This window comes from Triticum aestivum, chromosome 7A (genome assembly GCF_018294505.1).
Source record: "Triticum aestivum cultivar Chinese Spring chromosome 7A, IWGSC CS RefSeq v2.1, whole genome shotgun sequence".
Taxonomy (NCBI): Eukaryota; Viridiplantae; Streptophyta; class Magnoliopsida; order Poales; family Poaceae; genus Triticum; species Triticum aestivum.
This window is the reverse complement of record NC_057812.1, coordinates 593108788-593180876: the sequence shown is the minus strand read 5'-3', so window position 1 is coordinate 593180876 and position 72089 is coordinate 593108788. Positions and strand designations below refer to the sequence as shown.

Sequence of the window (72089 nt, the reverse complement as noted above, 5' to 3'; positions counted from 1 at the left end):
TCAACGCTGGCACCAAATAACAATTATTTAGGTCTAATACTAATCCCGAAGGTAGATGTAGAGGTAGCGTGCCGACCGCGATCACATCGACTTTGGAACCATTTCCCATGCGCATCGTCACCTCGTCCTTGGCCAATCTTCGCTTAATCCGTAGTCCCTGTTTCGAGTTGCAAATGGTAGCAACAGAACCAGTATCAAATACCCAGGTGCTACTGCGAGCATTAGTAAGGTACACATCAATAACATGTATTTCACATATACCTTTGTTCACCTTGCCATCCTTCTTATCCGCCAAATACTTGGGGCAGTTCCGCTTCTAGTGACCAGTCTGCTTGCAGTAGAAGCACTCAGTTTCAGGCTTAGGTACAGGTTTGGGTTTCTTCTCTTGAGTAGCAACTTGTTTGCTGTTCTTTTTGAAGTTCCCCTTCTTCTTTCCTTTGCCCTTTTTCTTGAAACTAGTGGTCTTGTTGACCATCAACACTTGATGCTCCTTCTTGATTTCTACCTCCGCAGCTTTCAGCATTGCGAAGAGCTCGGGAATAGTCTTATTCATCCCTTGCATATTATAGTTCATCACGAAGCTCTTGTAGCTTGGTGGCAGTGATTGGAGAATTCTGTCAATGACACAATCATCTGGAAGATTAACTCCTAGTTGAATCAAGTGATTATTATACCCAGACATTTTGAGTATATGCTCACTGACAGAACTGTTCTTCTCTATCTTGCAGCTATAGAACTTATTGGAGACTTCATATCTCTCAATTCGGGCATTTGCTCAAAATATTAACTTCAACTCGTAGAACATCTCATATGCTCCATGACGTTCAAAACGTCGTTGAAGTCCCGATTCTAAGACGTAAAGCATGGCACACTGAACTATCAAGTAGTCATCAGCTTTGCTCTGCCAGACGTTCATAACATCTGGTGTTGCTCCAGCAGCAGGCCTGGCACCCAGCGGTGCTTCCAGGACGTAATTCTTCTGTGCAGCAATGAGGATAATCCTCAAGTTACGGACCCAATCCGTGTAATTGCTACCATCATCTTTCAACTTTGCTTTCTCGAGGAACGCATTAAAATTCAACGAAACAACAGCACGGGCCATCTATCTACAATCAAACATAAACAAGCAAGATACTATCAGGTACTAAGTTCATGATAAATCTAGGTTCAATTAATCATATTACTAAAGAACTCCCACTTAGATAGACATCCCTCTAATCCTCTAAGTGATTACGTGATCCAAATCAGCTAAACCATGTCCGATCATCACGTGAGATGGAGTAGTTTCATTGGTGAACATCACTATGTTGATCATATCTACTATATGATTCACGCTCGACCTTTCGGTCTCCGTGTTCCGAGGCCATATATGTATATGCTTGGCTCGTCAAGTATAACCTGAGTATTCCGCGTGTGCAACTGTTTTGCACCCGTTGTATTTGAACATAGAGTCTATCACACCCGATCATCATGTGGTGTCTCAGCACGAAGAACTTTCGCAATGGCGCATACTCAGGGAGAACACTTCTTGATAATTAGTGAGAGATCATCTTAAAATGCTACCGTCAATCAAAGAAAGATAAGATGTATAAAAGATAAACATCACATGCAATCAATATAAGTGATATGATATGGCCATCATCATCTTGTGCTTGTGATCTCCATCTTCGAAGCACCGTCGTGATCACCATCGTCACCGGCCCGACACCTTGATCACCATCGTAGCATCGTTGTTGTCTCGCCAATCTTATGCTTCCACGACTATCGCTACCGCTTAGTGATAAAGTAAAGCATTACAGCGCAATTGCATTGCATACAATAAAGCGACAACCATATGGCTCCTACCAGTTGCCGATAACTTGGTTACAAAACATGATCATCTCATACAATAAAATTTAGCATCATGTCTTGACCATATCACATCACAACATGCCCTACAAAAACAAGTTAGACGTCCTCTACTTTGTTGTTGCAAGTTTTACGTGGCTGCTATGGGCTTAAGCAAGAACCAATCTTACCTACGCATCAAAACCACAATGATAGTTTGTCAAGTTGGTGATGTTTTAACCTTTGCAAGGACCAGGCGTAGCCACACTCGGTTGAACTAAAGTTGGAGAAACTGACACCCGCTAGCCACCTTTGTGCAAAGCACGTCGGGAGAACCGGTCTCGCGTAAGCGTACGCGTAATGTCGGTCTGGGCCGCTTCTTTCAACAATACCGCCGAACCAAAGTATGACATGCTGGTAAGCAATATGACTTATATCGCCCACAACTCACTTGTGTTCTACTCGTGCATATAACATCAACACATAAAACCTAGGCTCGGATGCCACTGTTGGGGAACGTAGTAATTTCAAAAAAAAATCCTACGCACACGCAAGATCATGGTGATGCATAGCAATGAGAAGGGAGAGTGTGATCTACGTACCCTTGTAGACCGACAGCGGAAGCGTTAGCACAACGCAGTTGATGTAGTCGTACATCTTCACGGCCCGACCGATCAAGCACCGAAACTACGGCACCTTCGAGTTTTAGCACACGTTCAGCTCGATGACGATGCCCGGACTCCAATCCAGCAAAGTGTCGGGGAAGAGTTCCGTCAGCACAACGGCGTGGTGACGATCTTGATGTTCTACCATCGCAGGGCTTCGCCTAAGCACCGCTACAATATTATCGAGGATTATGGTGGAAGGGGGCACCACACACGGCTAAGAAAACGATCACGTGGATCAACTTGTGTGTCTAGGGGTGCCCCTACCATCGTATATAAAGGAGCAAGGGGAGGAGGCCGGCCGGACCTATAGGCGCGCCAAGGAGGAGTCCTCCTCCTAGTAGGAGTAGGGCTCCTACTAGGAGGGGGAAGGAAGTGGGGAGGGAGAAGGAAAGGGGGGCCCCACCCCCCCTCTCCTAGTCCAATTCGGACCAGGGGGAGGAGGCGCGCGGCCCACCCTAGCTGCCCTTGTCTCTCTCCACTAAGGCCCATAAGGCCCATTACTTCTCCCGGGGGGGGGGGTTCCGTAACCCTCTGGTACTCCGGTTTTCTCCGAAATCACCCGGAACACTTCCGGTGTCCGAATATAGCCGTCCAATATATCAATCTTTATGTCTCAACCATTTCGAGACTCCTCGTTATGTCCGTGATCACATTCGGGACTCCGAACTAACTTCGGTACATCAAAACTCATAAACTCATAATATAAATGTCATCGAAACCTTAAGCGTGCGGACCCTACGGGTTCGAGAACAATGTAGACATGACCGAGACATGTCTCCGGTCAATAACCAATAGCGGAACCTGGATGCTCATATTGGTTCCCACATATTCTACGAAGATCTTTATCGGTCAGACCGCATAACAACATACGTTGTTCCCTTTGTCATCGGTATGTTACTTGCCCGAGATTCGATCGTCGGTATCTCAATACCTAGTTCAATCTCGTTACCGGCAAGTCTCTTTACTCGTTTTGTAATACATCATCTCGCAACTAACTCATTAGTTGCAATGCTTGCAAGGCTTATGTGATGTGCATTACCGAGAGGGCCCAGAGATACCTCTCCGACAATCGGAGTGACAAATCCTAATCTCGAAATACGCCAACCCAATATTTACCTTTGGAGACACCTGTAGAGCTCCTTTATAATCACCCAGTTACGTTGTGACGTTTGGTAGCACACAAAGTGTTCCTCCGGCAAACGGGAGTTGCATAATCTCATAGTCATAGGAACATGTATAAGTCATGAAGAAAGCAATACCAACATACTAAACGATCGGGTGCTAAGCTAATGGAATGGGTCATGTCAATCACATCATTCTCCTAATAATGTGATCCCGTTAATCAAATGACAACACATGTCTATGGTTAGGAAACATAACCATCTTTGATTAAGGAGCTAGTCAAGTAGAGGCATACTAGTGACGTTTAGTTTGTCTATGTATTCACACAAGTATTATGTTTTCGGATAATACAATTCTAGCATGAATAATAAACATTTATCATGATATAAGGAAATAATATAATAACATTATTATTGCCTCTAGGGCATATTTCCTTCAGCCAGGAGCAGGAACCAGTAACCCGGCAGGGGTAAACCGGGTCGAAGCACCTGGGACGGGTACGCCGGTTCAACCGCGCGTGATGGACCCACCTCGTCAGAACAATAACCCGCCACAGCACATGCCGATGCCACCGGGTCATTACTCCAACCCTTTGGATAACATGATCGCTGCGGCATCTCGATTGGCAGCCATCCCAGTTGAAGGTGAATCGCCAGCGGCGGTCGAGATGCAAAGGGCTAGAGATCTTCTTCAGACAGCACTGGTTCAACAGCAGGCTTATTCTTACAGCCGCGATCGAGTTCATTCTACCCCTCGTCCGAGCCGGAGTTACAGCAGGCATCTCGATGAGCCGGCTGTATCAAGTTGTGGGCGAAACTGTAACCCGCCCCGTGGGCATGACCCGACGGGTGGTGGTGCAAACGCTCAGGACGTGGTGGATCAAGGTAGAGCTCATCGAGAGGCTGAGCTGGCGGCTCAGTATGCGGCTTGTCAACCAACTCTGGTTCGTCCGACCACCTCTGTGGAGCCAGGTGTAACCTTTAGAAACTTGTGCATACCATTCTTGGTGCCGGATCTACATAATGAGCGTCTTCCCAAAGATTTCAAAGGTCCTTGCAAGGTGCCAATCTATAAAGCTGATTTAAGTCCCGAGGCATGGATTGAGAGTTATGAGATGGCCATGGAGTTGCTGGACGTCAGCGAGGCTGCGTGTGCTAAGTATTTTCCCCTGATGCTAGAAGGAACGGCCTGCACCTGGTTGGGCTCCTTGCCAATTCCATCGGGTCATGAGCCGAGTTAAAAGCCCGGTTTATGCAGAACTTCAAAGATACGTGTAAACAACCCATGTCAATTGTGGATCAGGCTGCCTGTGTTCAAGAAGAAGCTGAATCAACAACCCATTGGGTGCGCCGGGTCTCAACAATCTTGCACTCCTCGGACCGCATCAATGCTGACTCAGTTGTGTTAATGTTAGAGAACAATTGGCACTTCACACCCTTGAAGCGGAAACTAGGGCGGCTTAAACGCCACTGCAATGACATGGGGATGCTCATGACGGCTCTGGTTAAATATGCTAACTCTGATAGTACCAAAGACCCCGAGTCTGATAATGATAAGACGGGGAAGGGAAAGATGAGCAGCAACGCTAAGGGGCAGCAGTATAACCTGGGAGGCAACAGTAAGCGCAAACATGATAATAGTTTTGACTTTGTTGCTAACACCAATGCATAGAATAATGGTCAGCATCGTAAGGGTAAACCGCCCCCACAAGCCGGCGGATCCGGCATCAATCTTGAGCGTATGTTGAATCAGCCCTGCCCACGACATGGTACAAAAGAAAGACCATCCGGGCATCTATGGAAGGATTGTCACATCATGAAGGAGTACAAAAATTCAAATCTTTTCCATGACAGCCATGGGCCAGGTGGCGGTTCCGGGCCCGGCTCTCGCGGTCCGGGTTATGGCGGTGGCGGTTCTAACTCTGGTTTCCAAGGAAATCAAGGTAATCACAACAACCAGGGAGGTTACAACCAGCAAAGTAATCAAGGGGGTAAGCAACAGCAACAGTCTAGTTACCAGACCAAATTGAAGCAATTGAATAGTGGGCAATATCATGTGTTTACCACTAGCTTGTGTAAGCGTGACCAGAAGCTTTATAAGAGATTAGTCAATGTTGTTGAGCTGGCAGTTCCTCGCTATCTACGTTGGTCTGAGCAGCCCATCGTGTGGAGTCGGGAAGATCATCCATCCCGGGTTGATAATCAGGGTCATTTGACTTTGGTGGTTGCGCCACAGGTCAGAGGGTATAAGTTTACCAAAGTACTCATGGACGGAGGGAGCAGCATCAATATCCTTTATTATGAAACTTTCCGTCGCATGGGGTTGACTGATAAAAATATTAAGCCGTCAAACATTGTTTTCCATGGCGTGGTGCCTGGTAATTCCGCATATCCAGTCGGTAAGATAGCTCTCGAAGTTGTTTTTGGAGATGATCATGACTCTAGGTCAGAAACATTGACCTTTAAAGTGGTCAAGATCCACAGCCCATATCACGCTCTGTTTGGACGGCCGGCTTATGCCAAGTTCATGGCGCGATCGTATTACGTGTATCTGCCGCTCAAGATGTCGGGTTGCAAAGGAACCATTACAGTGCATGGGAGCCGTAAGATAGCTCTGGAGTGTGAAGAGGGGGTGCGGCTTATGCTGAGTCAGTTTGTGCAACGGAGGAGTTGAAATTTTACAAGGATAATGTTGAGCTGGCAGATATGACATCTTTGAAAAAGCCAACCATAGAGCATGATCCGGTGTTAAAAGTTTAAGTCGACAGATGATACCAAGATGGTTGATTTTGTTCCTGGCGACTCATACAAGCAGTTCAGCATCAGTGCTAATCTGGATCTAAAATAGGAAAGCGCACTCATCGAGTTCATCCGTGAGAACCGGGACATCTTTGCATGAAAGCCTTCAGACATGCAGGGTGTACCGAGACAACTCGCTGATCACACTCTTAATATTGATCCAAAGTTTAAGCCGGCCAAATAGTTTCTTCGCCATTTTAATGAGGAGAGACGGAAGGTCATTAGAGAGGAAGTGGCCCGGCTCTTGGCAGCTGGATTTATCATTGAAGTTTTCCATTCCGAGTGGTTGGCTAACCCGGTGCTGGTACTTAATAAAAAGGCACTTGGCGTATGTGTGTGGACTACACGGATTTAAACAAGGCTTGTCCGGCTGATCCTTTTGCTCTCCCTCGTATTGATCAGATTATTGATGCTACGACGGGTTGTGAGCATTTGAGTTTTTTGGATGCTTATTCTGGTTATCATCAGATCAAGATGGCAGTTAAGGACCAGGAGAAGACGGCTTTCCTAACTCCCTTTGGTGCCTTCTGCTATGTGTCTATGCCTTTTGGGCTCAAGAGTGCCCAGGCGAATTATCAGAGGTGTGTGCAAAATTTCCTTCATAACCAAATTAGGCGTAATGTTCATGCCTATGTGGATGATATTATGGTGAAATCCAGAGAGAAAGAGTCATTGATAGATGACTTGAAGAAAACATTTGATAATCTCCGAGTTTACAAGATGATGCTTAACCCGGCCAAGTGTGTTTTTGGTGTGCCGGCAGGCAAGCTTCTGGGTTTTTTGGTGTCTAACAGAGGAATTGAAGCTAATCCGGAGAAGATCAAAGCTATCACCTCTCTGGCTAAGCCGGCGTGTATCAATGATGTGCAGCGTCTGGTAGGTCGTATTGCAGTGTTAAGCCGGTTCATAAGCCGGTTGGGGGAGAAGGCTATCCCTCTGTATCAGATGATGAAAAAGACAGATAACTTTGTCTGGAGTGATGTTGCTGATGCAGCATTTGAGGATTGGAAGAAACAGCTGGTTGAGCCACCAGTACTCGCAGCTCCTATTGATAAGGAACCTTTTGTTGTTATATGTGGCTGCTAATGGTCAGGCCGTCAGTGTTGCTATTGTGGTAGAAAGAAAGGAGGCAAGAAAGGAGTATCCGGTTCAAAGGCCGGTTTACTATATCAGTGAAGTGCTTATTGAGTCCAAGCAGAGGTATCCACACTGGCAAAAGCTTGTATATGGGGTGTTCTTGGCCAGCCGGAAGCTTAAACATTATTTTCTGGGCCATTCCATCACCATGGTCAGCTCTGCTCCCTTGGGAGATATCATCCAAAACAGAGAAGCAACTTGCCGGGTCGCTAAGTGGGCCATTGAGCTTGGGCCTCACGGGGTAAAATATGTGCCTCGCACGGCCATCAAGTCTCAAGCGCTGGTGGACTTCATCAACGATTGGACAGAGCTGCAGATGCCTGAGGAAAAGCCGGATAACACATATTGGACTATTTACTTTGATGGGTCCAGGCAATTGGAGGGCTCGGGGCTGGAGTTATTCTTGCTTCCCCTCGAGGTGATAAATTTTGCTATGTTCTTCGTTTGATGTTTCCTTGTACTAACAATGCAGCCAGGTATGAGGCCTTACACCACGGTCTTCGGATGGCTAAGGAAATGAACTTAACTCGGGTTAGATGCTTCATCGACTCAGATTTGGTGGATCAACAAGTCTCTGGTACTTGGGATTCTAAGGATCCACTCATGGTGGCTTATTGGCGAGAGGTGGACATTATTGCTGGTCACTTCAAAGGTTATCAAGTTGAGCACGTTGATCGGAGGAAAAACAAAGCGGCAGACGCTTTAAGCCGGTTGGGCTCTCAACGTAAGCTGGTGCCGCCTAATGTCTTTCTTGACGTTTTGCATAACCCGCTGGTTAAGATTCCTACAGAGGAGGATTTGTCTATTCCTGAAAGTTGGTGGCGGCTCTTCATGTAATCCCAGATTGGACAGACCCTTACTTGGCCTATATGACCCGGGGCGAGTTACCTGAGGATGAAACCTTAGCCAGGCAGATAACCCGGCGGTCTAAGTCAATGACGATTGTCAATGGAGAGTTACATCATCGCAGTGTCACAGGGGACTTTCAGCGTTGTGTTTCTCCATAAGAGGGCTGTGAGATCTTACAAGAAATTCATGAAGGAGATTTTGGTCATCATGCCGGTTCAAAGTCCCTTGTGGCTAAAGCTTTCCGTCATGGGTTTTATTGGCTAACAGCTCATGCTGATGTAGAGGACCTTGTCAGCAGGTGTGATGGATGTCAGAAATTTGCACGTCGAGCCCATGTGTCGGCTCAAGAATTGAGGATGATTCCAATTACTTGGCCATTCGCAGTTTAGGGGCTCGATGTGGTTGGGCCTTTCATAAGATGCAAGGATAAGAAGACCCACCTTTTGGTGGCGGTTGCTAAGTCCACTAAGTGGGTAGAGGCAGAGCCGGTCAGTAAGTGTGATGCAGCAACGGCGGTTCAATTCATGAAGAAGGTGATCTTCCGTTTTGGCTTTCCACATAGCATTATAACAGATGATGGCACTAATCTCTCTAAGGGTGCTATGGAAGAATTTTGTCAACGTGAGCATATCCGGCTTGATGTATCATCAGTAGCTCACCTCAATCCAACGGTCAAGCTGAGAGAGCAAACCAAGAGATCTTGAAAGGCATCAAACCCCGGCTTATGGTTCCCTTGCAGAGGACGATGGGTTGTTGGGTGGAGGAGTTACCTTCCATATTATGGAGCATCAATACCACCCCAAACAGATCTACGGGATACTCACCTTTCTTCATGGTTTATGGAGCAAAGGCAGTTCTCCCTAGTGACATCCATCATGACTCGCCTCGTGTGGCGCCTTATGTTGAAGCTGACAATGAAAGAGCACGACAAGAAGCACTTGATCTGTTGGATGAGGAGCGTGACATAGTAGCAGCTCGTTCAGTGATTTACCAGCAAGATCTGCGCCGTTATCATAGCCGCTGGTTAAAACCAGAACTTTTCAAGAAGGCGACTTGGTGCTCCGGCTTATCCAAGATCAGACTGATATGCACAAGTTATCCCCACCTTGGGAAGGACCCTTTGTGGTCAGCAAGAATCTAAACAATGGGTCATATTACCTTATCGATGTTCGAGACCACAAGGACTCACGCACGTCGGAGGAGGAGACCCGCCGGCCCTAGAATATTGCTCAGCTTAGGCCATACTACACCTGAGCCACCGGCTCATCCAATGTACATATTTTGACAATGTATATATTACGATCAAAAATAATAAAGCCGACATCCCTGCTAAAGCAGGGCCTCTGTCGTTTTTTCCTCTCTCAATTAATGAGTCTTCGGTTACATGGGGGCTTCTGCTTTATACATCGAAGTTATAATTACCCTTTGATCCGGCCTATAGGTCACATAAAAACTTGGGACCAAAGAGAGTCTGTTGCAAAAGCACGACTCAAACATGGGTACCTCTTGAGCACAGCTCAAAATATCACTTGGGGGCTCTTTTGTTCTAAAGAACAAAGAGTTCATAACCTTGTGATAGGCTATAAAAGCCAGGCTTGGAAGCCAGCTGTATTCACCTAAAACCCCGGGTTATCTTGCCTGTATGCCAGATGCTTCTCCATCAGGTAATCCTGATTGACCCACCGAACTCTTAACAGTCAATCTTTTAAACAAGACCCTGAACTCGTTAAGGTTAAAACGTGGTTTGTCATGAGAGGGCACGGTTTTATGGATAGCAAGGAGAAGCTCAGGCAGAAAAGCCGCCTTCCTTGAAACTTGGATAAATCGGCCTGTGATGCACGATGCTGCTCTAACCCCGCGTACTCCTGATAAGTCTATCTTTAAATTAGAACTGAACTTATCCGGTTTAAAATGTCAATTGGGTCAATGAGGGCCGGCTCACGGAAAGCGCGTACCTTCCAGTGCCTAATGCTAGTTTCATTGAAGAAGATATTTTGGCTTGGCGGCCTATGAAAGCCTCGGATTTTTTCTGTTGTTTTGATTTGAATGTATTTTTGAGATTTTTTTCTTTTGTGACATAGTAATACATTGTTGGAAAACAGTAAGGCTTATAATGCCTTCTGAGTCATATATGACATTAACCGGAGTTTATTAACCCGGCCTGGTCTTCGACTATAAGTCGCTAGTATAAATAAAGGTAAATATAGGGTGTTTATTAACCCGGTCCGGTTTTGTTCATAAGCCGGCAATCTCTGATAACTGCCAGCATCCAAAGTCTTGGGCTATCACCCTTACTACACTGGCTTGGTAAAATCAACAAGTGTGATCAAATGTCACAGGTATGATATTTTTTCATATATGATTAGAACTTCTTGCTATACATTATTTCTATTATGTTATCACTAACTCGTTGCAGGCATGATGAGAAGTTTCTAAGGTAAATGAAGAGAATATGCTAATTCTCGAGAAAGATGCAAACCTTGACGTCGGTTATTTGCTCAACTTAGGGGCAATACTTCTACTACACCTTGCACATCAAGCAAATCATGCACAAGGAGATGTCATCATCAATAGAGCAACATCTCCACATCCCTTCGAGGCACATCCACCTACATGAACATGATCTTCTCCAACTAGAGCCAAAAGTGGGATCCTGACTGTCGGTGTCAAAACCGGCGAATCTCGGGTAGGGGGTCCTGAACAATGCGTCTAAGGCGGATGGTAACAGGAGGCAGGGGACACGATGTTTACCCAGGTTCGGGCCCTCTTGATGGAGGCAATACCCTACGTCCTTCTTGATTAATCTTGATGATATGAGTATTACAAGAGTTGATCTACCACGAGATCGTAGAGGCTAAACCCTAGAAGCTAGCCTATGGTATGATTGTTGTTGTCCTACGAACTAAACCCTCCGGTTTATATAGACACCGGAGGGGGCTAGGGTTACACAGAGTCGGTTACAAGGGAGGAGATCTACATATCCGTATTGCCAAGCTTGCCTTCCACGCCAAGGAGAATCCCATCTGGACACGGGACGAAGTCTTCAATCTTGTATCTTCATAGTCCAACAGTACAGCCAAAGGATATAGCCCGGCTGTCCGGAGACCCCCTAATCCAGGACTCCCTCAGTAGCCCCTGAACCAGGCTTCAATGACGATGAGTTCGGCGCGCAGATTTGTCTTCGGCATTGCAAGGCAGGTTCCTCCTCTGAATATTCCATAGAAGATTGAACACAAGGATAGTGTCCGGCTCTGCAAAACAAGTTCCACATACCACCTATAGAGAATAATATTTCCACAAATCTAATCTGCTGTCACGTTCGACAACGTGACATCATACCACGGCCCGATCATTATTCGCACCGTTTTTCTCAACCAGCTACTGCACATATCACGAGGTGGTTTCCTTGGCATGTCTTGTTGAAGCAGAGATCGTGTCCCCTTATCACGGGATTCTCATCAATACGGATGTGGGTAACCCAACCGCGCCATCAATTACGGTGCTTGGGGAATAAGAGGATTTACCAGGTGAGTGGGGAGGCGCATCGCCTGTTCTGCCCTTATAAAGGGACAAGGATTCACTCTTTTCACCCACGCCTTCTTCCCAATTCATTCCCTTCTGCTCAGGCTCCAGCGCCTAAGCGTTCACCTTCTCTGCCCACAAAAGGTCTTCCAAAGATGTCCGGATCCGGAGCAGGAGGCAAATGGATGGCCTCTACCGTCCGAGAGAAGGATATCAAAAAGCTTCGCGAGGCCGGGTATCTGGCCAAGAAAATCTGCCACCGTCTCCCGACGGCGGGACAGATCGTCCCCACTCCAGAACACCATGAGAGGGTTGTATTCCTCCCTTACTTTGTCCGCGGGCTAGGGTTTCCCCTCCACCTGTTCGTTCGTGGCATTATGTATCATAATGGGATCGATCTTCATGATATGTCCCCTAATTCCTTCCTCAATATCTTGACATTCATTGTTGTGTGCGAGGCTTTTCTCCGCATTTCGCTGCACTTCGGATTATGGCTGAAGGTTTTCAATGTGAAGCTCAAGGTGGTGGGCAGCGAGCACGCCGAGTGCGGGGGCTCTATGGTGAGCAAGATGCCCAACGTCATATGGCCAACGGGAACCTTTAATGATTCTGTCAAGGAGTTGCAACAACAGTGGTTTTACATCACTGAGTCGTGCGGCAAGGAATGGGCCGCCTCTCCCGAGTTTTGATCCGGCGCCCCTTTGCGGCTTACATCCTGGGTTAAGAAAGGCCTGGACCGGTCCTCGTCTGACGAACTGTCGGTGCTCCAAACGCGCGTTAAAGATATGGGACATAAGAACATTGAACTTGTCAACGTAGTCCAGGTGATGTTGGTCCGTCGGATATTGCCCTGTCAACACCGGACTTGCGATCTATGGGAATTCGATCCGGCCAGGCACCAAACCTTGCGAGGGTTCTTTGGATCCTCGCACAAGGACATTTGGAAGGTGCTTTTCAAGTCCAGAATAATCATGGCCGGACTCCGCCGAGGACCGCGGGTACCAACTGTCCCGCCCTGCAAGTTCGGTGAGTTTATCAAACTTTTCTATCCGCGTGACCCAAAGGAAACGCTTAACGCGTGTTTATTCAACTCTCCCAGGACTGGACGAAGAAGGCGGAGCGGATCCATTGTCCGACCCCGCTGCCCGAAGACCCGGCCATCCCACTTCTGACGAAGATGCTGGTCCCGGCTGTGACGCCCCCGATTTGATCGTACACTAATCATACACGCAAATGTGTATGATCAAGATCAGGGACTCACTAGAAGATATCACAACACAACTCTACAAATAAAATAAGTCATACAAGCATCATATTACAAGCCAGGGGCCTCGAGGGCTCGAATACAAGAGCTCGATCATAGACGAGTCAGCGGAAGCAACAATATCTGAGTACAGACATAAGTTAAACAAGTTTGCCTTATGAAGGCTAGCACAAACTGGGATACAGATCGAAAGAGGAGCAGGCATCCTGCCTGGGATCCCCCTAAACTACTCCTGGTCGTCGTCAGCGGGCTGCACGTAGTAGTAGGCACCTCTAGTGTAGTAGGAGTCGTCGTCGACAGTGGCGTCTGGCTCCTGGGCTCCAGCGTCTGGTCGCAGCAATAGGGTATAGGAAAGGGGAAAAGGGGGAGAAAAAGCAACCGTGAGTATTCATCCAAAGTACTCGCAAGCAAGGAGCTACACTACATATGTATGCATTGGTATCAAATGAAAAAGGGGTATCATATGTGGACTGAACTGCAGAATGCTGAAATAAGAGGGGGATAGCTAGTCCTTTCGAAGATACGCTTCTGGTAACCTCCATCTTGCAGCAGGAGAAGAGAGTAGATTGTAAGTTCACCAAGTAGCATCGCATAGCATAATCCTAACCGATGATCCTCCCCTCGTCGCCCTGTGAGAGAGCGATCACCGGTTGTATCTGGCACTTGGAAGGGTGTGTTTTATTAAGTATCTAGTTCTAGTTGTCATAAGGTCAAGGTACAACTCCGGGTCGTCCTTTTACCAAGGGACACGACTATTCGAATAGATCAACTTCCCTGCAGGGGTGCACCACATTTCCCAACACGCTCGATCCCCTTTGTCAGGACACACTTTTCTGGGTCATGCCCGGCCTCAGAAGATCAACATGTCGTAGCCCTACCTAGGCACAACAGAGAGGTCAGCACGCCGGTCTAAATCCTATGGCGCAGGGGTCTGGGCCCATCGCCCATTGCACACCTGCATGTTGCGTACGCGGCTAGTGAGTAGACCTAGCAACCTCCATTACAAAGGAAGTTGCGTTACGCGGTCCAACTCGGCGCGCGCCACTCAGTCGCTGACGTCACGAAGGCTTCGGCTGATACCACGACGTCGAGTGCCCATAACTGTCCCCGCGTAGATGGTTAGTGCGTATAGGCCAGTAGCCAGACTCAGATCAAATACCAAGATCTCGTTAAGCGTGTTATCTTGAAGTAACCGCGAACGCCGACCAGGGCCAGGCCCACCTCTCTCCTAGGTGGTCTCAACCTGCCCTGTCGCTCCGCCACAAAGTAACCATCGGGGGCCTTTGGGAACTCAGGCCCACCTCTACCGGGATGGAGTCACCTGCCCCTTCAGCCCCCAACATCGGAATCACTCGCGGGTACTCCTACGAGCCGACCCGACTTTAATCACCACAAGAATCATATATTATGTATAAGTATATACCCGTGACCACCTCCCAAGTGATCACAGCCCGATAGTATAGCATGGCAGACAGACAAGAATGTAGGGCCACTGATGGTAAACTAGCATCCTATACTAAGCATTTAGGATTGCAAATAAGGTATCAACAGCTGGAGCAACAATGACGGGCTATGCAACAGAATAGGATTAATGGAAAGCAGTAACATGCTACACTACTCTAATGCAAGCAGTAGAGAGAAGAGTAGGCGATATCTGGTGATCAAAGGGGGGGCTTGCCTGGTTGCTCTGGCAAGAGAGAGGGGTCGTCAACACCGTAGTCGTACTGGGTAGCAGCGGCGTCGGTCTCGGTGTCTAGCGAGAGAAGAGGGGGAAGAAACAATAAATATAATGCAAACAAATGCATGACGATGCATGACATGACAAAGCGTGAAGTCAGGTGTGCCCTAACGCGGTACGAGGTGGTACCGGTGTAGGGGGCAAACATCCGGAAAAGTATTCCCGGTGTTTTGCGTTTTTGGACAGATGAATCGAAGGAGGAAAGTTGTGTGTTCGCTATGCTAGGGATGTGTGACGGACGAATGGGGTGTGTATTCAGATTCGTTGGCTGGTCAACTGACCAGGAGGACCCACCTGTCATTGACTCCACTATTAGCAGTGTCTTTAAATTTTTTTGATAACTTAGTTAGCACGTGGGGCCCATCCGTAAGTGTCACCTTTTAGTAAGACTAACCTAACCTTTTAATTAGTGATGGGGGACCATTTGTTAGTGGGGGGGTTAGCGCCTAATAAAAAGGCCACGGGCCTGGTAGCCATCGACACCGAGGCCGGATGGATGCTCTGTGCGCGCCGGCGACCAGAGGCACAGCGAGGCCGGCCGGCTGGCGCAGCCGCGAGCGGGGGCAGGCGTAGCCGGCGAGGAGGGGTGGTTGGGGCGCGACTGCCGGCGCTAGCGACGTGCGGAGGCAGCGGCGGCGGTCCGGCAGGGGCGGGTGCGAGCGGGGAGTTAGGCGAGCGCACGCGCGGGGGGGGGGGGGGGGGGGGGGGGGGGGGGGGGGCGTCAGGCGGCCGCGGCCATGGGCACAGGGACGAGCGCGGGGGAGGAGCCGCGCGGGCACGGGCGGCCGCCGGTGGGCGTGGCGCGCTTGCGAACGGCGGCGGGTCCATTGAAGCGTGTCATGAGCGCGAGAGGGGCAGCACGGGACGCAGGGAGCAGCAAGCACGAGCAGAGCAGCACAAAGAACCGTGGCAGCAGATGGCGACGTGCGTAGGGCAGGCGCAGGTAGGCGATGCGGGGCGCGCGACAGGAGCCGCTAGGGTGTGGCCCAGCCGTAGTCAGGGGGCGAGCGGGAGTGTGAGCGCCGGTGGCTTCGGGCGCAGGGGCCGCGGCCACGGCAAGCTCAGGGACAGCTAACGGCAACCGAATCAAAGTGGGGGAAGGGGGATCTGGGGGAGAAGCTCACTGCGAGTCCATTGATGTGCTCGGGGAAGATCGAGGTGGACCGGAACGGTGGTAATCGACGATGGACGACGACAACGTACGCGACGAAGACTAGCTCGATGGCGAGCGCACAGGCCACCTCGGCTTCGTTCGGTGCTCGGGACGGATGAAGAAGTCCGTGGCGGGCCTCCTAGACGTCCTCCCACGCGTCGGCGACGACGGTGGCCGCGGTAATGACGATGACCAGCGCGGTCACCGTGCGAGTATCCAAGCTCGATTCTAAGCAGAAGAAGAAGGGGGCGATGGGGAAAAGAGGGGGGAATGGATGAGGGCGATATAGGGTCCGCGTTGGCACAGTTATAAACGGAGGGGATCGACGTGGCGGCCATCTACGGCCACGGCGGTCATGGATGTGCGACACGCACATCTCCTGCCTCCTCCTCTGTACAGGAAGGAGAAGGCTGTTCGTGGACTGGGCCTCGCACTGTACCTATGGGCTATAGGTGAAACAGTGTTGTCTCTAGCCTTTTCATTTCTTTTCCTGCTTGCACTTCTTTTTTTTGTATTAACCCATTTTGCAAAATGTGTGGCTGATCTCAAAATTTAGCATGCAATATACCTTACTGTCACTAAAGTTTGGCACTTAAATGAAAAAGATTGGAAGTTTTCTTTTTTATATATAATTTAAAAGGCAACTAAAATAATGTTTGGGCCCATGTTTTAATTGTTTTAGGGTATTTAAATAATTTTTAAAATGTTGTTTGCTGATTGTTAAATAGTTAGTGAATATCTTCAACATTTTGAACATTTTTAAATCACTGTTTTAAGAAACTACAATTTGACTTGTCATTTTGAATTTGTATTTGACTCTGATTTTTCATCAAGTGATAATCAGCACAGTAAGCATGGTGACCTGGCATCATTAGGGTGAGGTTATCGTAGTATGACGCTGGGGGTGTTACAAATCTCCTCCACTACAAGAAATCTCGTCCCGAGATTTAAGAGGTGGAGAAGTGGAAAGTTCTGGTTACGAAATTCTAACGAATTTTCTCGGTCTTGGTTGCTCTTCTCGAAGAGGTCGATCCATGACGTTGATGTCTTCATTTCTCTGCTTTGATTCATGATGATGAAGTCGGCATCCTTTCTTCGGGAACTCCATCGTACTTATGAAAGAATAAGGGGGGTATTCCTGGAGAACGGACCTCGACAAGGTTAACTATCTGGTCAATAACATCGGGAAAGGTGGTGGAAAGTAACTCTCGAATTTGAAACTTAAGAAAATATTGAGAGCAAAGTAAGAAGGTATCATGAGAAATTTTGAGCGGGCAGGCAATCGTTCGATGCCTGAAACAGGGCGTGAAAGGGGTTCAAAGCAACGGGAATAAGTATTGTGTCTGATTCCAGAATAGATCACTAGGAAGGTGACCCATGAATTACATATGAAGTCAGGCGCAAGAGATAACTTGGACAACAGGGTGTACAGGAGAGTCAGGTTTCGATCCTGTGGAACTGTGGGTTATGGGCCCACCATGTGAGTTAACGGTAGGAAGGGCGGTGACGTCTTGTATGACCATGTAAACATGGCACGTCAGAGGATAGTCTGTCAGTTATGTCGGCAACAACATCGGTACCAAGGGCGAGGGATGAAGAGAACCATTTTCCTGCTCGTTGAACGAGGCGGACCAATAGGCAAAGTTCTCCTCCATTGGCGGTTACCGGAATGTCATCAACAATAGTAACAGGGACTTACTGATAGAGTGGTACATCGAGGTGTTTACATAAGCAGGAGAGTATTACTGCTTAGATCATATAGATCACAAGAAACGTTAAACCAACCAATGGAAGGGAAAAAATGATTATCAGATTAAACAGAACAATGGAAAGGAAAATGTGTTTAAACACATACTTCAAGGGTATATCCTTCCCAAGGACAAGCAGATCATGATATCCATGACATGATATAATGTAGAAAACTCTTTAGGTACGGGAGAGAATTTTCATGATATTATCCATACAGCGGTGTTTGGATAATTGAGCAGGAAACATTTAACATTGGGCTTCAATTGTTCCTGTTCAAAATCGGAGTACCATGGACATGCTTCGAGATAGCATTGACATGGTCATTCGGTGAAGATCAGACTTTGGAAACAAAAAGGATCCATCAGGAACAACTTATAGAATAAGTCTTACAATTTCCTCACGGAAGAATAACCTTGCCAAAAAGGAAACTATAACAATAGGTCTTCCGGCCAGGTGTGCTAGGCATGACATCACCTTACCGGTTCATATAAAGACCAATGTTATAACTCTTGGAAATGTCCCAACCATCATATCTGACCGAGATTCAGATCCGATGGGTGTCATGATACCTCAGACTCAGGATGTCCGAGAAGAAAAGGTGCAACACAAATAGACGAAAAGACATTGCAAGATTCTCGGGAAATGAACTATGGGAGTGGGTTCCTGAAACAATAGTTCATCATTAAACCAAGGAGGGGATGAGAAGGTAGGTGATAAACTCAGCGACAATTCACCGAGACTTCCAAAAGATGGGTTTCTACAATTATGCGAACAAGGAGATAACATTAGTTAGATCAAATGATATAATGATGTATGCTCGAGGAAAACATACTCGGTTAAACATTGGTTGAAAGGTGCACCCGAAATATGGGCTTAAGTAGCATGATCAATGTTAGAATGGTGGTTCGATAACCAATGGTCTAAGAATGAAATATCAACCATTTACTTCAAAGCAATAGGGTTGCTAGAGACACGAACAAGTTTGTGTTGAACGGAAGGCAATAAAGTGGTCGATGATAACACAACTCATCGAGGGTAAGGAGGGTACTTCTCATCATGAATTCAATTGATACCTTGGAAGGGGTCAAAATGTTGATGATGATCACGACACATTTGTCGAGAGGTTTCAAGAAGATGTAACCGATCGGCGATGACATCAAGTCAATGGAATGATGAAGCGAGAAGTTATTGAAACCAGAGGTACGACACAAACTTGAAATCAAGCTTGTCATTCAAGGACAATTGTTATGACGAGGAAGATCGACGTAAGATTAGCTCACCCTGAAATTTTTGCTCTAGAAAGAAGGACCAGCTAGCACAGTTTAAAATCGGCATGACAATGATATAGTCGAGCAGGCTAGGACTTACGTGATCGAGTTCAAATTCGTAAGTAATGAAGGTTACCAAGAGTTGTTTAATCGCGGTGCGAGCTCGATTTAGTTATCGGTGTCTTTGAGTGTTTAATAACTCAGAGCCCGTGAAAAATTGGAATCCGTGAGAATGTAGTACTTGATGAAGAACTCATAAGAGGTTATGCAGTTCCATGATAATCTCGAGATACCAGGGGGTAATACTCGATGACAGATCAAAGTAGAGGTTGGACTAGGGTATTACTCTGCAGAAGACAAGTGCTTAAACTTGCATGAGAAATGGTATTTAAAGGAGAACATGGTCGGAACCATGATTGAAAAAAGGCCAGATCCCAGATATAAGATGAACTTATACCAAGAGAATAATTTAATTTAAGAGAAGCTTTAATGATAAGATCTACATCGTGTCCATGGGCATGAACACAAAGTTCAAGGTCGACTCCCACCTCTCCAATGCATAACCTTTCATTCACTTCTCACTTTCGAAGAAGTTGTAGTGTTGAAATTTTATCTGGCAAAATACCAGAAGTGTATGACTCGTCAAAACTTTCGAGTTCACACAGTTTAGAGAAGGCATATGTTCAACCCATAGGGGCTTCTTAGAAACATATACCACAAGTTTCAAGAGTAAATATCACAAGCTCGAAAGTAGAGCAAGGTTGAGAAAGTAGATGATACCATTTACCAAAGGCATTATGTATCCGAGGGAAGGCTCACAAGGTTATTGAATATGAAGGACGTTGTCGGATAAAATCCATTAAAGGATCTGCCGGTCCATAACAGAGCTGACGTGAGCATCGGCACACAACCAGAGGAAGTAACAATGCAAAGGCATTGGATTATGGAAACAACTGACTAATCCAGAGCTCAAATGCAAAGGAATTACGATTTTCAAATCAAGGGATCAGAAGCAATGTTCTGATTAGGGATGGATAAGTTGAATAGCCTTAGGGGTACAATCGACGGCAATTGGATTTGTTGAGAACCAGCTCATGTTTAAAATGACGTCTGAGCCGGAAAGATAATTTAAAAGGATCAACTGATGATTGTGTGCATTCGCACTCATGTTGAATCAAAGGGATCAAAATGACGGTGTCTAAGGATACTAACGAATATTGCCAGACATATGGAAAGCATCCATCATGCAAGCAGACAAGTATTGCAGAGCAATAAGCTACTAAGGATTTTTGGAGGATCGAATAGTATTTCGATGACCATTGTGAAACACATGAACAACTGGGGGATGAGAGGATACTCGATAAGTGCGAGAATTATCCGTAGGGGTATTCAGGTGACAAAGAACAGCAAGGCGGTAAGCTCAAAGGATTATGGAAACAACAACGAGTATTTCGGGGTATCTTGTAATAACAAGACCAACTGGGAATAAAAGTAAGAACGACAGGTGTAAGTATTTATCCATAGGGATTTTTCGGTGGTAGGGAATTGCAAAAGCAATGGCACAAAGTTTCGGGAGAACATCGGAGAGTATTATCAGGATCTTCTGTTGAAGCAGTCGATCATCTGTAATGAAGGGCTCTCCGGGAGAAAGTGATAACGAGATCCTAATGTTAGATTTAGCAAAATTCATTTAACCCGAATAGAAGAGAGTTCAGAGTCCCAGAGTAAGGATCGAGGAGTAAAAGATCCTAATACCACCCAGATGGCGACGTGGGCCCGTAACCCGCACAGCCATGTTAGTAAAAGTTTTTCAATGACTAGACTCGACTTCGGCCAAGGAGTTGGAAAGGGGGATTCCTACAGGTAGTCGGCTCTGATACCAACTTGTGACGCCCCCGATTTGACCGTACACTAATCATACACGCAAATGTGTACGATCAAGATCAGGGACTCACGGGAAGATATCACAACACAACTCTACAAATAAAATAAGTCATACAAGCATCATATTACAAGCCAGGGGCCTCGAGGGCTCGAATACAAGAGCTCAATCATAGACGAGTCAGCGGAAGCAACAATATCTGAGTACAGACATAAGTTAAACAAGTTTGCCTTACGAAGGCTAGCACAAACTGGGATACAGATCGAAAGAGGCGCAGGCCTCCTGCCTGGGATCCTCCTAAACTACTCCTGGTCGTCGTCAGCGGGCTGCACGTAGTAGTAGGCACCTCTAGTGTAGTAGGAGTCGTCGTCGACAGTGGCGTCTGGCTCCTGGGCTCCAACGTATGGTCGCAGCAATTGGGTATAGGAAAGGGGAAAAGGGGGAGAAAAGCAACCGTGAGTACTCATCCAAAGTACTCGCAAGCAAGGAGCTACACTATATATGTATGCATTGGTATCAAATGAAAAAGGGGTATCATATGTGGACTGAACTGCAGAATGCTGAAATAAGAGGGGGATAGCTAGTCCTTTCGAAGACTACGCTTCTGGTAACCTCCATCTTGCAGCAGGAGAAGAGAGTAGATGGTAAGTTCACCAAGTAGCATCGCATAGCATAATCCTAACCGATGATCCTCCCCTCGTCGCCCTGTGAGAGAGCGATCACTGGTTGTATCTTGCACTTGGAAGGGTGTGTTTTATTAAGTATCTGGTTCTAGTTGTCATAAGGTCAAGGTACAACTCTGGGTCGTCCTTTTACCGAGGGACACGGCTATTCGAATAGATCAACTTCCCTGCAGGGGTGCACCACATTTCCCAACACGCTCGATCCCCTTTGTCCGGACACACTTTTCTGGGTCATGCCCGGCCTCAAAAGATCAACACGTCGCAGCCCTACCTAGGCACAACAGAGAGGTCAGCACGCCAGTCTAAATCCTATGGCGCAGGGGTCTAGGCCCATCGCCCATTGCACACCTGCACGTTGCGTACGCGGCCGGTGAGCAGACCTAGCAACCTCCATTACAAAGGAAGTTGCGTTACGTGGTCCAACCCGGCGCGTGCCACTCAGTCGCTGACGTCACGAAGGCTTCGGCTGATACCACGACGTCGAGTGCCCATAACTGTCCCCGCGTAGATGGTTAGTGCGTATAGGCCAGTAGCCAGACTCAGATCAAATACCAAGATCTCGTTAAGTGTGTTATCTTGAAGTAACCGCGAACGCCGACCAGGGCCAGACCCACCTCTCTCCTAGGTGGTCTCAACCTGCCCTGTCGCTCCGCCACAAAGTAACCGTCGGGGGCCTTCGGGAACTTAGGCCCACCTCTACCGGGATGGAGTCACCTGCCCCTTCAGCCCCCAACATCGGAATCACTCGCGGGTACTCCTACGAGCCGACCCGACTTTAATCACCACAAGAATCATATATTATATATAAGTATATACCCGTGACCACCTCCCAAGTGATCACGGCCCGATAGTATAGCATGGCAGATGGACAAGAATGTAGGGCCACTGATGGTAAACTAGCATCCTATACTAAGCATTTAGGATTGCAGGTAAGGTATCAACAGCTGGAGCAACAATGACGGGCTATGCAACAGAATAGGATTAACGGAAAGCAGTAACATGCTACACTACTCTAATGCAAGCAGTAGAGAGAAGAGTAGGCGATATCCGGTGATCAAAGGGGGGGCTTTCCTGGTTGCTCTGGCAAGAGAGAGGGGTCGTCAACACCGTAGTCGTACTGGGTAGCAGCGGCGTCGGTCTCGGTGTCTAGCGAGAAAAGAGGGGGAAGAAACAATAAATATAATGCAAGCAAATGCATGACGATGCATGACATGACAAAGCGTGAAGTCAGGTGTGTCCTAACGCGGTACGAGGTGGTACCGGTGTAGGGGGCAAACATCCGGAAAAGTATTCCCGGTGTTTTGCGTTTTTGGACAGATGAATCGAAGGAGGAAAGTTGTGTGTTCGCTATGCTAGGGATGTGTGACGGACGAATGGGGTGTGTATTCAGATTCGTCTCGTCGTTCTGAGCAATTTTCATGTATAAAACTTTTTCATCTGACTTGCGGATTATTTTATATGAATTTCTAAAGTTTTAAACAGTATTCTGAAATTATTAATAATTCTAAAATTAAAGGGAAAAGGCTATGGGTACACAAAAGCGTACACAGTCAGAGGCCCAATGAGGCTGACACGTGGGGCCTTGTTGACTCCCTAGTCAGCAGTCAACAGTGGACTGTTGGCTGGTCAACTGACCAGGAGGACCCACCTGTCATTGACTCCACTATTAGCAGTGTCTTTATTTTTTTTTATAACTTAGTTAGCACGTGGGGCCCATCTGTAAGTGTCACCTTTTAGTAAGACTAACCTAACCTTTTAATTAGTGATGGGGGACCATTTGTTAGTGGGGGGGTTAGCGCCTAATCAAAAGGCCACGGGCCTGGTAGCCATCAACACCGAGGCCGGATGGATGCTCTGTGCGCGCCGGCGACCAGATGCACGGCGAGGCCGGCCGGCTGGCGCATCCGCGAGCGGGGGGAGGCGTAGCCGGCGAGGAGGGGTGGTTGGGGCGCGACTGCCGGCGCTAGCAACGTGCGGAGGCAGCGGTGGCGGTCCGGCAGGTGCAGGTGCGAGCGGGGAGTTAGGCGAGCGCACGCGGCGGGGGGGGGGCGTCAGGCTGCCGCGGCCATGGGCACAGGGACGAGCGCGGGGGAGGAGCCGCGCGGGCACGGGCGGCCACCGGTGGGCGCGGTGAGCTTGCGGACGACGGCGGGTCCATTGGAGCGCGTCGTGAGCGCGAGAGGGGCAGCACGGGACGCAGGGAGCAGCAAGCACAAGCAGAGCAGCACAAAGAACCGCGGCAGCAGATGGCGACGTGCGTAGGGCAGCCGCAGGTAGGCGATGCGGGGCACGCGACAGGAGCCGCTAGGGTGTGGCCCAGCCGTAGTCAGGGGGCGAGCGGGAGTGTGTATTGAACTGTAAAACTGAACAGAGTCTGAACTTATCTCATTGATTCAGAGTCAGGAGTACATATAGGCACTGAATACAGGCAGTTTACAGAGAACGTGCACACATATCGTGCATCGTGGGACTAATGGTGGGGAGACTAAGTCATGTAAACGTGACAGTAATGTGTACACTTAGCATCCCCCCGCAGTCGCAGCATCGATGTCGACGATGGTAAGACTGGAGCGAAATTCACTGAAAATCGTTGTTGGTAGTCCTTTGGTGAAAATGTCAGCATATTGAGATTGAGTAGGAACATGCAGTACTTTGACTTCGCCCAGCTGCACCTTCTCACGGACAAAGTGGAGATCGATCTCAATGTGCTTGGTGCGGCGATGCTGAACTGGATTCGCTGACATGTACACTGCAGAGATATTGTCGCAGAAAACAATGGTGGCCTTGGATATTGGACGTTGGAGTTCCAACAATAATTGGCGGAGCCACACAGACTCAGCAACAGCGTGTGCCACAGCTCTATACTCCGCTTCTGCTGATGACCTGGAAACAGTGTGTTGCCTTTTGGAAGACCAAGAGATTAGATTATCACCTAAATACACACAAAATCCAGAAGTAGAGCGACGGGTCTCGGGGCAGCCGGCCCAATCGGCATCCGAGTATGCTGTCAGGGAAGTTGGGGAGGAGGTGTTTATGTGTAAGCCAAGATGAAGAGTGCCCTTGAGGTAGCGAATGATACGCTTGACAAGAGCGAGGTGAGGATCACGAGGATCATGCATGAATAGGCAGGCCTGTTGGACAGCATAAGCAATGTCCGGGCGGGTTAGGGTGGCATATTGCAGAGCACCTGCAAGGCTGCGGTAGAATGCCGGGTCAGAAACAGGGTTGCCGGAGGAGTCAAGCTTGTTGCCAGTGTCAACGGGGGTGCGAGCAATGTGACAGTCAGTCATGCCAGCGCGGTCAATGAGGTCAGAGAGGTACTGACGTTGGGAGAGAAACAGGCCAGCAGAGGAGCGCGTGACAGTAATGCCTAAGAAGTGATGGAGAGCTCCAAGATCGGTCATGGAGAATTCTGACCGAAGAGAGGCTATAAGAGAGTTGAGGAAGGTAGTGGAGGAGCAGGTTAGGATGATGTCATCAACATATAAGAGGAGGTAGGCGGTGGCGTTGTCGGAGTGATAAGTAAACAGAGAAGAATCAGACTTTGAAGGGAGGAAGCCAAGGGTCTGAATGTATGTGGCAAAGCGAGAAAACCAAGCTCGGGGTGCTTGTTTAAGGCCGTAAAGAGACTTTTTGAGCAAGCAGACGTGATCAGGAAAGGATGGATCTTCGAAGCCCTGTGGCTGTTGACAGTACACAGTTTCAGTCAAGGTGCCATGAAGGAAGGCATTTTTTACATCTAGTTGGTGTATAGGCCAGTGAGAGGAGGTCGCAATGAATAGGACGGCACGAATCGTGCTTGGTTTGACAACGGGGGAGAACGTCTCATCGTAATCGATTCCCGGTTGTTGAGAGAAGCCGCGGCATACCCAACGAGCTTTATAGCGAGCCAAGCTGCCATCAGCGTGAAATTTGTGGCGGAATAGCCATTTGCCTGAGACAACGTTGCAGGAGGGAGGACGAGGAACAAGCTCCCAAGTGTCATTCTGCTTAAAAGCATCAAACTCGGAGCGCATAGCCTCAAGCCAATGGGGATCATGAAGTGCAGAGCGGTATGTTTTAGGAACAGGGGATATGGTAGAGGTGGAGGCTAACAGGTTAAGACGGCGAGCAGGGATGCCAAAGCCCCGTTTCGCTCGAGTGGTCATCTTGTGTGGGTTTTGGGGAATAGGGACCGGAATTGCCTTGGCCGGTAGAGGTGGAGTATGGGGAGGTGTGGTGGAGGCAGTATAGGGAGGGGGTGGAGGGGACGGTGGTGCCGGAGGTGTAGGAGGTTCATGCGTAGTTGTGGCCTGCGTGGGAGCTGGGTTGTCGGTAACGGCAAACAGAGGCCGTGAGGAAGGGGAGGATGAGTTGGGATGCGGAAGCGTGGAGGTGGCGTGCAATGTGGCAAAGGGAAAAGATTGTTCGTCGAAGGTCACATGGCGGGAGATGATAATCCGACCAGAGGATAGATCCAGGCAGCGATATCCGCGGTGCTCGTCAGGGTAGCCCAAGAATACGCACGGAGTGGAACGTGGAGCAAGCTTGTGAGGTGTTGTGGCAGTGAGGTTGGGATAGCACAGGCAACCAAAAACGCGCAGCGTGTCATATGGTGGAGGTGAGTTGTGAAGGCTGATGTATGGCGTAGAGGAGGGGTTGGATTTGTAGGGGCGAAGGTTGAGGAGAAAGGTGGCCGTCCGAAGAGCTTCGACCCAGTAGGCAATGGGCATGGATGCCTGAATGAGCAAGGTGCGGAGTATATCATTCGTGGTGCGAAGGGCGCGCTCAGCCTTGCCATTCTGAGGCGAGGTGTATGGGCAGGAAAATCGAAGGACAATGCCATGCTGGAGAAACAAGTCGCGATTGCGTTGGTTGTCAAATTCAGTGCCATTGTCACACTGAAGAAATCGAATGGGTGTGGAGAAATGGGTAGAGACAAACTGTTGAAACTTCACAAAAATGCCATGAACATCAGATTTGGCCTTAAGAGGAAAAGACCACATGTAGTGAGTGAAATCATCAACCACAATCAGATAATATTTGTATCCAGACACACTGAGAACAGGGGACGTCCAAACATCACAATGTAAAAGCTCAAATGGTGTAAAGGTAGATGTCTTTGATAGATGAAATGGCAAACGTACATGCTTTCCTCTCTGACAGGCTTCGCAGAGCGCTGGGTCATGAGAGTCTTTTCTACAGGGAATTTGAAAATGCTGAAGTAAACTAGATACAGTCTGTGAATTGGGATGGCCTAAGCGACGGTGCCAAAGGTTGACACTAGCGAGGAACGCCGATGCAGAGTTGGTTGTCATGGCTTCATGGAATGGATAGAGATCGCCAGTGCTATCATGTCGTGCGATCAGGGCCTGGGTTTTGAGATCCTTCACAGAAAGACCAAGGGGATCAAATTCCATGGAAACTTGATTGTCAGTTGTAAAGCGGCGAACAGAAATAAGATTTTTGACTAGGGAAGGAGCAACAAGAACATTGTTAAGATATAAGGGACGATGAACATTAGGAATAACAGAACGACCGATGTGAGAGACAGAGAGATGTGATCCATTGCCAACAATGATGGGTGGTGTAGAAGGAGATGGGTGGGCAGAAGACAGCATACCAGGCGTACCAGACATGTGCGCAGTTGCTCCAGAGTCGACGATCCAGCCTCCATCATTGTGGTTGGTATAGGCGTTCAAGGCGTGGACCAAGGCCGCTTGGTCCCAGGCAGGAGACGCAGGAGTCGTGGGAGGTGCGTACATCGGCGCTTGCATCGGCGCAGCCGCATAGGCAGGAGGCGCAAATGGCGAGGCCGGGTATGTTGCAGGCGCCGGTTGATGGTTCTGCGCGAAGGAGTAGTATGCCTGAGCAGGAGGCCGGCCAAGCAGGCCGGGGCCGCCGACGAGTCGTGGCGACGGCAGCTGCCAGGGCACGGGGCCAGGCGCGGCGACGGCAGTTGCCTGGGTCCATGGGACAGGCCAGGCCTGAACCAAGCCGGTCCAGGGATCAGTGTGGGCACGCCATGGCGGAGTCATGGGTGCCGTCGGTGTCGCTGCCGGTTGACGAGGCGGTGCTGGTGAGGCGTGAGCCGATGGCGTCGTGGAGGTCGACCCGTTGTTGGATGCGTTCCGGTGCTGAAAACCGGGAACCGGGTTCTTGCCCTTGTAGTTCGGGCTGACGCCGGTGGGGCGCACGGCCGGCTGTTGCGGGGACGGAGCTTGGGCGGCGTTGCCGCTGTTGCAAGGCCCGTTGTTGGAGTAGAAGGCCTGCGGTTGCTCCATCCTGGTGCGCAGTTTGGTCTCCTCGAGTTGAAGCATGGAGAGCACCTCAGAGTACGGCGGCGCGGGGCGAAGCAGAGGGATGACGGAGGTGACCTTGTCGAATCGCTCGCTGATGCCGGCGAGGGTGGCGGAGATGAGCCGGCGGTCATCCACCGGAGCGCCGAGCTCATGCAGTTCATCCGCCATGGCCTTGAGGCGCTGGCAGTAGGTGCCGACGGGCTCGTCCCTCTGCTTGAGGGTGCGCATCGCTGTCTCCAGGTGGTTGATGCGGGCATCGCGGTTGTCCTGGAACAGGCGCTGGAGCTCGCGCCAGATGACGAAGGCGGTGGCGCCGTCCTTGGGGAGGAGGCCGAACAGCTCCGTTGAGATCCGCGTGTAAATCCACTGCAGAATGGCGAAGTCGTCCTTGATCCAAACGGGATCGGAGGAGGCCGCCAGGTTGTCGCCGTCGATGTGGCTGCGGAGGCCGCAGCGCCCGAGGTGGACAAGGAACAAATGACGCCAGTGGTAGTAGTTGTGCGCCGCCAGGTCGAGGACGATGGGGATGAACGGGGATACATCTGTGATGGTGTCGATGATTGAGGTTGGGGCAAGCAGAGTAGCAGATGGGGGGTGAGTAGGTAAGGTAGGTTGGTAGGTCGGGGGAGGAAGATGACCCAGAGGTCCGAGGTGGGTGTTGCCGGCGGCAGGCGAGATTGCCGCGCCGGTTTGGTTCATTGTGGACGAGGACTAGTCTAGCCTGATACCATATTGAACTGTAAAACTGAACAGAGTCTGAACTTATCTCATTGATTCAGAGTCAGGAGTACATATAGGCACTGAATACAGGCAGTTTACAGAGAACGTGCACACATATCGTGCATCGTGGGACTAATGGTGGGGAGACTAAGTCATGTAAACGTGACAGTAATGTGTACACTTAGCAGTGTGAGCGCCGGTGGCTTCGGGCGCAGGGGCCGCGGCCACGGCAAGCTCAGGGACAGCTAATGGCGACCGAATCGAAGCGGGGGAAGGGGGATCCGGGGGAGAAGCTCACTGCGAGTCCATTGATGTGCTCGGGGAAGATCGGGGTGGACCGGAACGGTGGTACTCGACGATGGACGACGACAACGTACGCGACGAAGACTAGCTCGATGGCGAGCGCACATGCCACCTCGGCTCCGTTCGATGCTCGGGACGGATGAAGACGTCCGTGGCGGGCCTCCTAGACGTCCTCCCACGCGTCGGCGACGACGGTGGCTGCGGTAATGACGATGACCAGCGCGGCCACCATGCGAGTATCCAAGCTCGATTCCAAGCAGAAGAAGAAGGGGGCGATGGGGAAAAGAGGGGGGAATGGACGAGGGCGATCTAGGGTTTGCGTTGGCACAATTATAAACGGAGGGGATCGACGTGGCGGCCATCTACGGCCACGGCGGTTGTGGATGTGCGACACGCACATCTCCTGCCTCCTCCTCTGTACAGGAAGGAGAAGGCTGTTCGTGGACTGGGCCTCGCACTGTACCTATGGGCTATAGGTGAAACAGTGTTGTCTCTAGCCTTTTCATTTCTTTTCCTGCTTGCACTTCTTTTTTTTGTATTAACCCATTTTGCAAAATGTGTGGCCGATCTCAAAATTTAGCATGCAATATACCTTACTGTCACTAAAGTTTGGCACTTAAATGAAAAAGATTGGAAGTTTTCTTTTTATATATAATTTAAAAGGCAACTAAAATAATGTTTGGGCCCATGTTTTAATTGTTTTAGGGTATTTAAATAATTTTTAAAATGTTGTTTGATGATTGTTAAATAGTTAGTGAATATCTTCAACATTTTGAACATTTTTAAATCACTATTTTAAGAAACTATAATTTGACTTGTCATTTTGAATTTGTATTTGACTCTGATTTTTCATCAAGTGATAATCAGCTCAGTAAGCATGGTGACCTGGCATCATTAGGGTGAGATTATCGTAGTATGACGCTGGGGGTGTTACAAATCTGGCGCCTTACAAGGTGCCGAAGAAGATGGCCAAGAAGGAGGCCAAAATGACCCGGGGCGGCCTTCGTTGCCGTGGCACTTCGGACACAATACCCGAAGGCTCTGATGCCCGTTCCGCCTCTGAAGTGGACGAAAAGGAGGAGGAAGATGAATCCCCCGCGGGGGGGAAGAAGGAAGAGGACAGCCTCCGCACCCTTGGAGGCCGAACTGCCCAAAAGGGGAAAGGCTTCTCTTCCGGAGGAGTCCACTGCCGCCGCCGATAGCGGCCCGGCATGGGATCCCAGGGCCCAGCCCCTGGTAAACTCGTAAGTATATAAAATCCGAGTACATTTAAGCGTCCGGACTCATCGTGTCTTAGTATATTAACCTAAGCATATATTTTTTGTAGTTCGGCGAGGTCCCGTACCAAACAATCCACATCAGAGGACCTGCTGAGCTCAAATGCTATGGAGAGCGGGACGCCCCCAAAGGCCCCTTCCTCCAAATAGGTGCATAACACCGAGGCTTCGTCCCAGAAGGACCCCGACCAAGGAGGAAAGGAAGAAACCATGAAGGCGACGCCTGGAGGTCAAACCGCAGGGGCCGGACATGTGGGGGAAAAGATTCCCATGGGGTCTGACGGCGGGGGCGATCCTGAGTTCGGCCCCCACCGGATGTGATTCCAGAGACCTATACGGCTCCAGAATCAAGAAGGCAACCTCCTTTGGCTGGAGGGGGCGTGCCTGTTCTGCCGGCGACCTCTATCCATCCAGAAGTGTCGGATGCTTTGTTGGTGGCGTTACGAGACGCCTCCATCGTTGACGAACACCGTGCCCTTATGGGTGCGGTGATTGAGAAGATTCAGTCAACTGAGAGTGGACTAAACGAAGCCTGTATCAGCCTTATAAGAGGCTTTGAGGTATGCTTTGTAAGTTGTCGAAGAGTGTCATAGTATAGATAGTAGCCCCTGATACACTGTTCGGTGAAAGAAAGAACTGGACAAGGGATCAAATTGATGATCGCAGGAAGACTCGTTGAATGATATTGATTTCTCTTCTGTTTCAAGTAGATACCTGTAGCGGCTGCTTCCTCTCGTACTGCGGAGATCTCCAGACTGAATCAAAGTCTGGAGCGAGCCATAGAAGAACTTGGCCAATTGAAAATGCAGTTGAGGGATAAACAAGGTATGCACAAGCGTTGTGCGCATTTATTGTGAAATAAATGTTCAATATGAAATAAGCCGCATAATTTGTGCTAGGGGTTATGACCGAAGTCGAGGCCCTCAAAAGGGCCGTTGCCGAGGCCGAGGAAAAGGCGGCCACAGAGCGGACTCTTCGTGAGAAACACGAGGACAGAGTTATTAAAGCTGAGCAAGAGCTGCAAGAGGCCGTAAGTAGATGCGAGACCTTGGAGCAGAGTTTAACAGAGAAAGAGTCCAAACTCACCAAGGCATGTCAAGCCAGGAGCGATGCCCGAGGGGAAACCCAAAGCGCCCTGTAGGGGATCCAAGAGGTGAGAAAGATCGCGGCGGGTAAGGTTTTTCCCATGTAAAGCAAGTATTTGAAGGGAAAACTATGTTTCTGGTTGTGAATCCGGATTTCTCAGGTGTATTTGCCGAGCTACCTCACAGCATATCAGATGCCTCCCAATTCTACCGAGCCGAAGAAAGGAACACCGCAGATAAGCTCTTTTGGTCGCAGTATTTGGCGCCGAATTATCCGGTGCCTTTTGCCGATCAACTGAAACAGCTGATCGAACTACATAAGGCGGCGGAACTAGCCATGAAAGATATGGTTATCCGACTATGGCCTGCCGAGCCGATTCCAAGCAGCTACTTCGGGCTCGTGAGGCGGCTTGTAAGCGCTTGCCCTCAACTTGACATCATCAAGCGGTCGGTCTGTATAGAAGGAGCACGAATGGCCTTTGCCTGCGCAAAGGTGCACTGGGGGAAGATGGATGCCGAGAAGCTGGTGACCGGAGGACCGCCAGAGGGGAAGGAGCACCGCAAGCCCGAACTATATTATAAGAGTGCCCTGAAAGGATCCTACCTTGCAGCGGAGCTATGCACCAATGACATTATATTTCCATGAATGCCAATCATGTTATCCTCTGTAATGTTTGAACAAGGTCGTTTATATGTCGCATGTTATATAAAGTTTACCCTCCTGTGCGGCCGTTTTTATGTTAAACCTGAGAGTTGGCCAGTTGTCGGCTTCTGCCCCCACGTAAGGAGTACGGGGGTGTTCGGGATAAACCTGAGCACTCTTGATCCCAGTTTTGGGTCCTCCGAAGGAGGTGCTCAGCACAACGAACCAGGCAATCGGACTATAGGGCTTTATCACTCTCACTTAGCCATAGGAGCTTTAGTATGGTCGGTGCAACCCCTTGTGTTCGGAAGACCGTACTAGGGGCTCTATAAGCGCCTGATCGGAGAAAAAATCGATCCATCGCACACTGCATTGGTTATGGCATTATGCGGGAGAAATACTTAAAGATTTTGTAACCGCTCGAACAGCTGACTAGCTCTCGCCGTATCATGACAGTCAGTTTTCGGCCTTCTCTACTGAGGTGCTCATCCGTAAGAACCGGGACACAATCGCAGTAGTTCTTCCAGTGCTACCTTAGCCGATATAGTGGAACGTAAGGTACCAAAACATGGGAGCCGGGCAAACCCAACTATTGACCCAAGACATGATTCGGAGCTGATGCATATAATGCTATAGGTGCGGGGTGCCGAACTTCTATGAAGGTGTTCGGACTTTTATTGCTGTGTTACGGGAAAATCGAAGCCCCTGGCGTATTTAAGGCATATCGCTATGTACGGATGCCACTTGACGAAATGATTTCGATAAGAAATAATCAGCAGGTAAACGTCATATAAATCCACATGTTGCATTTGAATAATATGTCTATGCGTATGGGTACAAGTAATGTGATAAAAAAGGGTTGTGGTAGCAGAACCTGCTATGATCAGGGGGAAGAGGTTGAGTGCGGATCCGTAATATAGCCGGGTGGTCACCGCCGGGAATGTCTAAGGATTCCCTAACGCGTTCAGGCTGCCTCCGTGGAGTCCGTCCTGGTCGGTGCAAAGGTGAACCTGTGAAGGAAATATAAGAAATGTTTACGTGCCAGAGGGCGGTTGAACCGCTGAGTTCAGCCTGTCATGGCCTTTGCCAGAGTGTTTAGTTGAGCTCTGGATGAGCCGGGGTATCCTTCCGCGAAGTAGTTCGGAGCCCCTTGACGGTGTCCGGGAGCCTAGACGTCGAATCGAGGTTTGGCTGTGAGGTGCTGCTTGTTGTTTTTGCTGCTAAGGCAGTGGTGTATTTGTTGGTGTCGAAGGAAGGTTCGGCCTTGCCATGAACCATGATGACACCGCGTGGACTGGGCATCTTGAGCTTATGGTAGGCATAATGTGGCACCGCGTTGAATTGAGCGAACGCGGTTCGCCCGAGCAGTGCTTGATAGTCACTACAGAAAGGGGCAATTTCGAAGATTAACTCTTTGATACGGTAATTTTCTGGTGATCCGAAGATTACCTCAAGGGCAATGGAGCCTGTACAGCTAACCTCCATACCTGGTATGATGCCTCTAAAAGTGGCTTTAGTGGGTTTGTGATAACCCACAATTATAGGGGATCGCAACAGTTTTCGAGGGTAGAGTATTCAACCCAAATTTATTGATTCGACACAAGGGGAGCCAAAGAATATTTTCAAGTATTAGCAGCTGAGTTGTCAATTCAACCACACCTGGAAACTTAATATCTGCAGAAAAGTGTTTAGTAGCAAAGTAATATGATAGTAGTGATAACGGTAGCAAAAAGGTAACATTAGTAAAAGCAATGTTTTTGGTATTTTATAGTGATGATAGCAATAGCAATGGGAAAGTAAATAAGCGAAGAACAATATGTGGAAAGCTCGTAGGCGATGGATCGGTGATGGAGAATTATGCCGGATGCGGTTCATCATGTAATAGTCATAACCTAGGGTGACACAGAACTAGCTCCAGTTCATTGATATAATGTAGGCATGTATTCCGAATATAGTCATACGTGCTTATGGAAAAGAACTTGCATGACATCTTTTGTCCTACCCTCCCGTGGCAGCGGGGTCCTTACGGAAACTAAGGGATATTAAGGCCTCCTTTTAATAGAGAACCGGAACAAAGCATTAACACATAGTGAATACATGAACTCCTCAAACTACGGTCATCACCGGTAAGTATCCCGATTATTGTCACTTCGGGGTTAACGGATCATAACACATAATAGGTGACTATAGACTTGCAAGATAGGATCAAGAACACTCATATGTTGGTGAAAACATAATAGGTTCAGATCTAAAATCATGGCACTCGGGCCCTAGTGACAAGCATTAAGCATAGCAAAGTCATAGCAACATCAATCTCAGAACATAGTGGACACTAGGGATCAAACCCTAACAAAACTAACTCGATTACATGATAGATCCCATCCAACCCATCACCGTCTAGCAAGCCTACGATGGAATTACTCACGCATGGTGGTGAGGATCATGAAATTGGTGATGGAGGATGGTTCATGATGACGATGGCGACGGATTCCCCTCTCCGGAGCCCTGAATGGACTCCAGATCAGCCCTCCCAGGAGGTTTTAGGGCTTGGCGGCGGCTCCGTATCGTAAAACACAATGATTTCTTCTCCCTGATTTTTTTCTCCCCGAAACTCAATATATGGAGGTGGAGTTGGAGTCGGAGAGGCAAAAGGGGGCCCACGAGGTAGGGGGCGCGCCCTAGGGGGGCAGGCGCGCCCCCACCCTCGTGGTAAGGTGGTGGGCCCCCTGGCCTTCATCTTTTGCAGGTATTTTTCTTATTTTCTGAAAAGTGGATCCGTGAAGTTTCAGGTCATTCCGAGAATGTTTGCTCCTGCACATAAATAACACCATGGTAATTTTGCTGATAACAGCGTCAGTCCGGGTTAGTTCCATTCAAATCATGCAAGTTAGAGTCCAAAACAAGGGCAAAAGTGTTTGGAAAAGTAGATACGTTGGAGATGTATCAACTCCCCCAAGCTTAAACCTTTGCTAGTCCTCAAGCAATTCAGTTGATAAACTGAAAGTGATAAAGAAAAACTTTTACAAACTTTGTTTGCTCTTGTTGTTGTAAATATGTAAAGCCAGTATTTAAGTTTTCAGCAAAGATTATAACTAACCACATTTGCAATAACGCATAGGTCTCAAGTTTACTCATATCAATAGCATAATCAACTAGCGAGCCATAATAATAAATCTCGGATGACAACACTTTCTCAAAACAATCATAATATGATATAACAAGATGGTATCTCGCTAGCCCTTTCTGAGACCACAAAACATAAATGCAGGGCACCTTTAAAGACCAAGGACTGACTAGACATTGTAATTCATGGTAAAAGAGATCCAGTCAAGTCATACTCAATGTAAACTAACAATAATGAATGCAAATAACAGCGGTGCTCTCCAACTGGTGCTTTTTAATAAGAGGATGATGACTCAGCATAAAAGTAAATAGATAGGCCCTTCGCAGAGGGAAGCAGGGATTTGTAGAGGTGCCAGAGCTCGGTTTTGAAACAGAGGTGAATAATATTTTGAGCGGTATACTTTCATTTTCAACATAACAACCAAGAGATGGCGATATCTTCCATGCTACACACATTATAGGCGGTTCCCAAACAGAATGGTAAAGTTTATACTCCCCCTTCCACCAACAAGCATCAATCCATGGCTTGCTCGAAACAACAAGTGCCTCCAACTAACAAGAGTTCGAGGGGGAGTTTTGTTTGCAATTATTTTGATTTAGTTTGCATAAAGCATGGGACTGTGCATCCCGGTGACCAGCCATTTATCTCATGAGTGAGGAGCAGAGTCCACTCCTCTTGAGAATAACCCGCCTAACATGGAAGATACAGACAGCCCTAGTTGATACATGAGCTATTCAAGCATACAAAACAGGATATTTATTTGAAGGTTTAGAGTTTGGCACATACAAATTTACTTGGAACGGTAGGTAGATACCGTATATAGGTAGGTATAGTGGACTCATGTGGAATAACATTGGGGTTTAAGGGACTAGGATGCACAAGAAGTATTTCCGCTTAGTAGAGGTGAAGGCTAGCAAAAGACTGGGAAGCGACCAGCTAGAGAGCGACAACAATCATGAACACGCATTAAAATTAATCAACACCGAATGCAAGCATGAGTAGGATATAATCCACCATGAACATAAATATCGTGAAGGCTATGTTGATTTTGTTTCAAATACATGCGTGAACATGTGCCAAGTCAAGTCACTTAAATCATTCAGAGGAGGATACCACCCTATCATACCACATCATAACCATTTCAATAGCATGTTGGCACGCAAGATAAACCATTATAACTCATAGCTAATCAAGCATGGCACAAGAAACTATGATCTCTAATTGTCATTGCAAACATGTTTATTCATAATAGGCTAAATCAGGAATGATGAACTAATCATATTTACAAAAACAAAAGAGGTTGAGTTCATACCAGCTTTTCTCATCTCAGCTAGTCCATCATATAACATCATAATCGCCTTTTACTTGCACGACCGAGTGATGTGAATAATAATAATAGTGCATGTGCATTGGACTAAGCTGGAATCTGCAGGCATTCAATAAACAGGATAAGACAAGGCAATATGGGCTCTTTTTGTCAGATCAACAATAATGCATATAAGAGCCACTTCAACAGTTTAATTATGGTCTTCTCCTATCGACCCCCAAAGAAAAGAAAAGAAATAAAACTATTTACACGGGAAAGCTCCCAACAAGCAAAAGAAGAACAGGAAATATTTTTGGGTGTTCTTTTTTTAATTACTACTACAAGCATGGAAAGTAAATTAATTAAAAGGTACAACTAATTTTTTGGTTTTTCTTAAGGTTTATTAAACATACAAGAAGAAAGCATAAAAAGGAAAGTAAACTAGCATGGATAATACAATGAAAAAGTATGAGCACCGACATCTAGCAATGAGTGTGTGAACATAAATGTAATATCGGTGGGAAATACGTACTCCCCCAAGCTTAGGCTTTTGGCCTAAGTTGGTCTATGGCCACGGCTGGCCTGGCGGATATCCATAATAATAGTTGGGGTCGTACCGCAAGGCAGTAGCTATCGCCTGCTGAGCTGCAGCATGGCGACGAGCGGCCTCCTCTCTCCTCTCGTACTCATCTGCCTCCTCTCTAGTAATAGTATATCCTCCTCTTGCCTGATAATCAAAGAAGGCAGGAGCAGGGAGAGTAATACGGACAGCATGGTGTCTGTCAAAGATTAGTCGATACTGGAGAGGTGATTCGTTCCTCTCGACAAACTGGTGGTGAACCATAGCATTAAAATCTAGATAAGCAGGAGGTAATTCAATATCATCTTCGCGTATGGCTATACCAAGAAAATTAGCTATGCGGGTTGCATAAATTCAACCAAAGAAATCTCCATTAAGATGCAACCTACGTGCAACAATGGCTCCCAAATTATATGATTTGTCTCCTAACACAGCACTCCTAAGAATACTAAGATCAGGGACACACATGTGACATGCCTCATCTTTACCATTAATGCATCTACCTATGAAGAGAGCAAAATAATGTATAGCAGGAAAGTGAATGCTCCCTATGGTAGCTTGTGTAATATCTCTAGATTCTCCCACAGTTATTCTAGCAAGAAAATCTCTAAATTCAGATTTGCGAGGATCCCTTATACTACCCCATTGTGGAAGTTTGCAAGCAGTGGTAAAATCCTCTAAGTCCATAGTGTAAGATTTTTCATAAAGATCAAACAGGACAGTTGGAGAATTACGTGAAGTTGAAAATTCAAACCTCCTCACAAAGGTACTGGTGAGATAGTGATACTGGCTGCACTTCTCTTCCTCGAAGCTCACAAGATCAGCGTTACGCAAATATGCGTTAAATTCTTCCTTAATTCCCGTTCGATCCATAAAGTTCTCAGAAGGCCATTCACAAGGACGCACTGGAGTGTCTCTTGGTGGCTCTTCATCAGCATCACGCATTGCAAGCATGGGTCCTTGCTTCCTTGAAGAACCACCTTGGAACATTTTCCTAAGCATATTTCTTCCTCTGAAAAATTCTGAAATTTTTTAGTAACTTCAAAATAAAAGTAAACCAAACTCAATAATATTGATAGAAACTACTCCTACAAGTGCCTAGAGCCTATATCATGCATCAAAACTACTTTTGACCATATAAATTTGACATGCAAGCTCAAGAACGGGGTCACCTAAGCAGCAAAAATTTGTAATGAATAAAGCACTAGAACAAAAACTAATTGGACCAATGGAGGAGTCACATACCAAGGAACAATCTCCCCAAGCAGTTTTGTGAGAGGTGCTTTGAGCAAGGAGATCGAAAATGGCAGCAAAACGATCTTGGACTCGGGTTTGAGCTGGATATTCGTGTTTGTGCGAGGAAGATGAAGTATGTGGGTGCAGGAATAAGTGGAGGAGGGACACCATGGGCCCACGAGGCAGGGGGCGCACCCTCCACCCTTGTGGGCAGGTGGTTGACCCCCCTGGTGTGTTCTCAGTTCCATAAATCCTCAAATATTCTAGAAAAAATCATATTTAAATTTCAGGGCATTTGGAGAACTTTTATTTTTGAGGTATTTTTATATTGCATGGATAATCAGATAACAGACAGAAAAATATTTATTTTATTTTATTTAATATAAATAACAGAAAGTAAAAGGAGGGTACAGAAGGTTGTGCCTTCTAGTTTCATCCTTCTTATGATCATCAAAAGGAATCCACTAACAAGGTTGATCAAGTCTTGTTAACGAACTCATTCCGAATAACATGGAACCAGAGAAATTTCAAATAACAGTATGTTACCTCAACGGGGATATGCACATCCCCAATAATAAGAATATCATATTTCTTCTTGACAGTAGGAAGAGGAGTTTCAAAACCTCCAAATATAATCGATGGAATTTTTCCAATAGAATTGATACTGTGAACTTGAGGTTGTTTCCTCGGAAAGTGTATCGTATGCTCATTACCATTAACATGAAAAGTGACATTGCCTTTAATGCAATCAATAACAGCCCCTGCAGTATTCAAAAAGGGTCTTCCAAGAATAATAGACATACTATCGTCCTCGGAATATCAAGAATAACAAAGTCCGTTAAAATAGTAACGTTTGCAACTACAACAGGCACATCCTCACAAATACCGACAGGTATAGCAGTTGATTTATCAGCCATTTGCAAAGATATTTCAGTAGGTGACAACTGCTCATCCTCGAGTAGGTAAATGATAAAAAGATAATTTTTGATGTGGAATGCTAGTTGGCATAATTTCAATGTAATTCTTCTTAATTGTGGCATGAATATTCAAATCCATAAGATTCAAGACAAAAGTTCATATTGACATAGAAAATAATAATACTTCAAGCATACTAACAAAGCAATTATGTCTTCTCAAAATAACATGGCTAAAGAAAGTTATCCCTACAAAATCATATAGTCTGGCTATGCTCCATCTTCACCACACAACATATTTAAATCATGCACAACCCCGATGACAAGCCAAGCAATTGTTTCATGCTTTTAATGTTCTCAAACTTTTTCAATCTTCACGCAATACATGAGCGTGAGCCATGGATATAGCACTATAGGTGGAATAGAATGGTGGTTGTGGAGAAGACAAAAAGGGAGAAGATAGTCTCACATCAACTAGGCGTATCAACGGGCTATGGAGATGCCCATCAATAGATATCAATGTGAGTGAGTAGGGATTGCCATGCAACGAATGCACTAGAGCTATAAATATATGAAAGCTCAACAAAAGAAACTAGTGGGTGTGCATCCAACTTTCTTGCTCACAAAGACCTAGGGCAATTTGAGGAAACCCATCATTGGAATATACAAGCCAAGTTCTATAACGTAAAATTCCCACTAGTATATGAAAGTGAAAACATATGAGACTCTCTATATGAATAACATGGTGCTACTTTGAAGCACAATATATGAGACTCACTATATCATGGTGCTACTTTGAAGCACAAGTGTGGTAAAAGGATAGTAGCATTGCCCCTTTTTTTGGCCTTTCTCTTTTTTTGGCCTTTCCTTTTTTTGGGACAATGCTCTATTGAATGATGATCATCACACTTCTATTTATTTACAACTCAATGATACAACTCGATACTAGAACAAAGTATGACTCTATATGAATGCCTCCGGCGGTGTACCGGGATATGCAATGATGCATGAGTGACATGTATGAAAGAATTATGAATGGTGGCTTTGCCACAAATACGATGTCAACTACATGATCATGCTAAGCAATATGACAATGATGGAGTGTGTCATAATAAACGGAACGGTGGAAAGTTGCATGGCAATATATCTCGGAATGGCTATGGAAATGCCATAATAGGTAGGTATGGTGGCTGTTTTGAGGAAGGTATATGGTGGGTTTATGGTACCGGCGAAAGTTGCGCGGTATTAGAGAGGCTAGTAAAGGTGGAAGGGTGAGAGTGTGTACAATCCATGGACTCAACATTAGTCATAAAGAACTCATATACTTATTGCAAAAATCTAGAATTTATCAAAGCAAAGTATTACGCGCATGCTCCTAGGGGTATAGACTGGTAGGAAAAGACCATCGCTCGTCCCCGACCGCCACTCATAAGGAAGACAATCAATAAATAAATCATGCTCCGACTTTGTTACATAACGGTTCACCATACGTGCATGCTACGGGAATCACAAACTCTAACACAAGTATTTCTCAAATTCACAACTACTCAACTAGCATGACTCTAATATTACCATCCTCATATCTCAAAATAATCATCAAGTATCAAACTTCTCTTAGTATTCAACACACTCATAAGAGAATTTTATTATTAATCTTGTATACCTAGCATATTAGGATTTTAAGAAAATTACCATGCTATTTAAGACTCTCAAAATAATATAAGTGAAGCATGAGAGTTCATATATTTCTTCAAAATAAAACTACCACCATGCTCTAAAAGATATAAGTGAAGCACTAGAGCAAATGACAAACTACTCCGAAAGATATAAGTGAAGATCAATGAGTAGTCGAATAATTATGCAACTATGTGAAGACTCTCTAACATTTAATAATTTCAGATCTTGTTACTCTATTCAAACAGCAAGCAAAGCAAAATAAAATGACATTCTAATAATATCAAACATCATGTGAATAAGCAAAAACTTAGGATCAACCAATACTAACCGATAGTTGTTGAAGAAGAAAGGTGGGATGCCAACCGGGGCATCCCCAAGCTTAGATGCTTGAGACTTCTTCAAATATTATCTTGGGGTGCCTTGGGCATCCCCAATCTTGAGCTTTTGTGTCTCCTTAATTCCTCTCATATCACGGTCTCCCTAAATCTCAAAAGCTTCATCCACACAAAACTCAACAAGGACTCGTGAGATAAGTTAGTATAAACCATTGACAAAACCTTATCATACTCTAATGTATCAAATCACTAAAATTATTATTCAACATTGCATACTAAATGCCTCTGCATATTTAATTGTCCTATACTCAAATAGAATCATTAAAGAAGCAAACATATGCAAGCAATGCAAACATAACAGCAATCTGCCTAAACAGGATAGTCTGTAAAGAATGCTGCAACACCCATACTTCCCTAGCTCCAAAAATTATGAAATAAAATTCCCACTGTATTAAATTTATCAGATCTAAACATGCAAAAGGTTTCAACATTTTATCACATTCTGACTTTTCTAGGTAATTATTGCAACAGCGGTAAACTTTCTGTTTCCAAACAGCAACATGTATACTTGTAACATAGGCATAGTAGAGGCTATCAATGCCACTTTTATTGAAATAAAAGATGCAAAACATTGTTCTAAATAACAGCAAGCAAATCCTAACAAAATAAATTGATGCTCCAAGCAAAACACATATCATGTGGCGAATAAAAATATAGCTCCAAGTAAAGTTACCGATGAACGAAGATGAAAGAGGGGATGCCTTCCGGGGCATCCCCAAGCTTAGGCTCTTGGCTATCCTTGAATATTACCTTGGGGTGCCTTGGGAATCCCCAAGCTTAGGCTATTGCCACTCCTTATTCCATAGTCCATCGAATCTTTACCCAAAACTTGAAAACTTCACAACACAAAACTTAACAGAAAACTCGTAAGCTCCGTTAGTATAAGAAAATAAATCACCACTTCAAGATACTGTAATGAACTCATTATTTATTTATATAGATGTTAAACCTACTGTATTCCAACTTATCTATGGTTTATAAACTCTTTTACTAGCCATAGATTCATCAAAATAAGTAAACAACACATGAAAAACAGAATCTGTCAAAAACAGAACAGTCTGTAGTAATCTGAATCAAACATATCCTTATGGAACTCATAAAATTCTCAAATAAATTTCTGGACCTGAGGAATTTATCTATTAATCATCTTCAAAAAGAATTAACTAAATAGCACTCTCCAAATAAAAATGGCAGCAATTCTCGTGAGCGCTAAAGTTTCTGTTTTTGACAGCATGATCAACAAGACTTTCCCAAAGTCTTCCCAAAGGTTCTACTTGGCACAAACACTAATTAAACACATAAAACCACATATAAACAGAGGCTAGATGAATTATTTATTACTAAACAGGAACAAAAGGCAAGGAATAAAAATAAAATTGGGTTGCCTCCCAACAAGCGCTATCGTTTAATGCCCCTAGCTAGGCATGATGATTTCAATGATGCTCACATAAGAGATAAGAATTGTAACATAAAGAGAGCATCATGAAGAATATAACTAGCACATTTAAGTCTAACATGCTTCCTGAAAGTGCTAGTGATCGACTAGAGGGGGGTGAATAGGCGATTTTTATGAAAGTCTTCAAAACATGGAAGTTTCGAAGACAAACGATAGAAATAAACATATTACCATGCAGCGGAAGGTAGACTACACTAGGCAAACCATAGTCAAGTATTCAATGGAGTGAAAGCACAATGACTAATAGCAGCTAGGCCGTAAAGATCAGGTAGGAAGATATTGTGAAGCCAATCAGAACAAGCAGTCACTCAGTGAAGACAAAAGATAAAGCAATCATACAATGACTTCACAAGGACCAACAGTAAGTAAAGGGAAGGGAAGGATGAAACCAGTGACTCGTTGAAGACAATGATTTGTTGGACCAGTTCCAGTTGCTGTGACAACTGTACGTCTGGTTAGGGAGGCTGAGATTCAACTCAGAAGACCTCGTCTTCACCTTATTCCCCTTGAGCTAAGGACACCCAGTCCTCGCCCAATCACTCTGGTAAGTCTTCAAGGTAGACTTCCAAACCTTCACAGACTTCGTTCACCGGCGATCCACAATGACTCTTGGATGCTCAGAACGCGACGCCTAACCGGCTGGAGGATTCACAGTCCTCAAGTGTAATAAGTCTTCAGATCACACAGACAGGAAGACTTAAGTGATGCCTAACACTCTTTGGCTCTGGGTGTTTAGGGCTTTATCCTCGCAAGGAATTCTCTCTCAAAGGCTTCGAGGTGGGTTGCTCTCAAAGACAAAAGCCGTGCACTAACTCTGAGCAGCCAACCATTTATGGTTGTAGGGGTGGGCTATTTATAGCCACTAGGCAACCCGACCTGATTTGTCCAAAATGACCCTTGGTCACTAAGGAACTGACACGTGTTCCAACGGTCAGATTTCAAACACACACGGCAACTTTACTTGAGCTACAAGCAAAGCTGACTTATCCAACTCTGGACAAGATTTGCTCTCATAGTCTTCACTCGAAGACATAGGATTTTGGTTAAGCATCACTTCAGTCATTCTGACTGGTTCACTTGGACCCCACTTAACAGTACGGTGGTTCCTATGACTCAACAAAGAAGAAAAAGAACGACGAAAGAACTAAGTCTTCACGCTCCATAGTCTCCATGCGATATCTTCTCTTGTCATAGTCTTCAATGTGAATGTCTTCACATACCACCTTTGACTTCAATGTCTTCTTACATTTTTAGGGGTCATCTCTGGTAGGAAAACCTAATCAATGAGGGACTTCTACCTGTGTTATCCTGCAATTCTCACAAACACATTAGTCCCTCAACTAGGTTTGTCGTCAATACTCCAAAACCAACTAGGGGTGGCACTAGATGCACTTACACTTCCTATGCATAGGGATTTTGTGAGCAAACAACTTATGGGAACAAGAATCAACTTGCATAGGAAGGTAAAACAAGCATAACTTCAAAATTTTAAGCACATAGAGAGGAAACTTGATATTATTGCAATTCCTACATGCATATATTCCTCCCTCATAATAATTTTCAGTAGCATCATGAATGAATTCAACAATATAACTAGCACCTAAAGCATTCTTTTCATGATCTATAAGCATGCAAAATTTACTACTCTCCACACAAGCAAAATTCTTCTCATGAATAATAGTGGGAGCAAACTCAACAAAATGACTATCATGTGATTGAAAATTAATATCAAGATGACAAGTTTCATGGTTATCATTATTCTTTAAAGCATACGTGTCATCACAATAATCATCATAGATAGGAGGCATGCTTTCATCATAATAAATTTGCTCATCAAAACTTGGGGGACAAAAAATATCATCTTCATCAAACATAGCTTCCCCAAGCTTGTGGCTTTGCATATCATTAGCATCATGGATATTCAAAGAATTCATACTAACAACATTGCAATCATGCTCATCATTCAAATATTTAGTGCCAAACATTTTATAGATTTCTTCTTCTAGCACTTGAGCACAATTATCCTTTCCATCATACTCACGAAAGATATTAAAAAGATGAAGCGTATGAGACAAACTCAATTCCATTTTTTTATAGTTTTCTTTTATAAACTAAACTAGTGATAAAACAAGAAACTAAAAGACTCGATTGCAAGATCTAAAGATATACCTTCAAGCACTCACCTCCCCGGCAACGGCGCCAGAAAAGAGCTTGATGTCTACTACACAACCTTCTTCTTATAGATGTTGTTGGGCCTCCAAGTGCAGAGGTTTGTAGGACAGTAGCAAATTTCCCTCAAGTGGATGACCTAAGGTTTATCAATCCGTAGGAGGCGTAGGATGAAGATGGTCTCTCTCAAGAAACCCTGCAACCAAATAACAAAGAGTCTATTGTGTCCCCAACACACCCAATACAATGGTAAATTGTATAGGTGCACTAGTTCGGCGAAGAGATGGTGATACAAGTGCAATATGGATAGTAGATAATAGTATTTGTAATCTGAAATTATAAAAACAGCAAGGTAGCAAGTGATAAAAGTGAGCGTAAACGGTATTGCAATGATGGTAAACAAGGCCTAGGGTTCATACTTTCGCTAGTGTAAGTTCCCTCAACAATACTAAGATAATTGGATCACATAACTATCCCTCAACATGCAACAAAGAGTCACTCCAAAGTCACTAATAGCGGAGAACGAACGAAGAGATTATGGTAGGGTACGAAACCACCTCAAAGTTATTCTTTCCAATCAATTCGTTGGGCTATTCCTATAAGTGTCACAAACAGCCCTAGAGTTCGTACTAGAATAACACCTTAAGACACAAATCAATCAAAACCCTAATGTCACCTAGATACTCCAATGTCACCTCAAGTATCCGTGGGCATGATTATACGATATGCATCACACAATCTCAATTCATCTATTCAACCAACACATAGAACCTCAAAGAGTGCCCCAAAGATCTACCGGAGAATCACGACGAAAATGTGTGCCAACCCCTATGCATAGGTTCATGAACCCGCAAGTTGGTCACCTTAACATACATCAAGTGGCACGCGGTATCCCATTGTCACCACAGATATCCACGGAAAGACATACCTCAAGTGTTCTCAAATCTTTAAAGACTCAATCCGATAAGATAACTCCAAAGGGGAAACTCAATTCATTACAAGAGAGTAGAGGGGGGAAGAAACATCATAGGATGCAAATATAATAGCAAAGCTCGCGATACATCAAGATCATATCATCTCAAGAACACGAGAGAGAGAGAGAGAGATCAAACACATAGCTACTAGTACATAGCCTCAGCCCCGAGGGAGAACTACTCCATCCTCGTCATGGAGAGCATCGGGATGATGAATATGGCCACCGGTGAGGGTTCCCCCCTCCGGCAGGGTGCCGGAACAGGGTCCTGATTGACTTTTGGTGGCTACGGAGGCTTATGGTGGCGGAACTCCCGATCTATCTTGCGTTCTGGAAGTTTTAGGTCATGTGGGTATATATGGGTGCAGGAGGTACGTCAGGGGAGCCATGAGGGTCCCACGAGACAGGGGGCGCGCCCTAGGGGGGGGGGCGCCCCCCACCCTCGTGAGCACCTCGTTTCTTCCTTGACGTGGGGTCCAAGTCCATCAGGTGTGTTTCCTTCCAAAAATAACTTCTCCAGTTGATTTCGTTCCGTTTCGACTCCATCTGATATTCCTTTTCTTTGAAATAGTGAAATAGGCATAAAACGACAAATCTGGGTTGGGCCTCCGGTTAATAGGTTAGTCCCAAAAGTAATATAAAAGTGGAAAATAAAGCCCAATATTGCCCAAAAATTATAGATACGTTGGAGACGTATCATCAACTTATTCAAATCAAGTCTACAATATAAAGAGAGAGGCATAACACTAACACCGGCTCCAAGATCACATAAAGCAGTTTTAACATAGTTTCTTTTAATGGATCATGGTATAGTGGGTACTCCTGGATCTCCAAGTTTCTTTGGTATTCCACCCTTAAAAGTATAATTAGCATGCATGGTGGAAATTTCAGCTTCCGATATCTTTCTTTTATTTGTAATAATATCTTTCATGTACTTAGCATAACGATTGGTTTTAAGCATATCAGTTAATCGCATACGCAAAAACATGGGTCTAATCATTTCAACAAAGCGCTCAAAATCCTCATCATCCTTTTTCTTGGATGGTTTGGGAGTAAAAGGCATGGGTTTCTGAACCCAAGGCTCTCTTTCTTTACCATGTTTCCAAGCAACAAAATCTTTTTTATCATAACGTTGATTCTTTGATTGTGGGTTATCAAGATCAACAGGAGGTTCAATTTCTATATCATTATTATTACTAGGATGGGCATCATTATGAACATTATCATTAACATTACCACTAGTTTCTGGTTCATTACCAGATTGAGTTTCAGCATCAGAAATAGAAATATCATTTGGATTCTCAAGTGTTTCAACAATAGGATCACTAGAAGCATGCAAAGTCCTATCATTTTTATTTTTCTCCCTTTTAGAAGAACTAGGTGCATCTATATTATTTCTCTGAGAATCTTGCTCAATTCTCTTAGGGTGGCCTTCAAGATACAAAGGTTCCTGAGTCATTCTACCAGTTCTAGTAGCCACTCTAACAACATAATCATTATCTTTACTATTCAATTCATTGAGCAAATCATTTTGAGCTTTAAGTACTTGTTCTACTTGAGTGGTAACCATAGAAGCATGTTTACTAATAAGTTTAAGTTCACTTTTAACATTAGCCATATAATCACCCAAGTGTTCAAGCATATTTGAATTGTTTTTCAATTGTCTACCAAAATAAGCATTAAAGCCTTCTTGCTTAGCCATAAATTTATCAAACTCATCTAAGCATGGGCTAGCAAACTTAGTAAATGGGATTACAGCTTTATCATATCTATAGAGAGAATTTACCTTTACTACCTGTGTCGGGTTATCAAGACCATGAGTTTCTTCAATAGGTAAAGGATTAAGATTATATGTCTCTTCAACATACGGTAAATTAAGACCATGTACTTCTTCAATAGGAGGTAAATTCTTAACATCTTCAGCTTTAATAAATTTTTCTTTCATAGATTTCTTTGCCTCTTGCATATCTTCAGGACTGAGAAATAGAATACCCCTCTTCTTTGGAGTTGGTTTAGGAATAGGCTCAGGAATTGGCTCCGGAGGTGTCCAATTATTTTCACTTGTCAACATATTATTCAATAGAATTTTAGCTTCATCCGGTGTTCTTTCCCTAAAAACAGAACCAACACAACTATCCAGGTAATCTCTGGAGGCATCGGTTAGTCCATTATAAAAGATATCAAGTATTTCATTTTTCTTAAGAGGATGATCAGGCAAAGCATTAAGTAATTGGAGAAGCCTCCCCCAAGCTTGTGGGAGACTCTCTTCTTCAATTTGCACAAAATTATATATATCCCTTAAAGCAGCTTGTTTCTTATGAGTAGGGAAATATTTAGCAGAGAAGTAATAAATCATATCCTGGGGACTACGCACACAACCAGGATCAAGAGAATTAAACCATATCTTAGCATCACCTTTAATGAGAACGGAAATATTTTAAGGATAGAAGTAACGAGTTCTCTCATCTTTAGTGAACAGGGTGGCTATATCATTCAATTTAGTAAGATGCCACAACATTTTCAGATTCATAACCATGAAAAGGATTATATTCAACCAAAGTAATTATATCAGGATCAACAGAGAATTCATAATCCTTATCAGTAACAAAGATAGGTGAAGTAGCAAAAGCAGGGTCGGCTTTCATTCTAGCATTTAAAGATTGCTTACTCCGTTTAGCTAATAATCTTTTGACTTCAGTTCTATTTTGGCACGCTAAAATAGCTAAAGAAGCTTATTGATCAAAGACATAACCCTTAGGAATAACAAGTGATTCTTCATCATCACTTTCATCAGTATCATTAGATTCAATATTTTTAATTTCTCTAGTCCTAGCAAGTTGTTCATCAAGAAAATCACTAAGTGGCATAGTAGTGTTAGGCATAGAGGTAGTTTCATCATAAGTATCACGCATAGCAGAAGTGGCATCATCAATAACATGCGACATATTAGAACGAATAGCAGAAGCAGGTGCAGGTGTCGCAAGCTTACTCAAAACTGAAGGTGAATCAAGTGCAGAGCTAGATGGCAGTTCCTTACCTCCCCTCGTAGTTGAGGGATAGATCTTGGTTTTTGGATCTCTCAAGTTCTTCATAATGATAAGCAGATATATATCCCAAGTGACTCAAAGAATAGAGCTATGCTCCCCGGTAACGGCGCCAAAAAATAGTCTTGATAACCCACAAGTATAGGGGATCGCAACAGTTTTCGAGGGTAGAGTATTCAACCCAAATTTATCGATTCGACACAAGGGGAGCCAAAGAATATTCTCAAGTATTAGCAGCTGAGTTGTCAATTCAACCACACCTGGAAACTTAATATCTGCAGCAAAGTGTTTAGTAGCAAAGTAATATGATAGTAGTGATAATGGTATCAAAAAGGTAACAATAGTAAAAGCAATGTTTTTGGTATTTTATAGTGATGATAGCAATAGCAACGGAAAAGTAAATAAGCGAAGAACAATATGTGGAAAGCTCGTAGGCAATGGATTGGTGATGGAGAATTATGCCGGATGCGGTTCATCATGTAATAGTCATAACCTAGGGTGACACAGAACTAGCTCCAGTTCATTGATATAATGTAGGCATGTATTCCGAATATAGTCATACGTGCTTATGGAAAAGAACTTGCATGACATCTTTTGTCCTACCCTCCCGTGGCAGCGGGGTCCTTATGGAAACTAAGGGATATTAAGGCCTCCTTTTAATAGAGAACCGGAACAAAGCATTAACACATAGTGAATACATGAACTCCTCAAACTACGGTCATCACCGGTAAGTATCCCGATTATTGTCACTTTGGGGTTAACGGATCATAACACACAATAGGTTACTATAGACTTGCAAGATAGGATCAAGAACACTCATATATTGGTGAAAACATAATAGGTTCAGATATGAAATCATGGCACTCGGGCCCTAGTGACAAGCATTAAGCATAGAAAAGTCATAGCAACATCAATCTCAGAACGTAGTGGACACTAGGGATCAAACCCTAACAAAACTAACTCGATTACATGATAGATCCCATCCAACCCATCACCGTCCAGCAAGCCTACGATGGAATTACTCACGCACGACGGTGAGCATCATGAAATTGGTGAAGGAGGATGGTTCATGATGACGATGGTGACGGATTCCCCTCTCCGGAGCCCCGAACGGACTCCAGATCAGCCCTCCCGAGAGGTTTTAGGGCTTGGCGGTGGCTCCGTATCGTAAAATGCGATGATTTCTTCTCCTTGATTTTTTCTCCCCGAAACTCAATATATGGAGGTGGAGTTGTAGTCGGAGAGGCAACAGGGGGCCCACGAGGTAGGGGCGCGCCCCCCACCCTCGTGGCAAGGCGGTGGTCCCCCTGACCTTCATCTTTTGCAGGTATCTTTCTTATTTTCTGAAAAGTGGCTCCATGAAGTTTCAGGTCATTCCGAGAACGTTTGCTCCTGCATAAAAATAACACCATGGTAATTTTGCTGAAAACAGCGTCAGTCCGGGTTAGTTCCATTCAAATCATGCAAGTTAGAGTCCAAAACAAGGGCAACAGTGTTTGTAAAAGTAGATACGTCGGAGACATATCAGTTTGGTCGCTGAATGATCGATGCTCATCTTGCGCACCATGTCCTGGTAAAGCAGATTTAAACTGCTACCTCCGTCCATAAGGACTCGAGTGAGGTGGAACCCGTCTACTGTTGGGTCGAGGATTAATGCGGCTGGATTGCCCTGATTGGCGTTAACCGGACGATCCGTGCGGTTGAAGGTGACCGGCCCTAGTTTATATTGTGGGACGGCTAGTTCCGTTGAGTCGCCATCCCTAAGGGTGCATATCTGGTCTGAGTTGGCAATTTGGGTGGTATTTACCACATTCACCGATTGAATATGGGGGGGGGGGATTTTGCCCTCCTGTGTTCGGTGATCTGGGCTCTTCGTTGCTATCGTCGCTTTGAGACCCCTCTTCTTTGGCACCTGCCTTGCCGGCTTGTTTGAAGACCCAGCATTCTCTGTTGGTATGGGTGGCTGGCATTTCCGGGGTGCCATTAATTTGGCATTGGCGATCGAGTATGCGGTCCAGACTGGATGGACCCGGATTTTTATTTTTGGGTGGCCCTTTCCGCTGACCGAAATTTGAGCCTCTGAACCCGGCATTAACTGCCGTATTTTCGGCGTTTTCACCATATTTGCGGCGCTTGTGTTTGTTGCGTCGTGGTTTGCCGTTGCTATCCCTGGCTTCTGATATGCCAGGTTTGCTTGTTGTATTGGTACTACGAGCCAACCATCTATCTTCGCCCGCAAAAAAGCGGGTCATAAGTGTCGTGAGGGATGCCATGGATTTTGGCTTCTCTTGGCCGAGGTGCCAGGCGAACCATTCGTCACGGATATTATGCTTAAATGCCACTAAGACCTCTGCATCCGGACAGTCGACAATTTGGTTCTTCTTGGTTAGGAACCGGGTCCAGAATTTCCTGGCCGATTCCCCTGGCTGTTGAGTTATATGACTTAAATCGTCAGCGTCCGGCGGTCGCATATAAGTGTCCTGGAAATTGTCCAGGAATGCCTCTGCCAGGTTCTCCCAACTTCCGATGGAGTTTGCCGGCAAGCTATTGAGCCAATGCCGAGCTGGCCCTTTGAGTTTTAGCAGGAGATACTTGATGGCATGTAGGTCATCCCCGCGGGACATGTGAATGTGGAGGAAGAAGTCTTCTATCCATACCGCGGGGTCTGTAGTGCCATCGTATGGTTCGATGTTTATGGGTTTAAACCCTTCTGGGAATTCGTGATCCATTACTTCATAAGTGAAGCATAAGGGGTGTGCGGCGCCTCTATGCCAGGCTATATCGCGACGCGGTTCATACGAGTCTTGTATGCCGTGTCCGGCTCGTCCGGATTTGCTTTTAGTGTATCCGGCGTGACGATCATCGTCGCGTGTTGGTGCGCGCCCCCGTGATCTGTAGATCGATCTTGCATGTTTTGCCTTGTTTTCCAATACGTCTCACAGGTCATGTGTGTTGCCCCGGGCCTTGATATTTTTGTTTGATTGGCGGCGGGGTGCGGGCTAGACTTCGGGCTGAAATGCCTCTCTGTCTCGGCCACGAGGTGGCCCGTCAGCCGCATCGTACGCTGGTGATGTGGGTTTCAATGCTTCCTCCTCGAGGTGACGTAGCAACCTGCGCTTTGGATAACTCTTGGTTGGGCGCTCGAGTTCGTATTCCTCAGCCGCAAGGACTACGGTCCATCTGTCTGCTAGCAAATATTGATCGGCTCGAAGCTTTTGTTGCTTTTTCTTCAAGCTATTTTCTGTGGCTATAAGCCGGCGGTTGAAGCGCTCCTGCTCGACGGGATGCTCAGGCACGATAAATTCTTCGTCACCGAGGCTCAACTCGTCTTCGGAGAGAGGCATGCAATTGTCCTCCTCCGATTCTCCATCTGCTGCCCGCTCTGGAGGGCTAGCTTGTTCACCCTCCCGCTCTAAATCATGCTGGAGGGGATTGTTGTCGTCTTCGGCACTATTCGGAGTGTTATTGTCTCTTGTGCCGGTATCACTACTTTTGCTATGGCGGGACTTAGAGCGGCGCCGCTGACGTCGGCGCCGCTGACGTCGGCGCTTGGGTTGCTTCTTGGAGGGGTCATCCTCCACTGTCTCGTCGCCATTGCCTTCTTTGGGGGTGTCCACCATGTATATATCATATGATGAGGTGGCAGTCCAGTGCCCTGTGGGCGGTGGTTCCTGTTTGTCTCCTGCATCATCGTCCATACCGTCGATGTCTTCGGAGTCAAAGTCGAGCATGTCGGTTAAATCGTCGACAGTGGCTACTAAGTGGGTGGTGGGTGGGCAGCTAATTTCTTCGTCGTCCGCATCCCATTCTAGTCGGACATAGTTCGGCCGAGGTTCTCCTGATAAGGAGAGAGACCTTAATGAATTTAGCACGTCGCCGAAAGGCGAGTGCCGAAAAATATCTGCGGAGGTGAACTCCATGATCGGCGTCCAATCGGATTCGATAGGCATGGACGCAGGCGGCTCGGAGTCCATGGCTGGAGACGAATCCAGTGGTTCGGCAACACGGCTCTCGTAAGGGGTGAAGTCAATATCCGGCTCCATCGCCACTGAGAGTGCGGCCTCCATGACGGGGTCTATCCCCCCATCCTCGGATGGCGCAATTTGCTCCAGATTGAGGGCCGAAGTAGTTGCAGGTGTGATCTCCCGAACACTGTCCGACGGCAGAGTTACGTCATGCTCGTCGTGATTGTGCGGCGCACCTGACAAGGGCTCGAATCCGTCGAAGATCAAGTCTCCGCGGATGTCGGCAGTGTAGCTTAAGTTTTCGAACCTGACCTGATGGCCAGGGGCGTAGCTCTCGATCTGCTCCAGATGGCCAAGCGAGTTGGCCCGCAGTGCGAAGCCGCCGAATATGAAGATCTGTTCGGGAAGGAAAACCTCACCCTGGACCGCATCATTACCGATGATCAAAGGAGCCACCAAGCCTTACGGTGACGGCACAGTGGAACTCTCAATGAAAGCACCAATGTCGGTGTCAAAACCGGCGGATCTCGGGTAGGGGGTCCCGAACTGTGCGTCTAAGGCGGATGGTAACAGGAGGCAGGGAACACGATGTTTACCCAGGTTTGGGCCCTCTTGATGGAGGTAATACCCTACGTCCTGCTTTATGATCTTGATGATATGAGTATTACAAGAGTTGATCTACCACAAGATCGTAGAGGCTAAACCCTAGAAGCTAGCCTATGGTATGATTGTTGTTGTCCTACGGACTAAACCCTCCGATTTATATAGACATCGGAGGGGGCTAGGGTTACACAGAGTCGGTTACAAGGGAGGAGATCTACATATCCGTATTGCCAAGCTTGCCTTCCACGCCAAGGAGAGTCCCATCCGGACACGGGACGAAGTCTTCAATCTTGTATCTTCATAGTCCAACAGTCCGGCCAAAGGATATAGTCCGGCTGTCCGGAAACCCCCTAATCCAGGACTCCCTCACTGACCAACCACCATAATGATGCCGCTAGTTTGGGATTGCAAAAGCTTAGGCTTGGGGGAGGTCATCACCACTTCTACATCAAGATGTGGTAGTATTATTTGAACAAATTATAATGAGGTTGTACTTAAGCTCGAGGAGCTTCAAACACTCGTGTTGGTTTGGTCCAACACATAGCTTTTTACTTGCTTTCATTTTTCTTTTTGTTTTTGCCTTTTCGGATTTTTCATTTGCAAGTTAGTTTTCAAAAACCCAAAAATCAAAAAAACAGAATAAGCTTTGCTTTGCTCTTACTCTTTTTGCCCCTTGGAGTTTGTTTGCATTTTTGTTTTTAGAGGAGTTGATCTATGCCGGACAACGAGGAATGCAAGAGTAAGGAAGAGAAGTGTGTAAATTCACAACCGTGAAGGTATGTCCTATGACTCCCGTCCTTTTCACTTGAAATACTTAGAGTAGATGTAGTGGTAGTATGTGTGATATGTGCAAATGGGAGTAAGTCTTGATAATTAAGACAAATGTTTTGTTCTAGTAGCTGAAATAATTTTGCAGCCTTTGTTCCGTTTAGTCTAGATAACCAAGAGTTGTGTGGGACTGTTTTTAAATGAAATGATCTTAAGTAGGAATAACCATGCACAAGAGAAAGTCTTCAAAGACTTTGGAGTTGAGAAAATTGTAGAGAAAGTGATGTTTTAAATGCTCAGCCCCACATTATTAATTTTAATAGACTTGATATTAGTTGTGGATTAAATTATCTAGATGAACTTAGTTGAAGGGTGAACGAGATTATGACAGAAAACTGTGTTGTATCTCTTACATGGTGCTTCAGCTTCTCGCTAGTGCCATGGCCCTGCTACTCTATGCACGTGTACGTGTGTAAATGTGGCTTCGTCACCCTTCTTGATGTTATTTAGAGGACTCCTCTAGCCATAGAATGATCCACCAAGAGCGAAAGCTCGGATTTCGGCTATGAGTTTATTACCGTACGTAGTGGCAACACTATAAACGCATATTATTCAGCTTTCTATTGAATGAGCATGTATGTGGTAAACAAAGGGGGCTGGTCAAAAGGGTTCGAAAGAGACTAGTTCCCTGGGGCTCTCCGCGCATATTATCTTGCACGCCATCTTTCACATGTTGGCCTGCGTGACTAGTTCCCTGGGGCTCTCCGTGCCGTCTGATCTACATGCCCGCCTTGCACCAGATGTTTTTCCTCAGGGATCCATGACGGGTGGGCCACGAGCACAGTTGGGGATACCCCTCTATGGGGTTTTTTATCGCGCCCGTGAGTGCCATTGCGCTGTTGGCCCATGCGCCTCGCATGGATGGGACATTCAACTGGTTGGAGAGGGCCATCCGGCCAGTGGTCATGATGGCACACCAGTCGACATGTTTTCTTGCTTGTCTGAATGGCCAATGTCCTTCACCCTTTGCTGGGGTATTTCGTACACGTGGGCCGGATACGCCCATGTGGCCGACTCAAGGTGTGTGTGCCGCGTGTACGACCTTGACCTTCGCGTGGGTGTGCATGTGTGTTGCTAGGGCCTTTTCTGGATGGCCTTATTTGCATATGCTCGGATGGTGGATGGTGTCGGGGCGGGCGCGAGGGCTAGTATGGGTGCTATTGATGAGCAATATTTTTGCACTCATTCCAGCATTGTTTAAACCAGATAATCCTGGAATATCCGAGAGAATCCCTCCGATATTGCCACTAATGACTAATGAATGAAAGAGATTGCGAAGTTATTTGTTTTCAATGTCTTTACAATGGAAATGGGCTCAAATATGGAAGGACATCATCACATCACACAAAAGAAAATATGAAGTTTGGTGGGGAAGGCAAATCAACTGGAGCCACAACAAGCTATCCAGAGCGCAAGACGACGCATAGTATGAATGTGCCCACTCATAGCAGCGGTTGTACCGCACGTCGTCGGCCCCAGGGCATCCACCTAACCAACTCCTATAAAGGAGCCACACCAGAATCTCAACATGAGAGCCACCATTAGAGAAACAGGGAATCAAAATCCATCTTCCAACCCTAGCCGCTGCCATTTCCCATCTCATATCCATAGACGCTTCCACATTCATCACTTCATCTATTCTCTCCAAGTTAGTCATACTTGTAATCGGTGCATCAAATCCAGCAACTATATATTGTAAGATGTCACCCAATCATTCATGTTTATATCATCTTTAATGGGTTCATCTTGCGATCCAATCCATATATGTGAGTAATTCGGTAAGGAAATGGGTTGAGGCAAGGCCTTGCAACCATGTAACTGTGCACGGGGTCGTTAGAACGACTTTGTGTGTTTGATGCTATTTGTATGTGTCCAATTGCAACAGAGTTTTCTTCTATTTTTTTCTTGTTCTAAGGCCCTGCAGGGACCCAGGATCCCATAGATCGACCAAGGAGGAGGTAAGAAGCGAGGATGCGTGGAAGCTATTCTGAATAGAAGTGAGAGAAGGGGTTTGTAGGATACCAGAAACAATTCCTGAAGGAAATATGCCCTAGAGGCAATAATAAAGTTATTATTTATTTCCTTATATCATGGTAAATTTTTATTATTCATGCTAGAATTGTATTAACCGGAAACATAATACATGTGTGAATACATAGACAAACAGTATGTCACTAGTATGCCTCTACTTGACTAGCTCGCTGAATCAAAGATGGTTAAGTTTTGTAGCCATAGACATGAGTTATCATTTGATTAACGGGGTCACATCATTAGAGAATGATGTAATTGACTTGACCCATTCCGTTAGCATAGCACTTGATCGTTTAGTTTGTTGCTATTGCTTTCTTCATGACTTATACATGTTCCTATGACTATGAGATTATGCAACTCCCGTTTATCGTAGGAACACTTTGTGTGCTACCAAACATCACAACGTAACTGGGTGATTATAAAGGTGCTCTACAGGTGTCTCCAAAGGCACTTGTTGGGTTGGCGTATTTCGAGATTAGGATTTGTCACTCCGATTGTCGAAGAGGTATCTCTGGGCCCACTCGGTAATGCACATCATTATAAGCCTTGCAAGCATTGCAACGAATGAGTTAGTTGCGGGATGATGTGTTACGAAATGAGTAAAGAGACTTGCAGGTGACGAGATTGAACTAGGTATTGAGATACCGGCGATCAAATCTCGGGCAAGTAACATACCGATGACAAAGGGAACAACGTATGTTGTTATGCGGTCTAACCGATAAAGATCTTCGTAGAATATGTAGGAGCCAATATGGGCATCCAGGTCCCGCTATTGGTTATTGACCAGAGAGGTGTCTCGGTCATGTCTACATAGTTCTCGAACCCGTAGGGTCCACACGCTTAACGTTCATTGACGATATAGTACTATATGAGTTATGTATGTTGATGACTGAATGTTGTTCGGAGTCCGGGATGAGATCACGGACATGACGAGGAACTCCGGAATGGTCCGGAGATAAAGTTTGATATATGGGATAATAGTGTTTGGTCACCGGAAGGGTTCCGAAAATCACCAGAAGGGGTTCCGGATGTTTCCCGAAATGTTTGGGTATGAGAACACTTTATTTGGGCCAAAGGGGAAAGCCCACAAGGTTTTTGGAAAGCGCAAAAGGAAGTTTTGCGGAGTCCAGGGGCCAGACGCCAGGGTCCCTGGCATCTGGGTCCAGACGCCGGGAACCCTGGCGTCTGGCCCTGGAGTCCGAGAAGGACTCTTGCCTTTCGGGTGAAACCGACTTTGTGGAGGCTTTTGCTCCAAGTTTCGGTCCCAAGGCTCAACATATAAATAGAGGGGTAGGGATAGCACCCAAGACACATCAAGAAACACCAAGCCATGTGTCGGCAACCCCGTCCCCTCTAGTTTATCCTCCGTCCTAGTTTTCATAGTGGTTAGGCAAAGCCCTGCGGAGATTGTTCTTCACCAACACCATCACCACGCCGTCGTGCTGCCAGAACTCATCTACTACTTCGCCCCTCTTGTTGGATCAAGAAGGCGAGGATGTCACCGAGCCGAACGTGTGCAGAACTCGGAGGTGCCGTGCTTTCGGTACTTGGATCGGTCGGATCGTGAAGATGTACGACTACATACCGCGTTGATATAACGCTTCCGCGAACGGTCTACGAGGGTACGTAGACAACACTCTCCCCTCTTGTTGCTATGCATCACCATGATCTTGCGTGTGCGTAGGAAATTTTTGAAATTACTACGTTCCCCAACAGTGGCATTCGAGCCAGGTTTTATGCGTAGATGTCATATGCACGAGTAGAACACAAGTGAGTTGTGGGCGATATAAGTCATACTGCTTTCCAGCATGTCATACTTTGGTTCGGCGGTATTGTTGGATGAAGTGGCCCGGACCGACATTATGCGTACGCTTACGCGAGACTGGTTCTACCGACGTGCTTTGCACACAGGTGGCTGGCGGGTGTCAGTTTCTCCAACTTTAGTTGAACCGAGTGTGGCTACGCCCGGTCCTTGCGAAGGTTAAAACAGCACCAACTTGACAAACTATCGTTGTGGTTTTGATGCGTAGGTAAGAACGGTTCTTGCTAAGCCCGTAGCAGCCACGTAAAACTTGCAACAACAAAGTAGAGGACGTCTAACTTGTTTTTGCAGGGCATGTTGTGATGTGATATGGTCAAGACGTGATGAGATATAAGTTGTTGTATAAGATGATCATGTTTTGTTGAATTTATCGGCAACTGGCAGAAGCCTTATGGTTGTCTCTTTATTGCATAAGATGCAAGCGCCAAATAATTGCTTTACTTTATCGCTATGCGATAGCAATAGTTGCAAGAGCAATAGTTGGCGAGACGACCATGTGACGACACATTGATATAGATCAAGATGATGGAGATCATGGTGTCATGCCGGCGACGATGGAAATCATGACGATGCTTTGGAGATGGAGATCAAAGGCACAAGATGATGATGGCCATATCATGTCACACATTTTGATTGCATGTGATGTTTATCTTTTATGCATCTTATCTTGCTTTGATTGATGCTAGCATTATAAGATGATCTCTCACTAAATTTCAAGATAAAAAGTGTTCTCCCTGAGTATGCACCGTTGCCAAAGTTCGTCGTGCCCAGACACCACGTGATGATCGGGTGTGATAAGCTCTACATCCATCTACAACGGGGGCAAGCCAGTTTTGCACACGCAGAATACTCAGGTTAAACTTGACGAGCCTAGCATATGCAGATATGGCCTCGGAACACTGAGACCAAAAGGTCGAGCGTGAATCATATAGTAGATATGATCAACATAGTGATGTTCACCATTGAAAACTACTCCATTTCACGTGATGATCGGTTATGGTTTAGTTGATTTGGATCACGTGGTCACTTAGAAGATTAGAGGGATGTCTTTCTAAGTGGGAGTTCTTAAGTAATATGATTAATTGAACTTAAATTTATCATGAACTTAGTCCTGGTAGTATTGGCATATCTATGTTGTAGATCAATAGCTCGCGTTTAGCTCCCCTGTTTTATTTTTGATATGTTCCTAGAGAAAACTAAGTTGAAAGATGATAGTAGCAATGATGCGGTCTGGGTCCGTGATCTGAGGTTTATCCTCATTGCTGCACAGAAGAATTATGTCCTTGATGCACCGCTAGGTGACTGACCTATTGCAGGAGCAGATGCAGACGTTATGAACGTTTGGCTAGCTCAATATGATGACTACTTGATAGTTTAGTGCACCATGCTTAACAGCTTAGAATCGGGATTTCAGAGACGTTTTGAATGTCATGGACCATATGAGATGTTCCAGGAGTTGAAATCAATATTTCAAGCAAATACCCGAGTTGAGAGATATGAAGTCTTCAACAAGTTCTATAGCTAAAAGATGGAGGAGAATAGCTCAAGCAGTAAGCATGTGCTCAGATTGTCTGGGTACTAAAATCGCTTGAATCAAGTGGGAGTTAATCTTCCAGATAAAATAGTGATTGACAGAATTCTCTAGTCACCATCGCCAAGTTAGTAGAACTTAGTGATGAACTATAATATGCAAGGGATGACGAAAACAATTCCCAAGCTCTTCGCGATGCAAAAATCGGCGAAGGTAGAAATCAAGAAAAACATCAAGTGTTGATGGTTGACAAGACCACTAGTTTCAAGAGAAAGGGCAAAGGGAAGAAGGGGAACTTCAAGAAGAACGACAAACAAGTTGCTGCTCAAGTGAAGAAACCCAAGTCTGGACCTAAGCCTAAGACTAAGTGCTTCTACTGCAAAGGGACTGGTCACTAGAAGCGGAACTACCCCAAGTATTTGGTGGATAAGAAGGATGGCAAAGTGAACAAAGGTATATTTGATATACAGATTATTGATGTGTATTTTACTAGTGTTCGTAGCAACCCCTCGGTATTTGATACTAGTTCAGTTGCTAAGAGTAGTAACTCGAAACGGGAGTTGCAGAAGGAACAGAGACTAGTTAAGGGTGAAGTGACGATGTGTGTTGGAAGTGGTTCCAAGATTGATATGATCATCATCGCACACTCCCTATACTTTCGGGATTAGTGTTGAACCTAAATAAGTGTTATTTGGTGTTTGCGTTGAATATGATTTGATCATGTTTATTGCAATACGGTTATTCATTTAAGTAAGAGAATAAATTGTTGTTCTGTTTACATGAATAAAACCTTCTATGGTCATACACCCAATGAAAATGGTTTGTTGGATCTCGATCGTGGTGATACATATTCTCATAATATTGAAGCCAAAAGATGCAAAGTTAATAATGATAGTGCAACTTATTTGTGGCACTGCCGTTTAGGTCATATTGGTGTAAAGCGCATGAAGAAAATCCATGCTGATGGGCTTTTGGGATCATTTGATTATGAATCAGTTGATGCTTGCGAACCGTGCCTCATGGGCAAGATGACTAAGACTCCGTTCCCCGGAACAATGGAGCAAGCAACTGACTTATTGGAAATAATACATACTGATGTATGCAGTCCGATGAATGTTCAGGCTCGCGGCGGGTATCGTTATTTTCTGACCTTCACAGATGATTTGAGCAGATATGGGTATATCTACTTGATGAAACATAAGTCTGAAACATTTGAAAAGTTCAAAAAACTTCAGAGTGAAGTGGAAAATCATCGTGACAAGAAAATAAAGTTTCTACGATCTGATCACAGAGACAAATGTTTGAGTTACGAGTTTGGTCTTCAATTAAAACAATGTGGAATAGTTTCACAAAATCGTGCCACCTTGAACACCACAGCATAATGGTATGTCCGAACGTCATAACCGTACTATTATTGGATATAGTGCAATCTATGATGTTTCTTACCAATTAACCACTATAGTTTTGAGGTTATGCATTAGAGACAGCTACATTCACGTTAAATAGGGCACCATCTAAATCCGTTGAGACGACACCGTATGAACTATGGTTTGGCAAGAAACCTAAGTTGTCGTTTCTTAAAGTTTGAGGTTGCAATGCTTATGTGAAAAAGTTTCAACCTGATAAGCTCAAACACAAATTGGAGAAGTGCGTCTTCATAGGATACCCAAAAGAAAATGTTGGGTACACCTTCTATCACAGATCCGAAGGTAAGATATTCATTGCTGAGAATGGATCCTTTCTAGAGAAGGAGTTTCTCTCGAAAGAAGTGAGTGGGAGGAAAGTAGAACTTGATGAGGTAACTGTACCTGCTCCCTTATTGGAAAGTAGTTCGTCACAGAAATCTGTTCCTGTGACTACTACACCAATTAGTGAGGAAGCTAATGATGATGATCATGTAACTTCAGATCAAGTTACTACCAAACCTCGTAGGTAAACCAGAGTGAGATCCGCACCAGGGTGGTATGATAATCATGTTCTGGAGGTCATGTTACTTGACCATGACGAGCCTACGAACTATGAGGAAGCGATGATGAGCCCAGATTCCGCGAAATGGCTTGAGGCCATGAAATCTTAGATGAGATCCATGTATGAGAACAAAGTATGGACTTTGATTGACTTGCCCAATGATCGGCGAGCCATTGAGATTAAATGGATCTTCAAGAGGAAGACGGACGCTGATAATAGTGTTACTATCTACAAAGCTAGAATTGTCACAAAAAGGTTTTTGACAAGTTCAAGGTGTTGACTATGATGAGAGTTTCTCACTCGTATCTATGCTTAAGTCTGTCCGAATCATGTTAGCAATTGCCGCATTTTATGAAATCTGGCAAATGGATAAACAAAACTGCATTCTTTAATGGATTTATTAAAGAAGAGTTGTATATGATGCAACCAGAAGGTTTTGTCAATCCTAAAGGTACTAACAAAATATGCAAGCTCTAGCGATCCATCTATGGACTGGTGCAAGCATCTCAGAGTTGGAATATACGCTTTGATAAGTTGATCAAAGCATATAGTTTTATATAGACTTGCGGTGAAGCCTGTATTTACAAGAAAGTGAGTGGGAGCACTACAGCATTTCTGATAAGTATATGTGAATGACATATTGTTGATCGGAGATAATGTAGAATTATTCTGCAAAGCATAAAGGAATATTTGAAAGGAGTTTTTCAAAGAAAGACCTTGGTGAAGTTGCTTACATATTGAGAATCAAGATCTATAGAGATAGATCAAGACGCTTGATAAGTTTTTCAATGAGTACATACCTTGACAAGATTTTGAAGTAGTTCAAAATGGAACAGTCAAAGAAAGAGTTCTTGCCTATGTTACAAGGTGTGAAACTGAGTAAGACTCAAAACTCGACCACGGCAGAAGATAGAGAGAGAATGAAAGTCATTCCCTATGCCTCAGCCATAGGTTCTATAACGTATGCCATGTTGTGTACCAGACCTATTGTATACCCTGCCCTGTGTTTGGCAAGGGAGTACAATAGTGATCTAGGAGTAGATCACTGCACATTGGTCAAAATTATCCTTAGTGGAATAAGGATATGTTTCTCGATTATGGAGGTGACAAAAGGTTCGTCGTAAAGGGTTGCGTCGATGAAAGTTTTGACACTGATCCAGATGACTCAAAGTCTCAATCTGGATACGTATTGAAAGTGGGAGCAATTAGCTAGAGTAGCTCCGTGCAGAGCATTGTTGACATAGAAATTTGCAAAATACATACGGATCTGAATATGGCAGACCCGTTGACTAAACTTCCCTCACAAGCAATACATGATCACACCTTAGTACTCTTTGGGTATTAATCACATAGCGATGTGAACTAGATTATTGACTCTAGTAAACCCTTTGGGTGTTGGTCACATGACGATGTGAACTATGGGTGTTAATCACATGGTGATGTGAACTATTGATGTTAAATCACATGGCGATGTGAACTAGATTATTGACTCTAGTGCAAGTGGGAGACTGAAGGAAATATGCCCTAGAGGCAATAATAAAGTTATTATTTATTTCCTTATATCATGGTAAATGTTTATTATTCATGCTAGAATTGTATTAACCGAAAACATAATACATGTGTGAATACATAGACAAACAGTATGTCACTAGTATGCCTCTACTTGACTAGCTCGTTGAATCAAAGATGGTTAAGTTTCATAGCCATAGACATGAGTTATCATTTGATTAACGGGGTCACATCATTAGAGAATGATGTGATTGACTTGACCCATTCCGTTAGCATAGCACTTGATCGTTTAGTTTGTTGCTATTGCTTTCTTCATGACTTATACATGTTCCTATGACTATGATATTATGTAACTCCCGTTTATCGGAAGAACACTTTGTGTGCTACCAAACGTCACAACGTAACTGGGTGATTATAAAGGTGCTCTACAGGTGTCTCCGAAGGCACTTGTTGGGTTGGCGTATTTCGAGATTAGGATTTGTCACTCCGAATGCACATCATTATAAGCCTTGCAAGCATTGCAACTAATGAGTTAGTTGCGGGATGATGTGTTACGGAACGAGTAAAGAGACTTGCGGATAACGAGATTGAACTAAGTATTGAGATACCGACGATCGAATCTCGGGCAAGTAACATACCGATGACAAAGGGAACAACATATGTTGTTATGCGGTCTGACCGATAAAGATCTTCGTAGAATATGTAGGAACCAATATGGGCATCCAGGTCCCACTATTGGTTATTGACCAGAGAGGTTTCTCGGTCATGTCTACATAATTCTCGAACCCGTAGGGTCCGCACGCTTAACGTTCGTTGACGATATAGTACTATGTGAGTTATATATGTTCATGACCGAATGTTGTTCGGAGTTCGGGATGAGATCACGGACATGATGAGGAACTCCGCAATGGTCCGGAGATAAAGTTTGATATATGGGATAATAGTGTTTGGTCACCGGAAGGGTTCCGGAAATCACCAGAAGGGGTTCCGGATGTTTCCCGAAATGTTTGGGTACGAGAACACTTTATTTGGGCCAAAGGGGAAAGTCCACAAGGTTTTTGGAAAGTGCAAAAGGAAGTTTTGCGGAGTCGAGGGGCCAGACGCCGGGAACCCTGGCGTCTGGCCCTGGAGTCCGAGAAGGACTCTTGCCTTTTGGGTGAAACCGACTTTGTGGAGGCTTTTACTCCAAGTTTTGACCCCAAGGCTCAACATATAAATAGAGGGGTAGGGCTAGCACCCAAGACACATCAAGAAACACCAAGCCGTGTGCCGGCAACCCCGTCCCCTCTAGTTTATCCTCCGTCCTAGTTTTCTTAGTGCTTAGGCGAAGCCCTGCGGAGATTGTTCTTCACCAACACCGTCACCACGTCGTCGTGCTGCCGGAACTCATCTACTACTTCGCCCCTCTTGCTGGATCGAGAAGGCGAGGACGTCACCGAGCCGAACGTGTGCAGAACTCGGAGATGCCGTGCTTTCGGTACTTGGATCGATCGGATCGTGAAGACGTACGACTACATCAACCGCGTTGATATAACGCTTTCGCGAACGGTCTACGAGGGTACATAGACAACACTCTCCCCTCTCCTTGCTATGCATTACCATGATCTTGCATGTGCGTAGGAAATTTTTGAAATTACTACGTTCCCCAACAATTCCTTGGGGATAAATGAGGTGTAGTAATTAAACGCCAACGCTCTTGTCTAAAGTAATTCTTAATAACCAAGGTAACCCCACGTGATGGTAAGAGCCATCGGTTGGATAACTGACTTTTAATGTTGGCCGTGACCAATCAAGACGTACTTTCAATACATCCCCCACTTCATCTCGCATCAAGCACATCATAATGGTTGTCTTCTAGAGCTATTCTTATTATCAAGATGAGACCCCATGCATAAATATAAGGTTGTGAGAGTAAAACGTCATACCCATGCCCATTTTAATATTATTATCTTTTTCTCAGAGGTTGTTAAAGGCCATGTTTTAAAAAACTACAATTTAATTTGATAAAAATAACTTGTTTGACTCTCTTTCGTAGTGAATATCCTATCATGTGTTTGATAACCTATGGTCACTCAATGGGGAAAAGGAGAACCTTCTGCTATCCAAACCGGATCTCAAAGGGCATCAACTGTTGCCCGGGTTTTTTCGCGTGTACTTGGATGCTAGGCGTTGGCGGTGCAGTCGAGCTGGCTCCCTGCATGTGTGGGTGGGTTTGTGAGGGGCGCCGCGTCCCAAGTGTGAAAGAGGTGCTTGCTCAGGCTTTCTGACCGCCCAGCCGCTGGCTTTCCCTAGCTAGTTGGTTGCTCTATACTACCGGGTTACCTCACATTACAGTCGCACTGATTTCCCCTGCCCATTGTTCTGCTTGTTGTTCGTGAGGTTTTTGGTCATTCGAGGTTGTTTTTAGCTAAGGTTGTCCGTTTGGTGGAGCGGTTGTAGCCGGTGTGCTGGATAAGGATGACAATGGGTAGGGTATGGGCAGGGTAGAACAATATCATACCCATACCCATATAGTCAGTGGGTACAAAATTCTACCCATACCCGTACCCATGGGTATAAAACTTTACCCATACCCATACCCGACGGGTACCCATACCCATTGGGTACCCAACGGATAGAACAAATAGTACATAAGTTGTTCACAATTTTACACTCATTCATAGCACATTTGACAAAAAATCAAATATCTTAGCTCAATAACAAGTAGATGGGTACAAGACTACTATCAAAATTTAGAAATCACAACATACTCATAAAGTCAATAGGAATATACGAGTCACATGACAAATTAATGATTAATTGACAACAACTTAACATTATTTTTACAAGCGGGCAGGGTATGGGTACACCCGCGGGTACAAGGCTATACCCGTACCCTACCCATGATTTAAGGGGTAGGGTATGGGTACTACCCATGGGCATAAAAGTGTGCCCATACCCTACCCATGCGGGTACGGTACCCGCGGATACCCGTACCCATGGGTAAAATTGCCATCCTTAGTGCTGGATTGTTGCACAGTACTACGGCCGACTGGCTGAGATTGTTTTTACTCTAGTTCATTGGATGGTTTTTACTCGGCAGAAGGAATAGGCTTTTTGACCTTATCTTCTCCATACGCGGTGGGCGGGCATGGGATGGGACGTGTAACTTCCCTCCTCGCTCTCCATGATGTTGCGTCTATACCTTTAAAAATGCTCGTGCAATGTAAAACCATGAGCGCGTAATTAAAAAATGTTGATAGCATTCAAAAAACAAACATGGTGATTTCAAAATGTTCAGTGTTTCAAAAAATATTCATGATTTGTTTTACCAAAAGTTATAACAATGTAAGAAAGTTTTTTTTTTGACAATGTAAGAAAGTTGTTTGCACAATTCAAAAAAGAATGTGTGTACCACTAAAAGAATATAGTGGCATTTAAAAAAATTATTCACGTGTTTCCAAAATACATTCTTGACATTGAAGAAAAGATGTGTACAATGTACAAAAATGTTCGTCTATTTTAAAGAACAATCATATTGTTCAAAAAAATGTACATTACATTTTAGAAAATATCCGTCCATTTCAAAAAAAGTTATACAATGTAAGAAAAATGTTAGCATAGTTTTACAAAAATATTCTCTATCACTGGAAAAAATGTTTCAATGTGTATTTAGTTTCTTAACATGTATTTCTTTTTTTAAATGTGTATTTGTAAAATACTAATCATGCACTTAAAAAATGTCAATACGTATCAAAAAAATATTGCAGTAGTATAAGAAAAATGTACAGGCTGTGTTGAGAAAAATAGACATGCATTAAAACACAAAAAAATGTAATTTTAAAAATAAAAAGGAAAATCAAATGAAAAAAACAAAGAAAACATAGAAATATATATATATATAGAAAACGGAAAAATCAAAGAAAACCAAAGAGAAAATACAGAAAACTAAAAACTAAAAACCAAATGAAAGATTTTAAAATAGGACTGGACCGGTCCATAGTACCTTTCCAAAACCGCTTAGATGGGTCCGCTCACTAAGGCAAGCGTTCCTTTGAATAAAATTTGAATAAAGACATGACTGAACGAACAAAAAATCTACTTGAAAAAAATCAACAATGTCCGCTCACTAAGGCAAGCGTACCTTTTCAGAGAGCATACATCGCGAGAGCAACTAGTTAATGAGCGCTCCTTCGGGAGCCTCGCAACGATCAGCGCTCAGCCATTTGCCACGTGTCACGCTTTGGACGTTCCTTTCAAGTTTTTTTTCCGCACGCGTTTTCGGCTTTTAAATGGTTTTTTCGACGTTTTGGTTTTCCTTAGCTTTTCAATCAAATTTTTATTTTTGATAAAAAAATTGCGCGGAAAAACGCATTTTCTTTTTTTTTCCTTCTATGAGAGTTACGATTTTGTTTCCGCGAGAGGCACGGTTTTGCTTTCGCGAGAGTCACGATCGTGCCTCTCGAAAACGGAAAAAAAATGCATTTTCTATTTTTTTTCTTTCGCGAGAGTCATGGTTTTGCTTCCACGAAAAGCACGGGTGTGCTGTCGCAAGAGTCACGGTCGTGCCTCTCGAAAACGGAGAAAAAACACGGCCGTGCCTCTCGAAAAGGGAAAATGTGTTTTCTGTTTTTTCCTTTCGCGAGAGTCACGATTTTGTTTCTACAAGAGTCTCGGTTGTGCTTTTACAAGAGTCATGGCCGGGCCTCCTCGGAAACGGAAAAATATGTATTTTCTTTTTTTCTTCCGCGAGAGTCACGATTTTGCTTTCCGCAAGAGATACAGTTGTGATTTCATGAGAGGCACGGGCGTGCCTCTTTCGGAAAGGGAAAAAACCCATTGCTCCTGGTTCGGTTTTTTCGTCTTATTTTTTCCGTGAAAAAAAGATAGTCAAAACCTATCAACATGGGATCTAATTTTGAAGATCTCGGCGCAAGGAATTCAACGGTGAAAGCGGTTCGAGATTTAGACGCACGGTTTGAGAGATAAAACGTTTTAAATAAACAGATCAATGAAAAAGGGAAAACTCCCAGGTTGCGACAAGTGACGCGCTGCATGCGCGCCACTTGTCGCAATTAGGAGAATTGGAGTGATCTTTGCAACGAGTACTATTTAATTAGTGATTTCGATACATCGCGGATTAATAGATCTGGCGCCCACTAAACGTTAGCGGGCTGCAATCACAGAAGCCCATTCGTTCGTGCATTTCTTTCATTTTCGTTTGTTCGTTCAGGCTGACTGTTTTTTTGGTTCAGGATCTTATTTTGTTTCCCTTAAAAAAGGATTTCTTTCGTTGATAGCCGTTAAGAAATAATATTTACAAAACAGTTCACCGATTTTGAAAAAAAATCAACAATATTTGGAAAAGTTAACAATTTGAATAAAATTCATTCATTAAAAAAATCACAAATTTGAAAAATATCATAAATTTTGAAAAACGTTCACTGATTTTGAAAAACAATTCACGAACTTTTTTAGAAAATCATGAATTTTGGAAAAAGCTCATTGATTTTGAAAAATGTTCATGACTTTGAAACAAGTTCACGCATATAAGAATAAAAAGTTCTTCTTGTAACTGGAGAAAGAATAAAGCGGAGAAAAGAAGCATGTGGCAAAAGTGTTGCGATGTCCTAGTGTTTAGTGTGCTTGTCTCAGACCATAGAGGTCGCGAGTTATAGCCTTGACACCCTTTTTTATGTTTATTAAAAAGAAAAAAGAGAGTAATGGACAACCAACTGGGAGGGGGTGTGCGCCGGTTGTCAAAAAAGGTTACCAAAATGTTCGCAACTTTTGATTTTGTGAAATATTGGCTTGCAAAATATTAGCAATGCCAAATGTTGGTAGAAAACCAATTAGCCTATTTAACCAGCACTGAAGGTGTCAAATAGTGTTTGTTAAGTCCAAGTTCGCTAAAGATATACATCGCTCGTACCGAGACCTTTTTTAGGGGTTTGTACCGAAACCTATTAGGCTAGTCATAGTGGAAGTAACTTAGGTAGTAACATAGCGCACTTCGATGAATTTTTGCTTATATGGCATGTAGTTAATGAGAAGTAGTAACATAATATGTTACTATAACATAGCGTTTCCCAAGACAAGATGAGTCTACAAGCTAATAAATGAAGCCACATATGACACTACTAGTAGTACGTTACTTTGCACTATAAAAGTAGTAACTTAGTCTAGTGTCATATGCATGACACTAGTCTAAGTTACTCCCCACTAAGTTACTACCTTTATAATGCAAAGTAATATAATAATAGTATCTTAGATGGCTCTATTTATTAGCTTGTAGACTCATCTTGTCTTAGAAAACGCTATGTTACAGTAACATATTATGTTACCGTCTTTTATTAATTATTTCCCACATAAGCAAAAATTTCTTAAGGTGCGCTATAGTACTAGCTAACTTACTCCCAATATGATTAGCCTTACTTCTCGCCTCTAGCATTCACGCTTTAACGATGACCCAGAACTCAATTAGTTGCTCGGGACGCTCGCTCGGGTCATTAGTCTAGTCTACCTGTTTTTCTTCTTCTTTGTTGTCTAACTATCTGGACTGGTCCGATTTTATTGATTTTTTCTTTATTTTTTGTGTTCCTTTCTTACGGTTTTCTTCGGTATGTTATTATTTTTAATATAGTTTCCTCTATGGTTTTTATTTTATCATTGTTTTGCATTTTGTGTTTCTATACACATTTAATATATTTTGGATTTGAATGTTTTTCTATTGCTCTTTATAGTTTCCTTTTTCGTTTTTTTCTTTGGTTTACTTTGTTTCTTATTTTCTTTTCCTTTTTTCCACCACATATCTAATTTTTCTTTGGTTTTTCTATTGCTTTTTATGGTTACCTTTTTAATATATATTTAACTTTTTACATACATGGTTAACATTTTTTTAAATACATGTTTTTCAATATTTTTCTGAAGTCATGTGAAATATTTTTCAAAATACTTTGTTTATTTTTCAATGGAAAGAAACAGCTTTTAAACTAGGTGAACACTTTTTGACATTGCAAGCACACTATTTAGTAATGCCACTAACATAATGCGTGAACATTTCTAAATCTGTCACGTACCTTTGTTGAATGATATGAAATATTTTTTAAACTATGCAATCATTTTTTGTATATTGTATGAATATTTTTGTTAAATGGCATGAACATTTTTTCAATGTATATTTTTTTTATGTTGTCGAAAGGAAGTGAACCAGGCAGGTACGTTTCTTGGGCCAACCCATTTACCGCAGCATTGTGGGCGAGCTGGATTTACAGCTCGCAGTAAGCATTATATAGACGTGCCCGGCCGACTCTCGTACGGGGCGTGAAATAGCTCTCGCGGGTTGTTCACCCCTAGTAGTCTTTCTCTAATAATAAAGTACGGATTAACTCTGTGGGTTCACCGTCACAATACGCTTTTTTCTGTAAATTTACGTTTTCAGTTTTTTTTACCTATATTATTTTGTACATCCGAGGTGATACTATTTTACCGCGTATCCAACGATTCGTTTTGCCTCCACATCCACGCTCGCTGCATTGGGCTGCTTTGACCTGACCCATCCCTGTGCAACTTCCCGACCCGTCTATGCCGCAATCAATTAATTGTGCTAGCCTACAGTTACGCTAGAGAAGGGTCTTTCTACAGTCAAAATAATCCCACCTTGCTCTTTTACATCTAATCTCGCCGGTTTATATACCTACGGCCTAGAGAATCAACAAGTGGCCTGAAATCAAGAAGGGAACGAAGGAAGGGAAAAGGAAATCAACAAACGGCCCTTGAAGAAATTAACTCAGCAACGGCACAGAGGAAGCGACATCGGAAAAAGAAATCAACAAACGGCCATGAAAGGCAGAAACGGGGCGGCTCGGTGGTGCATAGGCAAGGAGGAGGCCGATGGCCAGAAGCACAACAACGGCATAAGGGGGAGGTCATGGCGGAGTAGGACGGCGCCGAGTAGTGGTGCTGGACGCCAACCCATAGCCAGCAGGAGGAGGACCAAGGTAGGACAAGGCTAGGGGGCGATACAAACTGCGGAGGAGATGGGCTCGCCGACGGAAGCGCAGGGCAGGTCGTAGGCTGGATGGAGAGATTAATCGGATGTAGAAGAGGCCGCGCGATGACCATCTTGTGTAGATAAAATAAGGCACGCACTTGCCAATGATCTACTGCCTTTTCTTATCGATTAAAAGCTGCTGGATGGACTACTATTACTCAGCTGCTATTTGTTTGTACGACTAAGGCTTAATGTTCAGAGAGTGGCGTTTTGGCGCATGGAAGCGCGTCCTCCTGATTTTTAAAATGTGTTTTTATCATATTTTGAAATGTCAAAAAAATTCAAACGAAAACTTGAAGCGTACATTTTGATATTGTACAAAAGTCGTTTAGCAAAAAACCGATAACTTATGTGTCGCGTGTGAAAAGACAAAATCCGGTGTTAAAATTGTTTTTCACATGACATCTTTTTTTTACACAAGCCACAGAAAATATCGGTTTTCTCCAAAATTTGACGTGCACACATAATATTGGGATGTATGCGCCAAATTTTTGTTTGAATTTTTTTACGCTTTGAAATATTTTTTCGCGTGCAGGAGCGCGCGCTCTCGGGAGCACCAACAGATTTTCGTTAATGTTCATGCCTATCATATCTTACAAATGCATTAGTAGTAACAATAATTAAAATACATGTCACTGGAATATTAGAAAGAAATATTTCTTAAAGGAAACGATATTTGGAGCTCTCTTATGGACTAGCTGGTCATCAATACATTCCTCCACTCTAGATGTTACCGGTGCCGTTGGTGAGATATAGAGGAGAGGGAGGGATGAGGAGTTGAAGCTCTCTTATGGACTAGCTGGTCATCAATACATTCCTCCACTCTAGATGTTACCGGTGCCGTTGGTGAGATATAGAGGAGAGGGAGGGATGAGGAGTTGAGAGAGTACGACAACGGTGCATGTTGCTCGAACTGGGTGAAGGAGGGGCCGCGTCCTATTTTGCCCCTATCGTCGG

The 72089-nt window shown here is 44.9% G+C and overlaps 1 protein-coding gene across 1 annotated transcript; it reads right to left on the bottom strand.

Moving 5' to 3' along the window:
• Nucleotides 1-26790: 26790 nt before the first annotated feature.
• On the bottom strand, nt 26791-28640 carry LOC123153544 (uncharacterized). Its single transcript, XM_044572625.1, has 2 exons — nt 27272-28640; nt 26791-27026 (listed from the first exon to the last, which is right to left on the bottom strand). Exons 1-2 carry the CDS (start codon nt 28638-28640, stop codon nt 26992-26994), a joined length of 1404 nt encoding a protein of 467 aa, XP_044428560.1. The 3' UTR covers nt 26791-26991.
• Between the last annotated feature and the right edge of the window lie 43449 nt (nt 28641-72089).

What these genes read in the sequence shown, in the direction of transcription:
- LOC123153544 (XM_044572625.1), bottom strand. Translation starts at nt 28,640, where the DNA reads ATGAACCAAACCGGCGCGGCAATCTCGCCTGCCGCCGGCAACACCCAC. An exon ending in AGCAACTGCGCACATGTCTG is followed by an intron (nt 27,027 to 27,271) that starts GTACGCCTGGTA and finishes CTTTCTGTGAAG; the next exon opens with GATCTCAAAACCCAGGCCCT.